Source organism: Bos taurus, chromosome 11, assembly GCF_002263795.3.
Source record: "Bos taurus isolate L1 Dominette 01449 registration number 42190680 breed Hereford chromosome 11, ARS-UCD2.0, whole genome shotgun sequence".
In the NCBI taxonomy this organism is placed as follows: domain Eukaryota; kingdom Metazoa; phylum Chordata; class Mammalia; order Artiodactyla; family Bovidae; genus Bos; species Bos taurus.
The window spans coordinates 91,585,483-91,657,571 of NC_037338.1; the positions used below are offsets into that span (position 1 = coordinate 91,585,483).

The window sequence follows — 72,089 nt, forward strand, 5'->3', positions numbered from 1 at the left end:
GGGCAGGAGGAGAAGGGGACGACAGAGGATAAGATGGCTGGATGGCATCACCGACTCGATGGACGTGAGTTTGAGTGAACTCCAGGAGTTGGTGATGCACAGGGAGCCCTGGCGTGCTGCAATTCATGGGGTCGCAAAGAGTTGGACACGACTGAGTGACTGAACTCAACTTGCTTTGTGGTTCATATCATCTCTCTTGACAAACTTGTATCCTTTCAATGTAATTTCTTCCTTCATCTTAACCATACCCACACACTTACCACAGATGGACATCTTTTTCTCAGTATTGCACTGAATTACACAATTGATCATTTTAAACACCCTCACCTGTACACGTCTCTTCAGACTTTTCTTCTTGGAGCTCAGAAATGCCCATTAAAGAGCTTCAAGGTTGCTGTCTAATGATTTAACTCCAGTAATTGTCCTTCTAAAATCAGAAAATGAGACTGTTGAGGGTCAGATTTGTGAATATCTCTGCCGCTGTGAGTTAGCTACATGGCCCATCATCTCTAAACTCTGATTTAATGAGAAGGCTCTGTGAAGCAGGCAGTTATGCAGCTCTTACTGATTTGAACTGAATAAGCCAGTCACTGATGTTTGTGTCTAGGAGAGGCCTGCATAAAACTAAAAGCCCACTGTTTGTTTTCAGGTATCCCCTGCCCGCTGACACCACGTTTTTCCACTCCTCCCATATTCCAGGTCTGCTGCTTTCATCCTTGACCTTGGCTTCTCAGTGCATACCCTGTGGTCAGCCTGTGTCCCAGGAGGCTCTGCCCTTGTCTCTGAGCTGTCACTCCATTTTCAGGGTTCTGCCTGCAGTTTAAGGACTTGGTAGCAGTCATCAGCACAGGTTCAAATATTTATTTAAGTATTACCTTCCCTGGCCTTGCAGATCTCTCTGGATTGGTTTTAGCTCTGCATCCAGATGTGTCTTATGGGTACATCATCAACACACAAGGTGTAATCTACTGATGGGAATTATAAGGACCACAAAAGTCCACTGAAAAAGTGGAGAAGCAAGCAGACCTGTGAATGAGGCTTGAATCCTCACACTGTGTGAGTCGCTCAGTTGTGTCCTACTCTTTGTGACCCCATGGACTTCTCCAGGGCAGAATACTGGAGTAGGTAGCCTATCCTTCTCCAGAGGATCTTCCCAACCCAGGGATAAAACCCAGGTCTCTCGCATTGCAGGCAGATTCTTTCCCAGCTGGGCCACCAAAGAAGTCCAAGAATACTGGAGTGGGTAGTCTATCCCTTCCCCCAGTGGATCTTCCTGATCCAGGAATTGAACTGGGGTCTTCTGCATTGCAGGCAGATTCTTTACCAGCTGAGCTACCAGGGAAGCCCCGTGGAGTGACCACAGCACAGGAAGGAAGGAATAAAGGAAGCACGGATTGTCATTTGTGTTTAACTGCATGAGGTGCCCGGACACAGGCATGTCTTTTGATCTTATCTTTTCCTTCCTGGTTTGCTAATATTTAACAATATTCCTCTAACTTATCCATGCTCTTTTGAAAGAGAGTCTTGCAGGGGATGGGGGGTGGGGAGGGGATGGGGTCTTCTCTGATAGTAAAAATTTATGCCCTTGAAGTTAAGATAGTGTCTGAGTCCCCACACCTTGGACAAATCTCTGTTCCCCTCTGGGTTTTCATTTCCTCATCTGGAAAATAGTAGCTGAAATTGAACTCTGTAATATCTAAGGTTCTTTACAACTTTAAGTTTCTTGGGGTAAATTTTCATTATCTGGTTTCATAGACCTAGGTTTATAGGAACTGCATTGGGCTAAATCAGGAATGTATGAGTGAAGGTGAAGACAGTTTAATAGATGCAAACATTGACATGTAAAGATTATTCCAGTCACTTGTATTATTATGAAGATGTTTATGTAACACAAATAGTCCGACTGGTCATCATAGGCAAAGCTCATGAGAGCATGATGTAGGAGAACTACCCCCCACCCAGAGCATGGGGTCCAGTAGAGAGTGAAGTAGGGGCACGTTCATCACCACCATGAGACAGCCCTGCTAGGAGGAGGAGAGGCTGGCAGGAAGGCTTCTGTCTGCAAGAGTCAGTGAAGCTTTCAGGCTGGAGGAAGTGTGTGCCCTGGACCTTGAACGTGAGTACAGAATACTTGTGGGAAGTAGAACCACAGCTTCCCACATTGAGTAATTCGTCTATGCCAAGTCAGGGAGGGAAAACATGTGGGAGGAGACTGGGATTTGTGTAGGAGCTGAGCGTAAGGGGTGGGAAACCAGGGAGGGTCTGATTGAAAAAGTCTCTGCTCCAGGGAGAGAGGGAGATCTGATGGGACAAGAGTGTACAGATGGTTGTTTTTAAAAATATTGTTGGTTTTCTACAAATAAGCAATCAGATATTAGTATAATTTGACTGAATCAGAAGTAAAACTGTGAGAACTTGTAAATAGGCCTCCATACTTCCTATCTGTAAGAATTGTTCTTGTTGATATTATTTTGGCAATTATTAAGCAGCCACAAGCTTACCCCCTTGTTCAACTTCTCTGCTACTAACAAACACTCTTTTGTTCTCTAGTAATAAATATCTAAAGTTTACCTGGCTTTTAATTTGATTACACAAAATCTCCAGATTCTGATTTTTTACAATATGATATTTAAAACAACAAGTCTACTTTACTTTGGGAAAATAAAGACATAGATGAATGCTTGTTCACCAGACCAGAAACCCCAGTGTACGAGCTGTAATGATCCTGTGTCATTCTCTGTGCCATCCAACAGAAAGCAAAGAAGCATCGTTCTTCGGGATTTGTACACACAGCCATGAGAAATTTGGCTTTTATGAATGTTCAAGGGCTGAATCATATGAATTATATTAATTGCAGTAATCTTGCTTCTTCAGCATTGTTATTGATTATAAACCACTCAGTTACACTTCTAACTAATTTCTCTGTGCAGTCAAAAAGTCACTATCATTTTGTTTTCTTCTAGAACCTAGGGACTATTGGTTGATACCATAAAGACTTTCATAGAGCGTTATTTTTTTTTTAAAGTTAAATCAAGCTTAAAATTATTCTTATTTTTTAAAATCCTGCAAGCCATTTTAAAGTCATCAATATATCAAATTTAAGATCATTAATAATGCCATTTGCAGCAACATGGTTGGACATAGAGATTATCATACTAAACAAAGTAAGTCAGACAAAGACAAATATCATATGATATCATTTATATGTGGGATCTAAAAAAATGATACAAATAAGCTTGTTGACAAAATAAATAGGCTCACAGACATAGAAAACAAACTTTCCAAAGGGGAAACCACTGGGGGCGATTAAGTTAGCATGTTGGGATTAACATGTAACCACTACTTTATATAAAACAGCTATAAAACCACTACTTTATATAAACCAACAAGGACCTATTGTATAGCACAGGGAACTCTACTCAGTATTTTGTAAAAACGTATATGGGAAAAGAATCTGAAAAAAGAATGGATATATGCATATGTATAGCTGAATCACTTTGCTGTAGGCTTAAAACTAACATAACACTGTAAATCAACTACACTTCAATATAAAATAAAAATTTAATTTTAAAAATTTAATCAGAAAAGATAAATCAAACCTTAGGCACACAAATACATTGGCAAAGCATTACACAAATCAAGCTAACATGTTGGATTTTATGTCTACACCCCTGGATACAAGTAAGTGTCTTAAAATGTGTTGGTTAAACCACAAAGCTCCTGTCTTCATGAACACAGATGTCTTTGCAGCATCGTGAGAGGAAGCTGCTTCTCTTCGCGTTCCCTTGACTTTCGTGAGGACTCGGACTGGACAGGAAGCAAGAAGGGGCCCTTTGTTCCTAAAAGCTCCTGTTGTTTTCACTACACGTCCCCTCAGATGGTGTTGGTGACACTCATCACTGAGAATTGCTAAGAAGGGCCAGAGAGAGATGTGTGATTATAAAGAGAGCAAGAAGGGAGAATGGAGGATCAAAGGGTGCTCTGGGAGGTGATAAATGGTCCATTCGTAAGAGTTTCTCAGTCTCCTTTCTCAAATCATTCCTCTGAAACAGCTGTGACAGTTTATATAGGAATCTAATTATAAAAGAAAGATTAAGAGTTTAATGAAGATTGTGCATTAATTTAAGGACAAAGTTGAAAATAAAAATAGCAAAATTCCTGCCAGAATCTTGCCTTTGTTCTAGCAAGACATTGACTACACTCAGTCACTGAAAGCAGATCTAACCATCCATGCCCTACATTGCCAAATCTTGGAAACCTTCAAACTGGATTTTCACAGGATTTTGGTGTAATAATGGAGTGATAGATCGTCCCTGCAGAACACCTGCCTTCTCTTTTATTATTAAATTCCAGCTGCTTTTAAAATTATGTATATTTTCACACAATCCCCTCAAACATACATATATTAGCAATAATTATCCTAACCACTTTAATCACTTGGTGCCATGGACAGTTTAAATATGTAAGCAGAATAATATAGATGCTATTTTACTATAAAACATTTTAGTGCACTCACAATTGGCAATGTGCTTTTGATTGCAAGGATGTCTTTTTATATAGTGATAAATCATATTTTTAAGACAATAGCGACATTTAAACATGGCTTGCTTCAGAGGGGAAAAAAAATCTTAAAAATATTCTAAAAAGTTAAGAAACAAAAAGACCTAGTATTAAGTTGAAGTTATATAGCAGATTTCCTGGCTGGAGGATTGCTTCCATCAGTGAAAATAGAATGCTAGAAAATAATTTTGTTTTATATTCTTAATAGAAACATTTGGTTTTTTCTGGTGTCCCTGAATCAGATAGCCTTTTTCTACTTAAACCATGAGGTTTCCAGAAGAAAAGGCAGCAACTCTTCTCTTCAGATTTGGACAGGGAGAGAATGACCCAGTGCTAGGAGAGGTGTCCCTGGAAAGTGGCCGAGCACAGTGGGAGCCAGTCAGCTGGGCAGCTGGGCAGCAGTGCCAGGAAGAGCAGTCTGCTTCTAGGCTTGGAGCAGATATTGACTCAGTAGACAAATGAGTGCCTTGTGCAATGTGGGGTGAGAAATGGAGAGCTTAGAGCCTCTGTGAGGGAAAAAAAAAGTGTGCAAGACAGGAAACACAGACAAAGAAGCAAAGGAGGCCACGTCGAAAGCAAGTGTGCAGATTTGCAGCAAGAGGAGCAAAACCCTAGTCCTAAGCAGATCTTGTTGATACAAAGACAACGTGTAAGTTTCTGGCAAAAGACTCTTTGTATTTATTCTCCAGTAATATGCAAACCTCCACTGTTTCCTAACTAAAAGTCTATTTCAGGTGTCCTGCCCAAGGCATGTTTTCTTCCTGTTGTATATGCATCCCTCCAGTGTCTGTGCAGGGCCAGAGCATCTACTAGAAGTTCTGGGTGAAGTGTAGTGAAGTGAAAGTTGCTCAGTTGTGTTCAGCTCTTTGCAACTCCATGAACTATACAGTCCATGCAATTCTCCAGGCCACAATACTGGAGTGGGTAGCCTTTTCCTTCTCCAGGGGATCTTCCCAACCCAGGAATCAAACCCAGGTCTCCCGCACTGCAGGCAGATTCTTAACCAGCTGAGCCACAAGGGAATTCCCAAATCCCAGGGGCTTATCTAAATGTCTGAATCCTGAAAATCTATGCTGGATTCAAAATTTGAAGTGAAAAACAGTAAAATTATAATCAACCAATGTTATATCTGCAAAGTATACATTATGCCAACTTTCTCGTTTACTATATATATATAATTCATAATTTCTAAAAAAATATTATCTTCATACTATTTCAGTTGTTACATTTTCTTACTTCCATACTTACTTGGCTAATTAGCTATAGTAATTGCCAAGAAAGCAGAGTCAATCAAAAGGAATATCTTCTAAGCAAAATTATAACAATAAAACTCTCTAAATATTAAAAGCAGTGCTGGAGCAGTGAACGGCCAAGAGGAGACTCAGCAGTAGCCACAGGACTGGAAAAGGTCAGTTTTCATTCCAATCCCAAAGAAAGGCAATGCCCCAAATTGCTCAAACTACCAAACAATTGCACGCATCTCACACACTAGTAAAGTAAGCCAGGCTTCAGCAATATGCAAACCATGAACTTCCAGATGTTCAAGCTGGTTTTAGCAAAGGCAGAGGAACTAGAGATCAAATTGCCAACATCTGCTGGATCATCGAAAAAGCAAGAGAGTTCCAGAAAAACACCTGTTTCTGCTTTATTGACTATGCCAAAGCCTTTGACTGTGTGGATCACAAGAAACTGTGGAAAATTCTTCAAGAGATGTGAATACCAGACCACCTGACATGCTTCTTGTGTGCAGGTCAGGAAGCAACAGTTAGAACTGGACATGGAACAACAGACCAGTTCCAAATAGGAAAAGGAGTATGTCAAGGCTGAATATTGTCACCCTGTTTATTTAACTTATATGCAGAGTGCATCATGAGAAATGCTGAACCAGATGAAGCACAAGCTGGAATCAAGATTGCCAGGAGGAATATCAATAACCTCAATATGCAGATGACACCACCCTTATGGCAGAAAGTGAAGAAGAACTAAAAAGCCTCTTGATGAAAATGAAAGAGGAGAGTGAGAAAGTTGGCTTAAAACTAAAGATTCAAAACATAAAACCATGGCATCTGGTCTCATCACTTCATGGCAAATAGATGGGGAAACAGTGGCTGACTTAACTTTTCTGGGCTCCAAAATCACTGCAGATGGTTACTGCAGCCATGAAATTAAAAGGTGCTTACTCCTTGGAAAGAAAGTTATGACCAACCTAGACAGCATATTCAAAAGCAGAGACATTACTTTGCCAACAAAGGTCCATCTAGTCAAGGCTATGGTTTTTCCAGTGGTCATGTATGGATGTGAGAGTTGGACTATAAAGAAAGATGAGTGCCAAAGAATTAATGTCTTTGAACTGTGGTGTTGGAGAAGACTCTTGAGAGTCTCTTGGACTGCAAGGAAATCCAATCAGTCTTTCCTAAAGGAGATCAGTCCTGAGTGTTCATTGGAAGGACTGATGTTGAAGTTGAAACTCCAATCCTTTGGCCACCTGATAAGAAGAGCTGACTCATTTGAAAAGACCCTGATACTGGGAAAGATTGAAGGCGGGAAGAGAGGGGGTTGACATAGGATAAGATTGTTGGATGGTGCACGGACTCAATGGACATGAATTTGAGTAAGCTCCGGGAGTTGGTGATGGACAGGGAGGCCTGATGTGCTGGGGTCCATGGGATCACAATGAGTCGGACACAACTGAGCGACTGAATCGAACTGAAACATTTAAAAAAATGTTTTTTTTTGTGGACGTGGATTATGGAGTATATCTCCTGAAATCTGTGTACTGAGTGTGAGTAGGTGGTCTACACAGAGGCCTTGAGGATCTGGAAACACGTCCACACCCCCTGGCAACTCGTTAACAACTCTCTCTTCAACAGACTAGATGTCCAGGTGTCAGCTCCTCTCAGAAGCTTTCCTCATGTGTGCATGTTTGGTCATGGCCAACTCTTTGAGACCCCATGGATAATAGCCCTCCAGGCTCCTCTGCCCATGTAATTCTCTGGGCAAGAATACTGGAGTGGGTAGCCATTCTCTTCTCCAGTGGATCTTCCTGACCCAGGGATCAAACCTAAGTCTCCTGCATTATGGGCAGGTTCTTTACCTGGGAACTCAGGTTCTTCCCTGAGCCACCAGGGAAGCCCACGTCTCTTATACAAGTACACAGTGGAACTCTATGGCAACATACATAATGCACATGTAAAACTGGAAATCTATGCATGTATGAAAGAGAAGATTTCTGAAACCAAATGGTTTTAACTAAAATCCCAGCTCTATCTCTTAATGACTAAATGACCTTGAGTATGCTCCTTCAATATTCTGTGCCTCAGTTCACTCATCTGTGTGGAGGAACTGGTACTAAAGACCTCCTGAGCTATGGGTCCTGTCCTTGAGCCTGCAGTCTGCTCTGTCCAGGGTCTTTGCAAAGACAGTGTGATCCCTGTGGGCAGGAATGCTTTCCTGTACTCACCTTTACATGTTTAAGGGGCTCCTGAGGTCGCTCAGTGGTAAAGAATCTGCCTGGCAATGCAAGGAGACACAAGAGATGTGAGTTTGACCCCTGGATGGGGAAGATCCCCTGGAGGAGGCAAAGATCCAGGTGATCACAGAAATTTTGTTGAGACCTGTTCACAAAGTAAATGTTCGATGTAGGAAAATACTAAGACCTTTTGGATTAGTTTGAATCTGTCTGTCTGATCTGCCCTCTTCCCACCTCTTCCACTCCCTTCATCAAAGGTCAAGCTCTCTGGCATTTCCTCGGGTCACGTTTTCTTTTCTGACTCTGCCCTTGGTCACTTTACCCTTGCCCTGTTCATGATGCCTGAAGCGAGCACTGTTTCTCTGAGGCCTGTTCTGCTAAATTCTGCAGCTCATTCCAGCGTGCTCACTTCATCCGCAAGCATCTTCCCTCCCCACTCTTAGGCTCTAAGAGTTGAGGATGAAGCATATGTTCCCTGGGCCGGCCCCCCAGACCCCCGCACAGGGCCTTGCGCCGTGTGTGTGTAGCAAGCATTTGTCCTAACAGGGCTGTGTGTACATGATGCACGTCACCCAGCTTACCCTGACGTCCTAAGTCCGCGATGATGACTGAGCTCTATGCTTAACTGTGTCATCTTTCTTGGCTGATTTAGCATCTTGTGAGGAGAGGGGGCTCCTTTCTGTCACATGCTTTTTTGGACAGTTCCTGCCTTGGGCTCACTACAGGTTTTTCTCTCTCCTGCCTGCCTTTCCCAGCTCACATCCTTAGCTCGCTCTTGTTTTCCTCTCTCTCAAACCAAAGGAACTCACAAGAATTCTTCTTCACAAGAACCAGTTTGCAGCATTTCAAGGAACGCCCTCGAAGGAACTGTACCAGCAGAGAAGCTATTTTTGTCATGAAGGAAGACACAGTGAGTCAGACCAGACCTGGATTGGTCTTCTCTCTAGTACATCAGAAGGCAGGTGACTAGGGGTTTACCAGTTTCAGCCTTAGAGGAAATCAACAGATGACATGCTCTGAAAGGTTTAAAAGACTTAAAACCACATCAATACCTGTATGAAATATTTTGATAAGAGGCGTTCACAGAGCCTACTATCTGATTTTTTTTTTTTTTTGAGAAAAATTATCTTAAAGAACAACTCTGAGGAGTTTGGATAACTATTTTTTATAGAAAATTCCTCAATAAACCATAAAAGTCTATCAAATTCATAGATTATCAAATTCATAGACATCAAATTCACTTGTTTTGACCTTTTTAAGAGAGATGGTTAGTGTTTAGAGGCAAATTCTTCCAAGTTCAAGAATTGCGTGAATGACTCAGGATTAGCTGAATTTAATGATTGGAATTTTTTATTTTGGTATTTCTAAGTCTATTTATTAAACTAGTAATGGGATTCCACTTACAATTGAGGAAACCAATACCATGAAATAATCCCTAAGTAAAGCAACAAGATACTTTGACCACTATGACTGCATGATGTGAAGAACTGACTCCGTGGAAAAGACCCTGATGCTGGGAAAGATTGAAGGCAGGAGGAGAAGGGGACAACAGAGCATGAGATGGTTGGATGGCATCGCCGACTTGATGGACATGAGTTTGAGCAAGCTCTGGGAGTTGGCGATGGACAGGGAGGCCTGGCGTGCTGCAGTCCATGGGGTCACAGAGAGTCAGACATGACTGAGCAATTGAACTGAATTGAAAGCAGCAAGGAAAATAAAGATAAGTTTTAAACATAACTTAGAAGTTTGAGGGTATAATTATTTATTTTCTTAGTTAACTTTTAAAAATTTCAATATGCTTTCTAATTTAGTCAAGGAATTAGGGGTGGGGGCAGAGCATTAAGAAAAAATAACATCAACTGCTATGTAGCACCGTCTTAAACACCTGTCACTAGAGGTGGTGTTTTCTTTGGAAGACATTTAGGGCATTGGTGCTGAGCATTTTCTATTACGTCAGACAAAAACGAGCATTGAAAAAAAAGACAGTGAGGAGCTAAAAATCTTTATGGAACTATTTATGCCCAAGATGCTTACATGTGACTACACTTTGAACTGAGATGTCCTCGGGGGGATGAAGGGAAGGACAGTCTGCGGTTGAGAGCATGTCGGTACAGAGAAACCTCGGCTTTGGCCTCACAGTCAGATGACCTCTGGAGCTGCACCTTACAACACAGTGATGGCAAAGAACATGGGCTTTGGGGTCAGACATCATTAACTTGTGGCTTCAGTGTCATCACTTATTGAGAGGTTGCCGTTTTCAGCAAATTGGCTTCACCAGCAAAATGAAAACCTCACACCATGTCTGATACCTGGCAGGATCCATTACTGGAGGCTGATCACTTCATTTAAGTGGATGTGATATCTTGGTTTTCTTCTTTTCTACTTCTTTCTCTAAGCAGAGGACACAAACTTGAGGGCAAGGACCCAGTCTACCTACCCTCGTGTTCCCTGCAGCCCTCAGCAGAGAGAGTCCATGTGGACTGGAGCACATGGATTGGCTTTATAGCACCAGTGCTATACAGATAGCCCGCCAGGCTCCTCGGTGCACGGGATTCTCCAGGCAAGAGTACTGGAGAGGCTTACCACGCCCTCCTCCAGGGGATCTCCCCAATCCAGCAATCAAACCCAGGGCTCCTGAATTACAGGCAGATTCTTTACCATCTAGAAGCCTGCTTTTCATATAATAGTTACTAAATAATTTTTTCTTCTGTGGCCGAAAGAAAACTTAGTATTGTTTTCCATATCTGGACAACTTAGATTTTTGAGCAGCTATGTTTTAAACTGAAGTGAAAATTTTCCTAAGAGTTTCTATCGGTCTTGGTTTAATTCTTCAGGCTGGATAGCATGTCTTCTTCTTCTTTTTCTTGAGCACCCTTGACATATAAATTTAGCTTTTAGTATTTTCCTCCAGCTGTTTTCAATCAAGCTGAGGGGTTGGATTTTCTTTAAATAATTCTTAAAATATATGATCTAAGAGAGGAAGGAAATGGCAACCCACTCCAGTGTTCTTGCCTGGAGAATCCCAGGGACGGGGGAGCCTGGTGGGCTGCCGTCTCTGGGGTCGCACAGAGTCAGACACGACTGAAGCGACTTAGCAGCAGCAGCAGCATGATCTAAAACATGTCACTCTTGCAGCCACTCATAGCTGCATAGCTTCTCGTTTTCTGAGATCCCTCTTCATGTGTGGACCTGGATTCATGAAGAATTTTGGCTGGAGGCAAAAGGCTCTAATGCATGAGACACAGCCCTCCCTCAACTTAATGCAAGATGTTTGGTACTTTGTTGGCTGATGAGTGATGGATAAACCACCAGAGAAGAGAAAAACAACTCATATACTGTGGAAAGTAGCATCAGTGTAATTAGTAGCATTACTCAGATGTCTCTAAATCATCAGAATGCCTCTGTTTTTACAGAGCAGGGGTTTCCAGAGGGAGAATGAGGAGTCTGAAAAAGATGTTAACTGGATTTGCCCATTTCAAATTTTAGTGAGTTTTGAGCAAAATGAAAACTGTCCATGGAATGCTGGATATATTTAAAACTTTTGTGACAGTTAAATCCCTAAATGTTTTTAAGTAACGTACACATTCATGCTGGTAAGATGTAACAGTATTTAGGTTCAGCCGTATAAATGCACTGGACGAGATGCTGTGTGTGTGACCGGGGGTGAGCCTTGCTGAAGTTCTGTGAGCATATGCAGCCCCACCTGCATCCATGGGCACACCTTGGGAGCCTGCCTTAGGGAGGTGATCTGCCCCACGGTGTTTCTCTAACTTGGCATTTGTTCACAAATGATGCTATTTTATTATAGAAAAAGCAACCCAAATGTAGGATTTCATAAACACAGATGTGCAAGCACAACTAGGAAAGTGGGAGAGTGAAAGCTCTGTGGAACAAGCACAACCTTGGACTTATATTCAGCTTGTTTCTAATCACTTGTGTAACTTTGGAAAGTCTCTAGAATACGTGAGTTTCATTTTGCATGTATGTGAAAGGGGGATGACATCTCAAGAATCTCTAGGCGTGCATCTGTAACACTTCTCCCACCAAGCTTCTTTGGTTCTTGTGAACAATTCCGGGTGATGCCACTCACACCTGGTCTTCAAGTAACAAGAGAACATATCATGTGAAGGAAGCAGACACTGAAAATGTGTCTTATTTTTACTGCTCAAGGAAAATGTCAAGTCAGTACATTCTTTTGAAACAAAAAAAGAAAATCACATCATTGTATTTTAGCTTATAATAATCCTTCCTAGCATTACTGCATGCAAGGCACTGCTCCCGTTGCTGAGAACACAGAACAAAGAAGACAAAACCAGAACTTACCTCCTAATGAGTGCAGACTGATCATACACAAGTAAACACACTAGGAGGGTGGCTTGATATTGACAAATTTAACACACAGATGTAACCTGGAGGTGGTACTTTAGATTAAGAGGCCAAAGGAGAGGAGATGACACTTGAGATGAGACCTACATGGAAACGAGTCATGGTAAATACTGGAGATAGAACCATCTATCTCCACGGATTCACAGTTTATTGGACCAAACATCCATGATAAAAATTTATAAAAATTATTATAATGTATTGTCACTGTGAATGAATTTGACTCTTGCTTTTGGTGGGCCCAATGGACCATCCATACCAAAGGGAGCGTATTCATGGTGGGCAGAAAGGACCAGCCACAGCTAAAGGAGCATATTTTAATACTGTGAATGAAAGAAGGATGTACAGCTAAGTGCACCTGGACAAAAAGCCACTTCCTGGTTGTTGAAAGCACAGACATTTAGTGAAATGGAGAGAAGCCAATTTACTGTGTGACTGGTATGGACATGTTATTTTTTGCAGAAGACTGTTTTTTCTCAGTTTTAAAATAGACATTTTATTTTGTTGCAAAGGTTTGCTGAGATTATATTCATAAACTACTGTACAATTTAAAATGTATGCATCATTATATATATATATATATATATATATATATATATATACACATGCACATCCACACATTTATTAACATACATGGACACACACTTTGTGTAAAATATCATATATTTTTCATTGAGGTAATGTAAGCATTGAGTGAAATAAACATATTCACACAACAGGCCTGTAGACGGGGTGGCTTTCATTGAAACTGCTGGTGAGAAGCCTGATTGACTAAGTCCAGTTGGAACCTTTATCTTCAGCATTTTGCTGGTTTATCTACTGGTCTAAAGAAGATAATCCTCACTCCTTTGGCTCTTACATGATGATGAAAAAAAGAACAAAATTCTTTGTGATCTTTGTGATAATATTTTTATGACAATTCAGGACTATCATTATATATATTCCTTTTCCTTTTTCTTAAATAGTGAATTTAAAGAAAAAAAAACAGAATTTCTATGAAAAGTGATAGAAGCAAGGTCCGATGCTGTAAAGAGCAATATTGCATAGGAACCTGGAATGTCAGTTCCATGAACCAAGGCAAATTGGAAGTGGTCAAACAAGAGATGGCAAGAGTGAATGTCAACATTCTAGGAATCAGCAAACTAAAATGGACTGGAATGGGTGAATTTAACTCAGAGGACCATTATATCTACTATTGCAGGCAGGAATCCTTCAGAAGAAATGGAGTAGCCATCATGGTCAACAAAAGAGTCCGAAATGCAGTACTTGGATGCAATCTCAAAAATGACAGAATGGTCTGCTCGTTTCCAAGGCAAACCATTCAATATCACAGTAATCCAAGTCTATGCCCCAACCAGTAACGCTGAAGAAGCTGAAGTTGAACAGTTCTATGAAGACCTACAAGACCTCTTAGAACTAACACCCAAAAAAGATGTCCTTTTCATTATAGGGGACTGGAATGCAAAAGTAGGAAGTCAAGAAACACCTGGAGTAACAGGCAAATTTGGCCTTGGAATACTGAATGAAGCAAGGCAAAGACTAATAGAGTTTTGCCAAGAAAATGTGCTGGTCATAACAAACACCCTCTTCCAACAACACAAGAGAAGACTCTATACATGGACATGACCACATGGTCAACACTGAAATCAGATTGATTATATTCTTTGAGCCAAAGATGGAGAAGCTCTATACAGTCAGCAAAAACAAGACCAGGAGCTGACTGTGGCTCAGATCATGAACTCCTTATTGCCAAATTCAGACTGAAATTGAAGAAAGTAGGGAAAACCACTAGACCATTCAGGTATGACCTAAACCAAATCCCTTATGATTATACAGTAGAAGTGAGAAATAGATTTAAGGGCCTAGATCTGATAGATAGAGTGTCTGATGAATTATGGAATGAGGTTCATGACATTGTACAGGAGACAGGGATCAAGACCATCCCCATGGAAAAGAAATGCAAAAAAGCAAAATGGTTGTCTGGGGAGGCCTTACAAATAGCTGTGAAAAGAAGAGAAGCGAAAAGCAAAGGAGCAAAGGAAAGATATAGGCATCTGAATGCAGAGTTCCAAAGAATAGCAAGAAGAGATAAGAAAGCCTTCCTCAGCGATCAATGCAAAGAAATAGAGGAAAACAACAGAATGGGAAAGACTAGAGTTCTCTTCAAGAAAATTAGAGATATGAAGGGAACATTTCATGCAAAGATGGGCTCGATAAAGGACAGAAATGGTATGGACCTAACAGAAGCAGAAGATATTAAGAAGACATGGCAAGAATACACAGAAGAACTGTACAAAAAAGATCTTCACAACCCAGATAATCATGATGGTGTGATCACTGACCTAGAGCCAGACATCCTGGAATGTGAAGTCAAGCGGGCCTTAGAAAGCATCACTACGAACAAAGCTAGTGGAGGTGATGGAATTCCAGTTGAGCTATTTCAAATCCTGAAAGATGATTCTGTGAAAGTGCTGCACTCAATATGCCAGCAAATTTGGAAAATTCAGCAGTGGCCACAGGACTGGAAAAGGTCAGTTTGCATTCCAATCCCAAAGAAAGGCAATGCCAAAGAATGCTCAAACAACCACACAATTGCACTCATCTCACATGCTAGTAAAGTAATGCTCAAAATTCTCCAAGCTAGGCTTCAGCAATATGTGAACCGTGAACTTCCTGAAGTTCAAGCTGGTTTTAGAAAAGGCAGAGGAACCAGAGATCAAATTGCCAACATCTGCTGGATCATGGAAAAAGCAAGAGAGTTCCAGAAAAACATCTATTTCTGCTTTATTGACTATGCCAAAGCCTTTGACTGTGTGGATCACAATAAACTGTGGAAAATTCTGAAAGAGATGGGAATACTAGACCACCTGATCTGCCTCTTGAGATATTTGTATGCAGGTCAGGAAGCAACAGTTAGAACTGCACATGGAACAACAGACTGGTTCCAAATAGGAAAAGGAGTACATCAAGGCTGTATATTGTCACCCTACTTATTTAACTTATATGCAGAGTACATCATGAGAAACATTGGACTGGAAGAAGCACAAGCTGGAATCAAGATTGCCAGGGGAGATATCAATTACCTCAGATATGCAAATGACACCACCCTTATGGCAGAAAGTGAAGAGGAACTAAAAAGCCTCTTGATGAAAGTGAAAGTGGAGAGTGAAAAAGTTGGCTTAAAGCTCAGCATTCAGAAAATGAAGACTATGGCATCTGGTCCCATCACTTCATGGGAAATAGATGGGGAAACAGTGGAAATAGTGTCAGACTTTATTTTGGGGGACTCCAAAATCACTGCAGATGGTGACTGCAGCCTTGAAATTAAAAGACTCTTACTCCTTGGAAGAAAAGTTATGACCAACCTAGATAGCATATTCAAAAGCAGAGACATTACTTTGCCAACAATGGTCCGTCTAGTCAAGGCTATGATTTTTCCAGTAGTCATGTATGGATGTGAGAGTTGGACTGTGAAGAAGGCTGAGCACTGATGAATTGATGCTTTTGAACTGTGGTGTTGGAGAAGACTCTTGAGAGTCTCTTGGACTGCAAGGAGATCCAACCAGTCCATTCTAAAGGAGATCAGCCCTGGGATTTCTTTGGAAGGAATGATGCTAAAGCTGAAACTCCAGTACTTTGGCCACCTCATGCGAAGAGTTGACTCATTGGAAAAGACTCTGATGCTGGGAGGGATTGGGGGCATGAGGAGAAGGGGACGACAGAGGATGAGATGGCTGGATGGCATCACTGACTGGATGGAGGTGAGTCTGAGTGAACTCCAGGAGTTGGTGATGGACAGGGAGGCCTAGCGTGCTGCGATTCATGGGGTCACAAAGAGTTGGACATGACTGAGCTACTGAACTGAACTGAACTGATGGAAAATGATCATTCCTTCAAATTATGTAAAACTTTTAAAGTCGTTTAGATTTCTCAGATGATTTTAGCCAAGAAGTTCAATATTAAATCACACTAAAATAGATTTGTGTTTTGCACAAATATGCAAGCATATGTATTTTTAAGGACAATCACATTTACGGAGAGTATAAAAGAAGTAAACATGTGCGTAAATAATCAGACCCTTAAAATATTTAGAAGATGGCAATTTTTAAATAACAAACCATCCCCATGAGCTCTTGAAACTGCACACTCAGGTTTTGGTATGCATATTCAAGGCTTCAGATCAATACTGGGTAAATACATGAGGTTTCCTTAGACCTTAATCTTGAACTCTTCAGATCATTCTAACCTGAAAATAGGCCTCCTTAAAACTGTAAAGGATCCTACAAAAGGATTTCAGTCCAAAGCTGATGGTGTGATAACATGATTAAATCATTGATCTTGCTGAGTAACTGCAGGCCATTAGGAAAGAAACTACTAGTGAATGGAATCAGCAAAACCCTTTAATTACTGATTAAAGATACAAGCAAGTGACAGGGGCTTCCATTCTAGCTGTGGGCCTCATCATCTCTTCTTGTAACTGGTAGACTTCTACCATGGATCTCTATTTCAAATGATTGTTTAGTTTAAAAAAAAAGAAAAGAAGAAAGTAAAGCTTTTCAATTTTATAACCATGCCATCCATAAACACATTATTATATCTGTTTATCTATCTATTGACAGAGAAAAAATGAGCATGCCTATAAAATACATAAGATAAATACAAATACAAAATAAATAAAATACTTAACAGAGAGCTTTGAATGGAATATAATAAGATCAAAACAGCAATTTTCTTTAGAAAGTGAAATTATAAGCAATTTTTATCTTGTTATTCTTTCATAATAAAGATATATTATTTTTATGATTTGAAGAAAAGAAAATTCTATTACCATTTTTTGCTACTATTTCAGACTTCCCTTACACACAGAAATTCTTCAGCTCTAAACATTTTGAAAACAATGTAATTGATACAACCCTATTTCTGATATTGACAAGTGTCATATCATATTTGAGATTAGAAATGTATTGTTATATGTAAATCAGTGTCAAAATACATGATGTATTCTTTTGTATTAGTATTATATCTTTAAATTTTATTTTAGAGTATAGTTTTGTGTTTATTTCAGACATACAGCCAATAAAAAGAAGAGATATCTGTATATGTATAAGTGATTCACTTTGCTTTGCCCATGATATTTTCTAAAAATTACTAATTTTGTGTTTTTCCTGAATCTCTAGTAGGTATCAAGTACTGCCCCACTCTCCCTGACAACTCGGTCTGTTTAAACAGAAGAAGAGTGTGGGAATCTTCTAGGCAGGTCATAAACATACCAGGAGTCGTGTGAGGTGGGAAAGTAAACTTACTTTCACTGTTGGGGATGCATCTTTAACACCAGTCATCTGCCTCTCACTTGCAAGGAAGTCATCTGGATGGGATAAGTCCAGAACCGGGGACAGTTAGTAAACATTTGACTTTGTTCTACTCAGTGACACACCTGTTTCTCTCTCAAGCTAGTTATTGCATGACTGGTTATTCTTCTGTTTGTGATCTGTGTCCCTGAGTCTGTGACAAGCTCCTTGGGAGAAGGAACTGTGTTTCCTGCTCTTGGGGCTGTGATTCTGTCTGTCATCCCCTAAGACAAGCCCAACAAGTGTTCTCATAAATGAAAAGATGTCATGTTGTCTCATTCTCTGTGAGAAGTTGCTGTAAAATGGAATTATCTGTTTATTGTGAGAATATTTTTTTCCAGGAAATAGCATCTATGGAAATCTAGCTTCCTTCTTTCTTTGTAGGAATGTATTTAAGCTACTGGCTCAGTTTCTTTATTGTTAAATAAGTATTCTTCCTTTCATCTCATTCATTTTGAATTAACTCTTTTTTAGGAGTTTCCTCGTTTCCTCTAAGTGTTCAAAATGATTGACATAACTTTTTTTTATGGCATTTTTCTCTTATCTTTTTCGAGTTAGCTGGTTATGTAGCCAAGTTCCATTTTTCATCATCAATGCTATAATGTCTCTTTATTTTTTGGATGAATCACACCAGAGGTTTGTTGGTTATTTAAACAAGTTTTTAAAAAATGTTTGAATAGTTTTAGTTCTTCTAGATTTGCAGAAAACTTGTAAATATATTACAGAGAATTCCCATCATCCAGTTTCATATATTTAAATATTCAAATAAAAATCTAGCATGAGTACATTATTTTTAACTCAATTGCATAGATTATTCAAAATTTACTTTTATTTTTTGAAAGTGAAGTGAAAGTCACTCAGTCATGTCCAAGTCTTTGGTACCCCATGGACTAAACAGTCCATGGAATTCTCCAGGCCAGAATATTGGAGTGGGTAGCTTTTCCCTTTTCCAGGGGATCTTCCCAATCCAGGGATAGAACCCAGGTCTCCCACATTGCAAGTGGATTCTTTACCAGCTGAGCCACAAGGGAACCCCAAGAATACTGGAGTAAGTAGCCTATCCCTTCTTCAGCAGATCTTCCCAACCCAAGAATGGAACCAGGGTCTTCTGCATTGCAGGTGGATTCTTTACCAATTGAGCTATTAGGGAAGCTCTACTTTTATTTTTTAACAATGTCCTATTTTATGTCCCAGGATTTCATTCAAGACACAACATTTTATTTAATCATGATATCATGTCCTTTTAGCCTCCTACAGTCTGTAATAGCTTTTCAGACATTGCCTGTTTTTCAAGATCTTGATAGTTTCAAGGCCAAGTATTCTGTAGAATAATCCTCCATCTGGATTTACTTGATACTTTTCTTATGATCAGCCTGGGGTTATGGATTTGGGGGATGAATCCCACAGAGAAGTACTGCTCACCACATTGCATCAAAGGTCTCTGCTATCTTTATCCACATGACATCCCATGGGTGTTCCCTTGGCCACCTGGGGATGGAATATAATTGCTAATTTTTTTCACTATAAAGTCCTTTTGTTCTTCTCTTTTCATACTCTTTGAAGCAAGCTACTAAGTATAGAACACACTGGGGAGAGGGGTGGAGAATGGGAGGTGATATGAAGCGTTAACTCACCTTATCTACATACTTGCCTTGGGGACGTACTGGTGGCCCAGTGGTTAAGACTTTGCCTTCCAATACAGGGAATGTGGATTTGATATCCAGTCAGGGAACTAAGGGAGAAGGCAATGGCACCCCACTCCAGTACTCTTGCCTGGAAAATTCCATGGATGGAGGAGCCTGGTGGGCTGCAGTCTATGGGGTCACTAAGAGTCGGACCCAACTGAGCGACTTCAGTTTCACTTTTCACTTTCATGCATTGGAGAAGGAACTGGCAACCCCCTCCAGTGTTCTTGCCTGGAGAATCCCAGGGATGGGAGAGCCTGGTGGGCTGCCATCTCTGGCATGGGATCGAGACTTAGCAGCAGCAACAGCAGCAGGGAACTAAGATCCCACATGCCGAAGAGCAACTAATCTCTTGTCATGCCGTGTCTCAACTAGAAAGAAGCCTGCAACAAAGCCAAGTAAATACTAAATTAATTTTAGAAATGATCTAAGGAAAAAAATTATCTCTTTTCCCATAATTATTTACTTATGCAGTCATTTATTTACACCACTGTGGACTCAGGATACATAATTTATATCTTTGGTTTTAATTTAATACTATGTTATTTATCTCATTTCTCTAATTGTTCTATTTTGGCCCTTGGAGGACCCTGGAGTCCCTTTAATAAATTCCATTCTTTATTTTCTGAGCACTCCCTTCCTTTGGAGAAATAGATGGTTCAGGTATATTTTTCTTTTTATGACCCAGATCTAGAATCAGCCATTTCTCTAAGGAGCCTGTGGACTTTTATTAGTTCTGATTTTCTATGTGCAATTAACTTTTAATTTAATGCTTTGCTTTCAGAGGATGCACTCTGTACTATTCTGTTTTTGTTTTTTTTTTTTTAATTTGTTAAGTCTTTCTTTACAGCCTAGCATCTGGCACCTTTTTGTAAATGTTTGACATGTGCTCTGGAACAGCAGTAGATAATTACTGGGTACAATAGTTTATGACTTATCTCATAAATCAAGTTTATTGATGTTCTTTTTCCATTTTTATGTAACATTTTAACTTTTGGATGCCCTTAACCTACTAATTGCAGGGAAGGCAATGGCACCCCACGCCAGCACTCTTGCCTGGAGAATCCCATGGACGGAGGAGCCTGGTAGGCTACAGTCCATGGGGTTGCTAAGAGTCGGACACGACTGAGCGACTTCACTTTCACTTTTCACTTTCATGCATTGGAGAAGGAAATGGCAACCCACTCCAGTGTTCTTGCCTGGAGAATCCCAGGGACAGAGGAGCCTGGTGGGCTGCCGTCTAGGGGGTCGCAGAGTCAGACACAACTGACACGACTTAGCAGCAGCAGCAGCAGCAACCTACTAATTGAGAGACAGAGAGATGTATTAAAATCTTCCAATATAATGCCGGCATGATATTTATGTTGCACTTCTATCATATTTTCATTTTTGCTCATTTGAGGCCACTTAATCAAGTGCATCCGGAGAAGGTGATGGCATCCCACTCCAGTACTCTTGCCTGGAAATCCCATGGATGGAGGAGCCTGTTGGGCTGCAGTCCATGGGGTCGCTAAGAGTCGGACACGACTGAGCGACTTCACTTTCACTTTTCACTTTCATGCATTGGAGAAGGAACTGGCAACCCACTCCAGTGTTCTTGCCTGGAGAATCCTAGGGATGGGGGAGCCTGGTGGGCTACTGTCTATGGGGTTGCACAGAGTCGGACATGACTGAAGCAACTTGGCAGCAGCAGCAGCAGTCAAGGGCATCCAAGAAGGGCCTGTCACATACTATGCAGGGCCTAGGGTGAAAGAAAAGTGTAGGACCCTGGTCCTGAGCAGGGTGGTTAATACACATAGAGATGAGAAGTTGGTATCTGACATTTTCAGATTTGGGTGGGAGGGGGGCAGGAAAAATAGGAGTGAGAAGAAAAATCATCAGAAGCAGGAGAATATAAAAAAAAAAAATCCCATATCATCAAGATCAGGACAGAAAGTTGTTGCAAAGAGTAGACTTTGTGGGACTTTTCATAGTACTATTTACCTAATTGCTAAATATATGGCAAATAGATTTTCTTTTCCTCTTCTTCTGAATGTACCCAAGAGAAAAGACACTCACAGTTGTATAAATGGGTAACTGTCACTTAAGCATAGCTTATGTTAACTTCCATGTATTATTTTGCTGTCTTACATTTCTAAGATTTTCATGGTATTCAAATGCTTAATGCAATGTTCATGTCACCCAGTGTATTCACTGCTGCTGGAAAAGGTAAGGGAATTACCTTTTCATTTCACAGAAACCTGGCATGGATTTCACTGGGGTGGAATCAATGTACTGGACGTGCATTGCCTTCTGGAGGCTGTCAGGAGAATCCATTCCTTTGCTTTCCTAGGTTTTAGAAACCATCTGCATTCCTTGGATAGTGGCCCCTTCCAGCTTCAAAGCCAGATATGGCCACTGAATCTTAAGTCACATCACTTGACACTGTTCTGCCACCCTGTTCCACATGTCGAAACCCTTGTGAGTAAAACAGGCCCACTGGAAATGTTCGGTATAATCTCCTTATTTTAAGATCTAATGATTACCAGACCTAGTTATATCTTCTACCAGAATTTCCCTTTGCCATGTAAGTTAGCAAAGTCACATATCCCAGGATTAAATTGTGTGTGAATGTCTTTGGGGTCTGTTATTCTGCTAAACTCATGTACTTATTGTCTCATTCACTGTTTAATAGCTATTTATGAGACCTTAGGAAACCAAATTGTACACATAATTCTACTGATTTTTTTTTAACTGAAAAAGTACAGAAATTTTAATGCCTTTTATTTGGGAAGATTTTTATGAATAACAACTACATTGTATAAAAAAATAATTTCCTACTTAACTTTTATTAATCAGAGCATGCCAACATCTTGCAAATCATACCTTTGACAAAAACTTCTCTAGGGAAAAGTTTCTGAAAAGCTGTTGATGGAAGTGACCCCTCTAGGGTAAGAAAAAGATACACTTTTTTGTGTTGTATGATCTGTTGAACTGCTTGATGTTATTTTTTTTAACATAAATATATGTAATTTTCATCATAAAATTGACTTATTATTTGCTTGCTTTAATAAAGAATACTCTTCTATTTTACAAAGCACTCTTGGTATATAATACAATGATTTGATCCCCATATCAGTTTTTATGGGTTGTCATTATTTTGTTGTTGAAAAACTTTGAAATATATTTCAGAGATGTGAAGTAATTTGCCCAATTTAGCATATCCACTAAAATATTAACAGTAGAATTTGAGCACTTATCTTTTCACCAGAGAGCTTTCTCTTTCTACAGTGCCATTTTATTATTATAATATGCAATTTGGAGCTAAGAGTTAAAGATACTGTCAAGTCTGCATGATGACTTATTTTATGATATTGCCTAAGAGGCCTTAGAGTCATGGAAATTGGCTCTATTCACTCTATTCACTGGAGACCCACAATTAAAGCTGATTTCTGAAAACTGTATATTCTGAGTGGTCCTGACAGCTGATGCAGGCAGATGGGTTTCCTCCTGTTGAGAGGTGGTCTCTATTATTAGAAGCAGCACAGGTACCTCATATGGAGCAACTGGGAAACATTAACGCACCTCCACCACACACCCATCCTTTTGAGAGAAAAATATCATTCTGGTAAAGGAGAGACTGACTTCCAAAGACAAGTGAGGGGAATGTATTTTTGTTCCTGTTGTGTGAAATACATGTTTAAAACTGGATGTTTGAGAGAAACACATCACCTTTGGAAATATTCTGAAGAAACACCAGTATGTAAATTTGTTTTTTCTACATGTAGAGTATCTGCTTGGTTTTTTGGTTGAAGCTTATAATACACACTTAATAGTTAATTAACGAAGATCAAGTGGGTCTTAGGAAGCATCACTAGGAACAAAGCTAGTGGAGGTGATGGAATTCCAGTTAAGCTGTTTCAAATCCTAAAAGATGATGCTGTGAAAGTGCTGCAATCAATATCCCAGCAAGTTTGGAAAACTCAGCAGTGGCCACAGGACTGGAAAAGGTCAGTTATCATTCCAATCCCAAAGAAAGGCAACGTCAAGGAATGTTCAAACTATTGCACAATTGGACTCATCTCACATGCTAGCAAAGTAATGCTCAAAATTCTTCAGGCCAGGCTTCAACAGTACATGAACGCTGAACTTCCAGATATTCAAGCTGGATTTCAAAAAGGCAAAGGAAGCAGAGATCAAATTGCCAACATCTGTTGGATCATTGAAAAACCAAGAGAATTCCAGAAAAACATCAAATTCTGCTTTATTGACTATGCTAAAGCCTTTGACTGTGTGGATCACAATAATCTGTGAAAAATTCTGAAAGAGATGGGAATACCAGACCACTTGACCTGCCTCTTGAGAAATCTGTATGCAGGTCAAGAAGCAACAGTTAAAACTGGACTTAGAACAACAGACTGGTTCCAAATCAGGAAAGGAGTACATCAAGGCTGTATATTGTCACCCTGCTTATTTAACTTATATGCAGAGTGCATCATGAGAAATGCTGAACCAGATGAAGCACAAGCTGGAATCAAGATTGCCAGGAGGAATATCAATAACCTCAATATGCAGATGACACCAACCTTATGGCAGAAAGTGAAGAACGAAAGAGCCTCTTGATGAATGTGAAAGAGGAGAGTTAAAAAGTTGGCTTAGAACTCAATATTCAGAAAATGAAGATCATGGCATCTGGTCCCATCACTTCATGGAAAATAGATGGGGAAACAGTGGAAACAGTGACAGACTTTATTTTGGTGATTTTTATTTAGTGTGCCTGCAGCCATGAAATTAAACGATGCTTGCTCCTTGGAAGACAAGTTATGACCAACCTAGACAGCATATTATAAACAGCAGAGGCATTACTTTGCCAAGAAAGGTCCGTCTAGTCAAAGCTATGGTTTTTCCAGTAGTTGTGTATGGACATGAGAATTGGACTATAAAGAAAGCCAAGCACCAAAGAATTGATGTTTTTGAACTGTGGTGTTGGAGAAGACTCTTGAGAGTCCCTTGGACTGCAAGGAGATCCAACCAGTCCATTCTAAAGGAAATCAGTCCTGAATATTCATTGGAAGGACTGATGCTGAAGCTGAAACTCTAATACTTTGGCCAACTGATACGAAGAACAAACTCATTTGAAAAGACCCTGATACTAGGAAAGATTGAAGGTTGGAGGAGAAGGGGATGACAGAGGATGAGATGGTTGGATGGCATCACTGACACAATGGACATGAGTTTGAGTAAGTTCCAGGAGTTGGTAATGGACAGGAAGGCCTGGCGTGCTGCAGTCCATGGGGTCGCAAAGAATCGGACATGACTGAGTGACTGAACCGAACTGAACAAAGATCATGGCATCAGGTCCCATCACTTCAAGGCAAATAAATAGGGAAAATGTGCAAACAGTGTCAGATTTCATTTTCTTGGCTCCAAAATCACTGCAGATGGTGTCTGCAGCCATGAAATTAAAAGACACATGCTCATTGGAAAAGTAGCTATGACAAACCTAGACAACATATTAAAAAGCAGAGACATCAGTTTGCTGACAAAGGTCTGTCTAGTCAAAACTATGGTTTTCCCAGTAGTCATACATGGATGTGAGAGTTGGACCATAAAGAAGGCTGAGCACCAAAGAATTGATGCTTTTGAACTGTGGTGTTGGAGAAGACTTGAGAGTCCCTTGGATTGAAAGGAGACCAAACCAGTCAATGCTAAGGAAATCAGTCCTGAATATTCATTGGAAGGACTGATGCTGAAGCTGAAGCTCCAATACTTTGGCCACCTGATGCGAAGAGCTGACTCATTAGAAAAGACCCTGATGCTGGGAAAGATTGAGAGCAAGACAGGAAGGGAGCAACAAAGGATGAGATGGTTGGATGGCATCACTGACTCAGTGAACATGAGTTTCAGCAAACTCAGGGAGATAGTGAAGGACAAGGAAGCCTGGTGTAGTGCAGTCCATGGGGTCACAAAAAGTTGGACATGACTTAATGACTGAGCAACAACATCAACAAAAACAATTTCTAATTCCAAAAAAGATTTGAAGGACCTAAGTAAAATAAGAGGTACATACAGGGCACCAAGACAAAAACAATTACTGAATAAAGTTGTTAATAAATAGCCTATCATAAATTAGCTGTGATCCCTTCTCTTCAATTATAATCTGATCTGGGCCATGATAGTGCTTTCCCCCACCCCTTCTCTCTTTTTCATGAGTTTGTTTGCTTGTTTAACTTGACCAAGACAGCTGCTTGGGTTTCTAAAACACAGTCTTGGACTGCATTTATGTCTCCTTTCATGGTAGAAAACTAGAAGAAGACTCATTAAGCATGGAAGGTTAAACATTCACAAATTTAGAAATGTCCTTCTCAAATTATTTTTCAATACTTGAATCATGTCCAGCGTAATTCCTGGATTTCAATATCTTAACTCCCTTCAGTATATTAATGCTGACCAACATTTTCCCAATTGGAAAGCCATGGAAATGAGTTGCCACATCTGTAGCCATTGAGCAAATGCCATAAATGTACATGCATGTGCTCCTGGCTCTTATAAGGGCTGTGCACACAGGCAGGAGTGGGAGCTGGTGCCTTAGAAACATTCAGTATGTTTGCTTTTGACAATAGGTCGTAACTCCGTCCCTGGACTTCTGTAAGTGTGTTATTATTCCACAACCTCTCATTTCTATTTATATGAAACACAAGAGTCATGTGAGATATGATGAGTCAGCCTCTGTGAACAGCCAGAGGTAAGTGTTTTAGGTTTCATGAGTTTGCTGCAGGAGCAAGAAAGTGACATAGACAGTATATGGGAAGAGTGCAGTTATGTGCCAATGAAACTTTATTTTCAGACACAGGTGGTGGGCCGGATTTGGCTCAAGGGCTGTAATTTTCTGATGACTATGTCATATGCACCCGAGTAACATAAGCAATTTTACCTTACAATAAAGCAACAGAAACTCATTTGTCTAAAAAAGCATAGAAACTCATTTTTGTCTAAAAAACTCATTTGTCTAAAGCATATTGAAAAACACAAAATAAGACATCAGAACTAGGTGTCAGGAGGCCGGAATGCACTGTGATTTCATGAGTGGGGAGGAATACATAACTTCTGTTCATTGTCTTGAAAGAGAAATCTCGAATGCAGATGACAAGTTCTCTAACCTTAGCTAGAGTATCTGAGCTCCATATAATCATTCTAAAGCCACCTTCTGGAAGAGCTGAGATCTGCTCTACCTGCCTCACTGGAAGCTAAGACCCCTCCTCTGGGTCTCCGTTTCTCATTATATCAATCAGGGTCCCAACAGGAAACAAATGAAATCCACTGGACAGAGAGGAGAGTTTACTGAAGGTATTATTCAGAGGGGTACAATCAGGGTCAGGAAAACCAATAGGAATAAGGAAACAACTTAGAGATGGACACAGTGGAAAGACATGACCAGCCCTCTACCAGAGGGAAACCTGAAAAACCCATTGAAGGAATTCAGCACTGGGAAGGAATGGAGAGAGAAAAAAGGAGAGCGGTCAAGCCAGACTCTGAGCTCATCAGCTGTGTCCTTGTCAGAAGCTGTCACAGCAGCTGCTCAGAAGGAAGGTAGTGGGCCCAATTGTCAGCAACTCTGCCAGGCCTGAAGAGCCAGTTCGAGAACCATAAAGTTAGGCATGAACAAGGGTGCCTTCTAGAGGATGTCAAGTACCATTTGCATAACTTTTTGCAGGAAAATCAGTTGACCAAATTTTTCCCAGGTTATGAACAACGGTGTTCATCCTAACTAAACCTCGTCATCAATTCAGTTCAGTTCAGTCGCTCAGTCATGTCCGACTCTTTGCGATCCCATGGACTGCAGCACGCCAGCCTTCCCTGTCCATCACCAACTCCTGGAGCTTACTCAAACTCATGCCCTTCGAGTTGATGATGCCATCCAACCATCTCATCCTCTGTTGTCCCCTTCTCCTTCTGCCTTCAATCTTTCCCAGCATCAGGGTCTTTTCCAATGAGTCGGTTCTTCACATCAGTCAGCCAAAGTGTTGGAGTTTCAGTTTCAGCATCAGTCCTTCCAATGAATATTCAGGACTGATTTCCTTTAGGATGGACTGATTGGATCTCCTTGCAGTCCAAGGGACTCTCAACAGTCTTTTTCAACATCACAGTTCAAAAGCATCAATTCTTTGGCGCTCAGCGTTATTATGGTCCAATTCTCATATCCATGCATGACTACAGGAGAAACCATAGCTTTGACTAGATGGACCTTTGTTGGCAAAGTAATGTCTCTGCCTTTTAATATGCTTAGGTTTGTCATAGCTTTTCTTCCAAGGAGCAAGTGTCTTAATTTCATGGTTGCAGTCACCATCTGCAGTGCTTCTGGAGCACAAGAAGATAAAGTCTGTCACAGATTCCATTATTTCCCCATCTATTTACCATAGCTGAGTATAAAATTTTCAAAAAGGATCTCTAAAAGAGTTTTATTTATTTTTTTCAGTTTTGAAAATATCAGTGAACAAACTGTGGTGAAGGCAATACATTTTAACTTATTAAGAGCTGTCAAATGAGAATTATTTTGTTGAAAAATCTATATTATACCATTTAATGTAAAAGCTTAATTGCAGAGCAGCCTGAGTTTGCTAATAGCAATTCTTTAACTTCCTAAGGGTTTAACTCTATGCCTAAGTTGGAGTTGAAATACAGCCTCCAATTTATTATGTGGTAAAATCAGGATGCATTGTGACAAAAAAAGCTGAATTTCAATTATTTCATTATAAGGTCAAAGATTTTCATCTTGGATCCTGAAGAAATGTATCAACATCACAAGCATGCTAAATATTTATATTTTTAAATGTAACAAGCAATTCAACAAATTAATTTATCTTATCACATTCACTTGCTAATTCTATGCACATATTATGCTAAATACATTTGGGTGTTCTTATACAGGTACCATTTAAAATTAAAAGCATATAAAAATGTTGCTAGTTCCTCTGTCAAGTTTGACTCTGCAACCCTGTAGACTGTAGCCCGCCAGGCTCCTATGTCCATGGAATTCTCCAGGCAAGAATACTAGAGTGGGTAGCCATTCCTTCCCCAGGGGATCTTTTTGATCCAAGGATCAAACCTGGGTCTCCTGCATTGCAAGGCAGATTCTTTACCATCTGAACCACCAGGAAAGTCCTAAAAGCATAAGCTGGAACATTTATCACATCTTCAGTTCAATAAATACCTCTCTGTATGTAAAATGTGTGTTGTAGAAAAGTGTTTTCTTTTCTTGTGACATAAGCATTAATGTTAAAAAAAATAACCAGAGATAGTAGCTAGACAGAAAAATCCTAGCAATATGCAAACAGGCAATCCAAATACAGACAAGACAAACACTTTCCTAAGACCAAGAATAGAGATATTTCTTGGAAAGTTTAAAGTATCTGAGAGGCAGTGTTCTTCTGCTATCATTTCACTTATAAGTTTACTTCTTGGCTCTCTAAGATATCATGTAATTAAAGATCTGAGATATGCATTTAAAATGAAAGCCTAACTCTGCAGAACTAAAAGCATGAAGTGACAGGATTACAAGACATTTGCAAGATCAGAGGATAGCTTAGAAATTGCAAGGCAGAGGAGCTAGAGAGAAGAGAAGAGGGCAAGTTCCTTGAGAAGAAAGTGGATGCTCTCTGGTTTTACAAACCTTGTGAAGAGAAAGTTGCTTCCCTGATGGCTCAGTGGTAAATAATCTGCCTGCCAAGCAGGAGACAAGGGTTCACTCCCTGGGTCAGCAAGGTGACCTGGAGAAGGAAATGGCATCCCACTCCGAGATTCTTGCCTGGAGAATCACATGGACAGAGGAGTCTGGTGGGCTGCAGGCCATGGAGCCACAAAAGTCTGACACAACTGAGTGACGAAACAACAACAGCAGCAGAGAAGGCCCTCGTTTCCTTGGGCGCCCACCCTGTAAGGACTTACCCTGCACCAAGCATGGTGATGTATATTGATTACTGATTAGCTAACCCACTGCAGCTCTGAAATACATCCTTCGCCCAGTCCTAGAGATGAGGAGATTAGGTTAGTGAACACTTTCCAGGACTGGCACCTGTGTTTCCAGTTTCCGCAGCTCCCTGCTCCTCCCATTACACTTCCAGGGTAGTGGTACTCTTTTAGTGTGTCCGTCAAAATCATGATAATTATTCAGTAAAATGTAATGGCTAGAATGAAGTTCTGCATTAAAATGTTCTGGGGGTGAGTATAAACATGCTCGCTAACTTGGAACACGCAGGTTCAAGACACAGAATGTGCCATCCCAAGCCCCCAGCCCCTCCCCGTCAGCACCCCTTCAGACACAAACAATACACAGCCCTGAAAAAGAGCAGGGGCAGCCGCAGCAAAGATCAGTTTAGAATTTGGAAAATAGAAGAAAAGCAACAGGAATCGGGGCATGGCAATGATATTGTCTGGCAGGAAATCCTGCCCTGGATGTGGGGAAATCCTAGACTAGGCATGGATTCTGCTTTTTGAGCTGAATGATAAGCCTTCTGCTTTTCTACTGACCCCTCTCCAGGGGACTCTTCCCTAACCATTATCCTTACTGGGATTATCCTGTGTGTGCCTGCTCAATAGTGTCCGACTCTGCAACCTCAGGGACTGTAGCCTGCTAGGTTCCTCTGTCCATGTGATTATCCAGGCAAGAATACTGGAGATGGTAGCTGTTCCCTTCTCCAGGGGTTCTTTTTGACCCAGGGATCAAACCCACATCTCCTGCATCTCCTACATTGGCAGGTGGATTCTTTACCATCTAGTGCCACCTGGGAAGCCCCAGGTATTACCCGAGTGGATTTCAAGTAGGATGCTGTCCTTGAAAGTGAATGGAAGTCCATGGCTCAAGTGTTCAGACATTGTTTTGACACTGTGACAGTGAATCACAGGCTCTTAGTTTCTTTAGGAAAAGACTAAGAGACAGCTGCCACATCTCCTTGCAATCTGCTTCTTGCTGCAGTAAACATATCAAAGTTCTTTCTGAGACGTGATCCTCAAGCCTGATTGATGACATTACTTGCTTGTCCTCAACTCCCTTACCCTTGAGTTAATGGTGGAAACCGAAGCCATCAGCCTTGACTCAGAAAGCTGTGCCCTCGTATGATCCTTCCATTGGGTTGAGTGTTTGCTTCTGTTACATTCACTCATTTTTTAAATTATTTTTTAAAATTCACATAAAAAATGACATCATATAGTATTTCTCTTTCCCTATCTGACTTATTTCACTTAGCATCATGCCCTCCAAGTCAATCCATGTTGTTTCAAATGACATTACTTCATTATTTTTTATGGCTGAATAGTATTCCATTATATATAGGTACCACACTTTGTCCATTCATTTGCGGATGGACACTGAGTTTGTTTGCATGTCTTTGTCATTGTAAATAGTGCAGCTAGGAACACTGAGGTGCATGTATCTTTGCAAGTTAGTGATTGGACTGATTTTTAATGGCCATTCATAAGCTATTTTTGCAAAACTTTCCTAGTCATGTTTCTTGATCAGCTTTCTTAAATACTTTTTTAATCAGCTCCATTCAGGGATTCCAGTTGGTAAGAAAACTCTGCCACCTCAACACACAGTTTCCGTGTTTGCCTATAGTACTAACATCCAGCCATTCTGGATATGAGGAAGAAGGTGAAGGTTACTATGGACATATGTGGAAATACATAACATCTGTTCTGTTGGTATTCTTTCATCCAAATGGCCACATCCCACTGCAAGGGAAGCTGAAAATAGTTTTGTCTTCTTCCCAAGATTAGTGGAAAACTTTAATTCAAGAGCTAGTCAGATAGCTGGTTCTACCTGAAATGTAAACCATTTTGCTTACAATTCTTCATATTTTTGCAGATAGCTGAATAGATGCTGAGGACACTTCTTAATATCTAAAACTCTTCTTTTTTCCTTTGAGAAAAGTCTAAGCATGACATCAGAATTTATCTTTTAATGTGAATTTATTTCATCTCTTATTAGAAACTAGTTTATCAAGTTCATTGACAAAAGCATCAAATATTTTATAATACCTCTTCTATTATAAATATTTTCATCTAAGCAATGTTCATGATAAAAATAAGTAGCCCCAAAGTGTAATAATGAATAATCTCCCTCTACTCTCTAGCCCTGCCCTCCTTTCCGTTCTCGAGATATTGTCAATGTTAACTCTTTCAGCTCTTTCTTTCTGCTGTTTTCATTCCATCTCTAAATAACACTGCTCTGATTTTTGTTCTCCACCTGTAGACATTCTCTCTTTACTTCCTTACAAGACGGGAGTTTTCTTGGTTGCTTTTCCCATACCTCCCTCTGCCATCTGCCCACTACAGTTCCATTTAGTGCTTAGCCACTTTGCCCTGTCGTGTCGGATTCTCTGTGGCCCCATCGACTGTAGTCCACCAGGCTCTTCTGCCCATGGGGTTTTCCCAACAAGAATACAGGAGGGTGTTTCCATTCCCTCCTCCACGGGATCTTCCCAACCCAGGGATCAAACTCTTGTGTTGCAGGCAGATTCTTTACCACTGAGATACCTGGGAAGCCCACCAGTTGCATCTATGACAACTTTATTTCCAAGTAAGGTCACATTCTGAGGTACCAGGTTAGGGCTTCAGTGTAACTTTCCAAAGGATGCAATCCAGACCATGATACACCCTTTCCTGCTTCTATTTTGTTGTTATTCCTCTCATCTTCTCATCCCTTTCTCCTTCTACATCGTAAGATTTTTCTCCACTTTATTTTCCAAAATGCTGCTCATATTTTTACCTTGGGCATCACACACTTGATTGGTAGCAGCTTGTTCTCAGTCTAAAGCTGTCCCTTTCTGTTCCTCTCTTGATTTTTTCCTTCAAAACTCTCCACATATTCTACTTAGAATAATACTCATTTTGCCTCTACTGCTTCTAAATTATTAGTCTTTCTGTTTGTTATCTTTTATCCCTTTTTACTCTGAGACATTCTCCCTAAGTCTTGGATGACCATTAGGTGATATTTCATGATTAAGTGAAAAACCTGAGAAAGTGGTTTTACCAATCTACGCGTATGAGCGGAGCTTCTTACATGAGTTGCACTTCCCTGTAAACTGACATGTGCTTCCCGCTCTTTTCATCAAATGGCTTTAAAATTTTTACAGTTTTGCTATCGTTACAGTGTGACCCTTGAAAGGACAATATATAACAGGATTATTGATAGATTTGATGTGTGGATTCCATCTACCGTATTTCCTACCACTTTTGAGGATTCTGATAAAAATGACACAAAGAGATACTCTAGTTCAAGCCTAGAATTTCATTTAGACTTCGTTATTTCTTACTTATTACAAACCAAAGCAATAAGACCCCAGAACCTGGAATCTGTAGACTCTGATACTTTTATAAAGATTTACAAAAATGACATCCACTTTGCCTCCCTAATTTTCATATATTACCATGTGCTAATCAATTCAGTGTTTGACACAACAAAATGATTTGAGAAATACAACTACAGAATTATCATTTTCTTCAGAAGAGATTCTGCCTAGTGAGGTTCACTCATCATATGGGCCAGTCTGATTTTGCCCATCAGGAAAGACTATTGCTTGAGTAGAGAGATCTTCTTCATGCATTTAAAGAGAAATGTTACCACGGGAAGATTTTGATTAGCTTGTATCTGCATGTTGACTGAGAGGGTGTGGTTTCTGATCCTCACCAGCTTCTCTGTGATGACAGAAAAAGAATAAGTCAGGACATCACATTTCCATCTGTGAGCTCTTCTGTAGACCAAGGAGGTGGGATTCCATTTTGCTCCTAACAATAAAGTACTGTTTGGAGGGTTAACTATACTTGGTTTCACAAATGACTTGTCAAGGCTGCTTTATTAATGATATTGATGTTACTCACATGTGTTACTTTAAAGCATTCTTTGCTCTTCTCTTGAAACCAGAAAGAGACAGAACACATGTAAAATAATCTGACTCCAGCCTGGCAATAAAAGAAATATAGTTGAAACAAATGACAACTCTGGTAAAAGATTACAAAGTGTTTGCATTTAATCTGTTTATTTTCAGTTGTGGCTTTCTGACTGTTTAACAGCATCATAAAGAAATCCAATGTTTGCTCTAGAACTGGGATTGAATGAGGTCCAACCTGGAAAACAAAACTGATCAGTAAACACTATACAGAGGTTATCATTGCTACCAGGGACATCTATATAATGCTCTTAAAAAGGGTTCCTTTAAGCCAGCAGAAATTCAGCTTTCATAAACTCTGTTCTCTGCACCAGGCAATGAGTGGTCTAATTTCTATAAGCCTGGAGCTCACACCAGACAGACTTAAGGCGGAGCTACACTCTCGGACAGCACACAATTCTCTCTGGGCTCTCACAAAGAACTCAGAGTCAACACCATCAGCCTTCTGTATCCGCAAGTGGATTCAACCAACTTGGGGTCAAAAATGTGTTCTAAAATAATCTTTGAAAGTCTTAAAAAACAAAGCTTGAATTTGTCATGCACTGGCAACTATTTAAATAGTGTTAACAACTATGTTACTTTTATTTTATTCGGTGGTATAAGTAATTCAGAGATGATATAAATATACAGGAGAGTGTGTGTAGGTCATATGCAAATTCATCACCCTTTTATATAAGAGTGTCTGGATTTTGGTATCCACAATGTCCTGGTACCAGCCCCCCAAGGATCCCCAGAGACGACTGTGTGACACGAATGTAGCTGGCATTGCTAATGAGATTTGTCCAATTTCATTTTGAAGACTTCGTGTCCAAGTCCGTCAGGTTCAGAAGACCTCAATCTCTCAAGACAAGGTACCCTATAACTATGCAGAGTGTCTAAACTCAGACCCTTTGCCAACCAAGGGTTCATACATACAACCATGCAACTTTCAGACCCTCAAGGCATATTTGTTGAACTATGAGAGCATTAACTGAGTAATATCTTGTCTTGGGGTTCTTTCTGAAAATTATGCCTAGACTTTACCTAGTATCTTGCTGTATGAAAATTTCAGGTCTTAGTCTGTGGGATGAAAGTAATTTAAGACAGAAGAGACTTCCATACGTGTCTTTAAATTCAGAACAATGTTGGGACAAGTTGCTGTCATGAAAAAGTGTTTATGACACGCAGACACTCATGTTTAGAGACGATCCAGCAGAAGGTGCCTTAAGTTGTACAAGCAGTAAGCCTGTAAAATAACAATTGATCATCTCAACTGCTTACTAGTTACAGAAACAAACATGAAAATAAAACACCACATTTGTGATTCAAATGGCAAAGGTTACTGAAAAGATATTTTCATATACTGTTGGTATGAATGTAAATTATAGCCACTACTAGAGAAAAGTTAGGGGAAAAAATGGTAAAAGAACTGCGTGTTAAAATGAAGATATGCACTCATGATGTATTAATGTTAAAATGTATTGTGTATATTAATAAAAAAGGCAGCACAGATATAGATGTAGGCTATCTGAATTTGTATAAATATTATTTAGAATAAATTAGAAAGATATATAACATACCTCGTGACAGTGGGTTATGGGAAATTTTATTACTTATTAGTCTTCCACAAATTTTCATTCATTCTGTGTATACCATGATAAGAAAAAAAAATTAAACTATTAACTTCCTATTAGGCAATTTGTGTTATCATATGTAATGTTTCTTCTGTGTGTAATATTTTTTTCCTGACCTATGAGATTTTTGAAATTGTACTTATTCTTCAAAGTACAACTGAAAAGTAGTCCTCTCAAAATATAATACATAGAGTGCAAATAAATAAACTAATATCTCCAAAGTTAATTATTTTGTTAAGGCTTCCCTGATTGCTTCGGTGCCAAGCAGAATTAAATACATTTTAATTTTTTTTTCAAGCACAGTGTGTTTACATTTTTCCATATTTCTTGTAGCTCACTCGGTAAAGAATCTGCCTGCAGTGCACGAGACGCGGGTTCTATCCCTGGGTCAGGAAGATCCCCTGGAGAAGGAAATAGCAACCCACTCCAGTATCCTTGCCTAGAGAATCGCTTGGACAGAGGAGCCTGGCGGGATACAGTCCATGGGTTCGCAGAGTCGGACACGACTTAACGACTAAACCACCGCTACAGCAGCTCACCACAGGGCAGCTGACGGTGAAAGCATTGCCTCTTCCCCTGGACTCCAAATTCTCAGGAGAAGGATTTATAAAATACTTATGATTCTGTTCTCCAAATGATCTCTTACAATGACTTACAAAGAGGGACTATTTCAATAAACATTTTGCTAAGTTGAAATCTTTTGCTTTTCTAAGAACAAATAAAACCTTAGTTATATGTCAAAATCTAGTGAGCAAAGTGAAGAAAATTAAAAACTGAGTTGGCAAAGGATATATTTTTCTTTCAAAGGTGATTTTTAAATTTTTTTTTCAAGAAAGCCTACATGTATGGATCTAGTCACTAACATGTTCCATTTCCAGAAATGAGACAAAACGGTGTATATGTGCATTCAGTTCTATATAATTATGTATATTTAAGTTTTTTTTCCCATTTTCCCCATAAAATCTAAACTAGCTTGAGAAGTTATTAGTAAACTACTGCCCTCCACATCTAGTTAAGCATGTAAAGGTTGATGTTCAGTGAACAAAATCTCCACTATAGTCTTTTTATATTTCTTAAAGAAATAGACTGGAGACATAAAGTCTCCAAGATTATTTGCAGTGGAAAAACAGATATTCTGTGCACAAAGACATATTCAAGTTTTAATATTATATGTATATATAACTTTATTTAATGCACTTCTATATTATCTTATTAGAAACACATGCAAACCTGTGAGACAGGTAATTTTACTATTAATTACACATTAACGCAGAGGAAACAGTTGACAGGAAGCTATTTAACTAGGACTGTTTTATTTTGGGCAAATAGCAATGGTCCAGTTGAATTAAGCTGACTTGAGAAAGGCTCTTTATTACAAGGAAACAGGAATGGGATGGGCTTTGCAGGTGGCTCAGTGGTAAAGAATCTGCCTGCCAATGCAGGAGGCCTGGGTTCGATCCCTGGGTCAGGAAGATCCCCTGGAGAAGGAAATGGCAACCCACTCCAGTATTCTTGCCTGGGACATGCCATGGACAGAGGAGCCTGGTGGTATAGTCTATGGGGTCAAAAAGAACAGGAATGACTGAGCAACTCAGTACACAGCACGCAGGAATGAGCCCCAGAAGCAGTTCTGCAGTCGTTCCCATCACTTGACTACCATTCCTGGGCTCTCCCTCCATCTCCTGGTGGGACTCTGTCTCTCTGAGCTGTATGGAAGGTCTGAGACTCCCCCGTGCGGGCCTTGTGGGCATCTGAACCCCGTAAGCTGACCACTGGGAAGGCCAGGAGCTGCCAAACAGGACAGAGACTAATTTTGAGACCTGAACAGATCGTGCAGGGGGAGATGTACAAACAAACTTAGGAGAGACCAGAAGGAAGGCACAGGATGCGAAGGAAAAGATTTATTTTCCCCAAACAGGAAGTTTTCCATGAGGTATAAGGGAAGACCAAACCAGCAAGACCTGAGAGCTGCTGGAAGAATCTGGAGGACCAGGTGTTAAGGAGCAGTTGAGAATTGTTTGACAATGTAGTCAGGTGAGTCAGCATCCAGGAGAACTCTGAACAGAGGACAAAGTTGCAGGACACAGATTTTAACCTCACCACACTGTCCTCAATATTTCCAAAAATAGAGTCTTAAAGCCTGTGCATTTAAAATTGGTTCATTAGGTCATAATAAGGAAGGATATCTTTGGTACTGAGATCGGAAACTGAGCCTCCACTGTGATTCCTGTTTAAAATTAGTAGATGGAAGACAGGGCAGCTTCAGACAGACAGAGAACATCAAGGTCGTGTGTCCTGAGTCTCCGCTCTGATTCTACTTATTTAATTAGCGCCGAAGGAAACCGCAATTACAGAACTGCAGTGTGTCCCGTTGGCGATTGACTTTATGACAACGTGCCTCCAAACGAAGCTGCCTGTAAAAGACTGCTGCCAACAGCCTGGATGTGAAAGTAACGACCGTAAGCGACTGTCACCAATGTTCTTGCCTTGCTGGGAATTAGCTGCTGAAAGTCAGGCCCTGTGTTCAAAGGTCATGATTCTGTGACTCCGGCTCACATTTATCACAGGGCTAAGATAAGACCCGCGCGGCCAGGAAAAGGTCAGCTTCAGAAAGAGCATCAGGAGCAGCGAGCCGGCTGGTCTCTGGTGACTTTATTATGTGCTCACTCACGTCCTTTACAGCTGCCTCTGAAACCACCTGTCTGTGTTCTTCCTGCTTCTGACAGCAGCATCTCCACCTGCCCAGGGAAACGGCTCCAATTAGGACTGAGCTTCACCTGCCGAGACCTGGCTGAGGCATGTCACCGGCCACTGGGAAGCAGAGGGGGTGGTGCCGTTTTCATAAACGAAGAGAACTCTGCTTTCCCAATAGATAATCAACAGCCTTCGAAGAAGGGTTAATGAGAGGCTGTCTGATGGACAGAGTGAATTCAAACGCAAAAGGAAGTGTCAAGAAAAGCAGGCATCCGACTGATGCTGTTACCCAACGTGAAGCATCAGAATACAACCATCCTCTTTCAGAAATACGTTGAAGCTCTAAATAAAACAACCCTATTTTAATTGGGTTGTATATGAAAATGGATTTTCCAGTGGGTTGTGTTTTTGGATACAGGCTACAGTTGAGCATCACTTAAGAAATTTGCTTTTTTAAAACTTGGGGTTTAGTTGCTCTGCAATGTCGTGTTGGTTTCTGCTGTACAACGAAGTGAACCAAGTATATATATACATATATCCCGTTCCTCTTGGACCTTCCTCCTACTTCCCTATCCCACCCGTCTAGGTCACCACACACACACACACACACTGCAGAGATTCAGGTGACATATCAGAGGCAAAGAATCAAGTCTCTAACTTAAACTACAGCCTTTAAGTAGTGGAGGTCCTTTATTCTTGTAATTGATAATTGAATTCAAGCTCTTGGGACCCCATGGACAGTAGCCTGCCAGGCTCCTCTGTCCATGGGATTTTCCAGGCCAGAATACTGGAGTGGGTTGTCATTTCCTTCTCCAGGGGATCTTCCCAACCCAGGAATAGAACCAAGGTCTCCTGCACTGCAGGCAGATTCTTTACCAACTGAACTATGAGGGAAGGTCTGTTAATATCTAATATTGCCTTATAATCAATTTGATACAGAGATCCTGAGAGAGTTGTTAAAAAAAAAAAAAACACTCAAATAGACAATTTGAAATAGACAGTTAAAATTGCACATCATTGGAGCATCTCTGCAAAGAAATGAAACAACTTTTTTTAAAAAACCTTCCAACTTCTAATGTAAGCACTAAACCATTAAACTCATTCCTCTGCTGACAATAACGCATGATCAATCCCCATTTGAAAAACTCAGAATTTCAAATGTGAGTTTGGAACTTTAATTCTGGCTGAAATAAGTAGGACTTCAATTCAAACTATAGGAATAGTTTATTTTACATTTTTGATGTACTAAATATTATTCATCTCCTTATGATTCAAATTTTTTAAGATTTTATTTAGGTGAAGAGAAACTGGAAATTGTGATCAACTGGAAGAAATTGAAATTTCCTTAGGAAATTGCCTCTTTTATTTGCTTTATAGACACACATCTGTCATGAAATATGCACTTATCTACATGCTACCCAAATCATACAAACCATATTTTTAAAAGATTCTTGGAATGTTGTTTTGCATTTCTTTGGCAGTAGGGTAATAGATCTAATTTTAAGTAACCTTTTAAAAATCTGATCACCCATAATAAATTATATCCAAAACAGTATAATTCATATTTGTTTTGAAAGTTGTTTTTGTTAATAAACCAAGTATTATTAGCTCTTGAATATTTAAACCAGTTCAGTAGCTGTTCTGCTTTACTTGTCAGAGTATGTTCAAATTTAAAGTAAGGTAAGTTTATACAAAATTACACAGAAGTTGAAATAATTTTTTGGTCACTTTTTCTTAAGAGTTTTCATTATATTTATTTATCCTTTAATTGTTAATAAATGTTTATATAAACACACCAATCTTCCTTAAAATTATCCTTTATTTTCTATTAATATTCTACTTACATATCGAAAATTTCAGTCCAAATTAAAATATTTTAACAAAAGACTATAATTCCCAATTAAAATTTTTGGAAAAGTTTAATACAGATTAAGCTTTCCTCTAAGACTTTAGTAACTAAAAGCCTCCACAGTTAAAATAGCAACAAACAAACAGTGAACTTGTCTGAATTATGCTTAAGCATTATATAATAATCATTGAGTTTATCTTTTTTTAGAATAATTGACCATATTTTCAAGTTTTCTTTTCAAGGAAGCATATGGTGAAAGTCTTAGAAATATTCTCATGTTTAAGGACAAAAGAGTTCAGAAGTAAGAAAAATTTTAGAACATAGGAATTTTCAAGAAATAAATAGAAAATGAAAATTGAATATGATTTCAGGTAAAAATCTACAAAGTTACAAAAGCTAGTCATGAATAAAAATGCTACTTTATCTTTCTTAATGCATACAGTACAATGTTTAAAGCTGAATTATTAACTGGAATATGCCGTTAAGATATTCTGTAGTTGTGTTATTATCTCTTTATGATCACACGCAAGTTTTAAGATCAAATTAGGGGTATGCCATTTCTCAACATAGCTAAAGCAAGAGTATTTAGTTTCTTCCCATAACATTAGGGGGCGACCTTCCCCAGGGGACAGCCTGCCAAGGAGCTCAGTGAGACACAAAGCTCAGAAGAGCAACCTCTGCAACATAATGTCAGTAGAACAATTGTCTGATGCTTTTCCCTGATCTCATTCTGTGGCACAAGTGGAATAGAGACGAGCCTGGGCAGTGTTGAGACTAGAGGTCAAGGTTGCTTCGGGAACGACTGAAGCCACTGATCTGTGCATTTGTCAGCCAGACACCTCTTCCCTGGAAGCAGAGGGTGAGGGCAGAGGAAACAGGGTATGAAACCCACAGATACGACTGGGGTTTGTGAGCTTCATATACATGAGTGTGCTCCACGTGTGTGCTCAGTTGCTCAGTCGTGTCCAACTCTTTGTGACCCCGGGACTGTAGCCCTCTAGGCTCCTCTGTCCATGGGATTTATTGGAGAAGGAAATGGCAACCCATTCCAGTGTTCATGCCTGGAGAATCCCAGGGATGGGAGAGCCTGGTGGGCTGCCGTCTCTGGGGTCGCACAGAGTCGAACATGACTGAAGCGACTTAGCAGCAGCAGCAGCAGCAGTGTAATAATATATTAATATATGCCATAATATATATGGAAGATCCCTTGGAGGACGAAATGGCAACCCACTCCAGAATTCTTCCCTGGGAAATCTCATGGACAGAGGAGCCTGGAGTGCTACAGTCCATGGGGTCACAAAAGACTTGGACAAGACTGAGTGACTAACACATACACACACACACACACGAAACCTTACACATCATGTAGTAAGTGTGAGACAGGAAGGATGCTATGTTGATGACTGAATCAATATTGCATAACTACCCTTCAGTTCAGTTCAGTTCAGTTCAGTCACTCAGTCATGTCCACTCTTTGTGACCCTATGGACTGCAGGACTCCAGGCCTCCCTGTCCATCACCAACTCCCAGAGTTTACTCAAACTCATGTCCATTGAGTCGGTGATGCCATCCAACCATCTCATCCTCTGTTGTCCCCTTCTTCTCCTGCCTTCAATCTTTCCCAGCATCGGGGTCTTTTCAAATGAGTCAGCTCTTCACATCAGGCGGCCAAAGGATTGGAGTTTCAGCTTCAGTGTCAGTCCTTCCAATGAATATTCAGGACTGATCTCCTTTTGGATGGACTAGTTGGATCTCCTTGCAGTCCAAGAGACTCTCAAGAGTCTTCTCCAGTACCACAGTTCAAAAGCATTAGTTCTTCAGTGCTCAGCTTTCTTTATAGTCCAACTCTCACATCCATACATGACTACTGGAAAAACCATAGCCTTGACTAGATGGGCCTTTGTTGGCAAAGTAATGTCTCTGATTTTTAATATGCTGTCTAGGTTGGTCATAACTTTTCTTCCAAGGAGTAAGCATCTTTTAATTTCATGGCTGCAGTCACTATCTGCAGTAATTTTGGAGCCCCTCAAAAATAAAGTCTGTCACTGTTTCCATTGTTTCCCCATCTATTTGCCATGATGTGATGGGACCAGATACCATGATCTTAGTTTTCTGAATGTTGAACTTTAAGCCAATTTTTTCACTCTCCTCTTTCACTTTCATCAAGAGGCTCTTCAGTTCTTCTTCACTTTCTGCCATAAGTATGGTGTCATCTGCATATCTGAGGTTATTAATATTACAAAACTGACTACATTTATATTCACTGCAGAACAAGGGGGATAAAAAGGAAAGAAAAATTAGATGGATAACTACTAAAGAATTGAGTACTCGTGGTAGATGCTGAAGAGGCTTACAGGGAGCAGCTCTATTCTTTAAGACTCATGTCATGACTATACAATTAATTCCCGAGATTTATTGGAAAACTACTCGACACTGACTTAAACCACAGTATACAGTTAACGTCTCAGTTTTCACCAGGTACTCAACACACCAATGTGAATGGCTTTAGAGGTGTTTACATAAAACAAACAAGTTAAAAAAATGGAAATGTCATTTATTATGCATACATATATGATTTATACATCTTATCCTTATTATATTTATAGTTGTGCTTACTTCCAACAACTCTGTGAGGCAGGTTTTAATTATTTCAACTGTGTGTGTAAAAGCTGTCTCAGAAGGTATATATGTCAGAACCCAGGACGTGCCACTTACATACACTCATGCTGAGACTGGAAAACAAATTTTCTAACTCAAAACCCAGTGAAGTATATGGACATCTAGCATAATCCAAAATGCAAAATCTTACATTCTCGGTGAACTAATGTCTCTCTTACTCATTGTCAGTACTCTGCTGCTGCTAGTCACCCTAGAGGTTTCGGTATGTTTGTGTTGATTCATATCAGTTACTGGGATCTAAGCAGGAGGAATCATCACAGAGACTCAATTAAGTGGGGCACATGTACAGAGAGTCAGCTTGAGGAAAGAGTGGAAGCTAGATACTTTGGGGCAAAGCAACAAGCAATTGAAAACAATCCGTGCGTGAGACTCGGTTCTCATCTAGATGCGGCCACCAACCAGCTCTCCAGTCTGGATCATGCCATCAGGACATGACCTTCTCCTGTGAAATGCAGGATACAAGGCCAGGCTTGCATATGTCCTTCTAGTTGTCTAATTATTCAAATGTATGTTTGTCAACAATCTGAAGAATGACATTAATAAAGTGGTTGAAAATTTTGAGAGACCACAGTCTGAATCTTGAGGCAGCTACCTGTTTAGCTATGAGACTTCTGGGCAGGTTATATAATTCTTTTAAGCACTGGATTGTTCACTTAGGAAGTTAGTGATAACTACTTTATGGATTCAGAGAAGGCAATGGCAACCCACTCCAGTACTCTTGCTTGGAAATCCCATGGATGGAGGAGACTTGATAGGCTACAGTCCATGGGGTCACTAAGAGTCAGATACGACTGAGTGTCTTCACTTTCACTTTTCACTTTCATGCATTGGAGAAGGAAATGGCAACCCACTCCAGTGTTCTTGCCTGGAGAATCCCAGGGACGGGGGAGCCTCGTGGGCTGCCATCTATGGGGTCGCAAAGAGACAAACATGACTGAAGCGACTTAGCAGCAGTAGCAGCAGCAACTTTATGGATTAACTGAAAGGATTAGGGACAGTGCAGTCTACTGAGCAGTGTCTCAAAGTGGATAGGAGACAGGCAATTATTGTGGGGCTGATCATTAAATGCTTCTGTGATTCAATTGTTTATCTAAAGAGTTCACTTTTACCCCTGAAGATACCCCCAAATCTCCCTTCATAACTCATTCTCATCTTCTTAAGAACTTAGAGTTCATAACACACAGCTCTCTTTCTGTTTTATCCTTTCAGCAATTTAACGATCAAAATCAGGACTGGCCTTTCTGTTGTCAAAAAGCAACCTGTCTGATAATCCTGAAATATCAGCACCATCTCTCTAAGAAAAAAGCTCTTTTAACTGAAAGAACCTCCTTTTAAAAGCACAAGTTCCAGAGAGAGACCCCCCCACCTTGAATTTTTTGTTTAACTTTAGCAGAATCAATTAATGGGGACAAAGCTGTGCATTTGGAGAGAGGGAATTAGGGTTCAGAGGGAAGGATGGAGTGAGAGCCTCAAACGGAGGAGGAAGCAGCATGGATTCTACACTTCTCTGGCCTGTAGAACAGTTTTCTTCCAACCTCTTCGCCTTCCTTGTGGACCCAAGTCCAGAACCAGGTGGAAGAAGCTTCAGGTTTGGAGATTTGGCTCAAGAGTTTAAGCTGTCATTCTCCCAGGAACCTATTCCTTGACCTTGAACATAACCTTGAACTTCCAGGACAAAGTTTCTTTTGGTAAGATTGGTGTCACCTCTGACCTATTTATCTAAAAATTTTAAATGTAGTTCAAAGGAGATGAAATATATGGAAACGTTTTGCAAATAGAACTCTTTATGCAACAGTGAGATATTTTCAATATTTTAAAACACATCTTGTACTTTTTGCCAACTTCTTGCATTACCCAGTTTCTTCCAATAGTGCCAATTTTGGGGGGAACTCATAAGATTAGACTACATTATCTTTAGAATTCGGTGTATTTCTTATGCAAAATTAGTAAGATTGTATGGAAATGCAAATATATGTAAATATCATGCAAATGGAAATTCAATGAGTCATGTTGAGCTCTCTATAGAATACAAAAAAACAGACATGGCTCCACTTACAGGAGCAAGCATAAGCCGAACATACAAATTTTATGGCATAATTAATCATATGCAATATTATATCAGTGGTAAGCTAAATTTCCAGTAAATAAAAAGTGAATTATGAGGCACCTACACTTTTAATTTGATCAGCTGTCTTGGGGTTTGTGATGCATGTTATCAGGGAGTTGAGTGTGTTCTCTTGTATTGGAATTAGGACACATTGGGGTCAGAATGAGCAGCAGAAATAAAAACTAAAAGGGTTCCCAGGTAAACATATGAAGTCTTTAATGAATGGTCTCTAAATTGCTTTGATCCGTGGTCTACTACAATATCTGTATCCCAATAGATCTTCCATCACACCTGCTGGTATTTAGTATTCTGTAATAAATCATCTTGGACATATTTATTCAGTAGAGGTTTGATGATTATTTAATATGCACAAAATGGGACACAAAATATTAATACAAAAGGGAGGTCTTTGCTTCCCTGAAGCTTTTGGATAAGAGAGGCAATACAACAAGAAGAAAATTCTTTAGGATTCATGGTATAAAACCAGAATAGGTTCAGGATGGCTTTGAGGAGGTAGTGGTTTGGGATTGGGATAGTGAAAGATAAATAAAAATTTTAACCCTGGTTTATATTTAGGATTTTGTTATAACCTCTTTTCAGAAAAAAATTTCAGACTAACTTGATATCAAGTGGCCTTCATGAGATTTTTGCAGGCTTGGTTTTCTCTTTAAAAAGAGGTCTTATTATCCAATATACTCTGTGGTCTCTAGATATTCCATTTATTAGACAAATAATTTTTATGGTTTTTCCAGTAGTCATGTTTTTGAACTCTGCAGGAGATGAAAGCCGAGTCCTCTGCTCTTGTAAAGCGCGTCCCTACCAGCCTGTCTGACACGCAGCACTTCTTCTCTGTGCTAATTGAGCAGCAACCTGCTCACCTCCACCACCGCCTGCTCGCAGTTTTGAGATCTGTTGCTTTTAAGACAGAGTCGTAAACGGAATCACCTGCAGAGACTGAGCGTCACCTACTGCATTTCTACTCCCGAATCTAAGTGTGAACATAATTTGATAAATATTTTTTTTCAATTCTATGAAATCCTCTATCACATTTATTATTGCTAATTTGTTGGGTGCTGTCATCTAGACCTCAAGTATTCCTTTCAAGTGACTCTATTAGAGAAACTGTCCATGAGACCAGGATCAAAAAGAACTTCACTTCTGAGTGACCTGTTTGCTCCAATCATATGGAGATTTAATTCAAGTAATCATCATGGCTTATCTTTGCTTTGACTGCTGGGGAACTTGCACTCCATCTAGGACACGATTTTAAGTGCAGTGTTTCTGTGTGATGAGTTTACCCTTAGCTGTGAGTGACTTCCCCTCTTACATTTCTCCACCCAAATGCATCTTCATTTTTTATTGTCTTTTATTGAGTTTTTTCACATAAGTATGCTATCTTATTTTTACGGTGAACTAAGCAGTTTGCATCTACAACTATTGCTTAAATTTCACAAGTTTGCATTGCACTTATTTTTTATTTTCTCCCTATTTTGTTCCTTCCCCATTCTCAATAATTTATATCTATCTTTCGCCTACATCTATCATTGCTTAAATCAGAATGTTTTGATCAGAGGAATAAGCCTTAATAAGCTATAAGCAGTCTTTCCTCTGTGAAGATGGTGGATATTTGTCCTGTCGTGGATTCGGGACCTTATTGCCAATACAGAGTCTCATATCTGAAGAAAATGAAAGAGGATAATTTTTTTTTATCAAGAACAAATGTAGACCAGCCCTTTGGGACATCCAGGTACCAGGAAGATCTTGTGAACTGCTAATTGCTTTAAATACACATCTTGAAAGTGGTCCAGGGGACAATGAGTCTGTACAGTTTCTTATTAGCTGAATCAATATCAGTGCTTTAAAAATTGGCAAGAACATGAAGACCTTGAAGCTTCTTCTGTTACAAGGAAACCAAAATGGAATATTAAATATTTAAAAAGTAGGTCAGACTTAATAAATGCATTTTCAAGTAATCCAGCCTTTAAATTAAGCCACAGTATGGAAGAAATGGATTTGAAATGATCTGCCAGTGGCCACACCAGTCTACGCCGGTGCTCTTATTATGTCAAAATTCTATGTACACAGAAATAGCTTAATGAAAATGGACATCCAAAAGCCACAATAAGGACCCAGAAAATTAAATGCCTAATTCTCAGCAGAGGCAAATGTTCAGAGAGGGTGAGGACTATGCCAAGACTGGTGTCATTAAGTCTGGGGAGCATGGTCACCGAGAAGAGCAGTCGTAACAAGCACACACACACTGTCACTGAGCTGTCAGAATCCCCATCCTGCCTCCACTGCAAAGTGACAGGATTCTCCCCACTGTGTTGAGAATGATGTTTTCCAATCGCTGCTAACAGGCTCTGGGAATGGGGTGGTTTTAATACACCCTGGGCTCTGCAGTCTTTCAATGTACCAGATCGGAGGGTGTATATCATAACCTTTTCTCTGTCCCTGTCGCTGGCATGGTGCTGCTGGCTGCGTGCCGTGAAGGTCGTCTTCCCGGGGAGGATGGGCGGGCTGGAGTTGTCAGCGCCTGTCTCTATTTGAGGCGAAGACCAGAAGACGCGGCCGATGCTTGTCTCTTGGATAAAGCAGTAATGAACGAGGCATGGATCAACCCTCTGTTTAATCTCTACCAATCTGCTCCCAGTGCTGGTATCAGGCCTGCCGGCCATGCAGCCAGCCCAGCCACACTGAGTTGCTTTAACTTTGATCAGTATGAGTACCTACAGAAAGTACCAGATGCATCCAAGTAGAAATACTTCTGGAAATCAACTAGCATTAAGTGTTTCTGAATTCTGGATGCATGTTAGGACAATCAGGGAGTAATTGTAATCCTGGCTTAGAAAGAACCTCACTCCAGAGCAGTCAAAACTGAAGCTCTACCTTTGGGGTCCAGGCATCTTGTAGTTGGGGCTCCCAGATGGTGCAGTGGTAAAGAATCCACCTGCCAGAGCAGGAGGCTCAGGAGACAAGGATTCAGTCCCTGGGTCGCGAAGATCCCCTGGAGGAGGAAATGGCAACCCACTCCAGGATTCTTGCCTGGAGAATCCCATGGTCAGAGGAACCTGGCGGGCTCCATCCACAGGGTCACAAAGAGTCAGACTCGACTGAACACAGCACAGCATCCTTTTGTAACCTGCATCCTAGGTGACCCTAATGTTTAATCCAAAGTAAGAATATTTCAAGTTCTATTCTAGTGAAGAGGCTCTTTAGCTTCTATTCACTTTCTGCCATAAGAGTGGTATCATCTGCATAGCTGAGGTTGTTGATATTTTGCTGACAATCTTGATTCCAGTTCGTGATTCATTCAGCCCAGCACATATACGAAGACAGACTTAAATGTTGTTGACAAGAACTTGTCTACTCTGTAAGAATTATTTCACTTTGTAACCTACTACTGCAAAAGGTAGGCAGTCTATTATTTCCATTTCAGAAGACTCTAAATTCTCTAAAGCAGATCCTTATATTAAACATCAAACAAACAAACAAACTTTCCCCCAACAGCACAGACTCTCTGGAACCACAGATAATACATTTCACCTCATTTTCTGAATATAATTGTCAGTATCACAGCTACCTTGTGTTTCTTTTCACAGGTGCCTCGATGTTCTTCTACTTCCACGCTGTGTGTCCAGAGGAATGGATGCTTCTGAAGAACTCTTGAAATGAACACTTAAAGTGAGGAAAGCCCTGGGTCTGATGGTTAAATGTCCTTAGTTACATTTGAGAAAGGTGTTTCAGAAGAACACTACAGGTAGACAGAGGAGAAAAGCCTTAGAAAAAAACCAGCAAAAGCAAGAAGGCCAGCCTTCCACAGGAATATTCCTATGGAACACTTTTAACTAAAATTACCATATATGAACTAGGCCACTGAAAACTCTGTGGCCCTGAACTGAAGTAAGTTCTTTAATCTTCCAAGGTAATCACCCTGCTTGTTTCAAACTCTTGTCAACTATGGATACATTTGGAAAATACAGATTCACAGTCCTTCCCTTATATCCCTGTGCTATTTGAAGCTATAATAAATTAAAAACTCTAGTACTGATAAAATTCCATCTTATTTGCACTCACCAGTCTTCCCATATTTTCAAATTTGATTTTAAAACATTATAGGCTTTATTTTCTAAAAGCTTCACCTTGAGGAAAGTGTAATAAAACATAAAGAGAAGCCAAAGTTCTTTGTTGTAATGCATCTTTTCTTTAGCTGGAAACAACAAGACGATTGTGTGATTTGAAAACAAACATTGACTTATGTTTAGAGTTTAATTATTTACATGGAGTGCACAAAACATAAATAGGGCTTATTATGATTATCATCTTACAGATGTGAATAGAAAGCTTCAGAGAGGATAAAAATTTAAGCAACCCAATAAATGGTGCATCTGTATTGATTTTATTTTATTTTTTTTAATTTTATTTTATTTTTAAACTTTACATAATTGTATTAGTTTTGCCAAATATCAAAATGAATCCGCCACAGGTATATATGTGTTCCACATCCTGAACCCTCCTCCCTCCTCCCTCCCCATACCATCCCTCTGGGTCGTCCCAGTGCACTAGCCCCAAGCAACCAGTATCGTGCATCGAACCTGGACTGGCATCTCGTTTCATATATGATATTATACATGTTTCAATGCCATTCTCCCAAATCTTCCCACCCTCTCCCTCTCCCACAGAGTCCATAAGAATTATTTTAATTCCAAATTGATTAATCTTTCCACATTTTCAAATAAGCCAAAAAAAAAGCATTTCTAATGAGAGAGTTATCATTCTTTCCTCTCAAACCTCAAATGCCTCCTACATGTGCATTCAAAAAGTGAGAAAAATAATTAATTACTACATCTTCATGGTGCGAGCTGTGACGGATATTTAAATGAAATGTGTCTTTACTGAACTTCCTCAAAGCTGGAGCTATGACCACCTCTTAATATATTTGTTTTCCATATTTACATGAACATTTAATTTCTTCTACTAGGTCACTGATGACCACTGATGTCTAGAAAACAGTATCCACTCATCTTTCCTTATAAATTATGTATTCATAGATAGTCTCATCTATGCAGAACCTTGAATTTCAGAGGCCCGAATAGTCCACAAATTCAAGGAGGCAGAGGCTCCCAGCAAGGGCTTTCTGTTAAAGGGAGCATCTTGTCCATTCTGTCACACACCTGTCTGTTTCAATTGAGAATTTCATCTTTCCTGTCATCTTTAAACTACAATAAACTTTTCTGTATCTTTCATTAGATTCAAGATCCCAGCCACCAGGGGATCTACCTGCTCACCTGTGCTTACCTTTTAGCCCAGGAACCCAGCACTGGGTTCCCAGTACTGGGACCTGCAGTCATGGACACTCAGTAACCACCTGTTAAATAAATAAATGAACTAATGAAAGTGCAAACTGGGACACATCATAGGGGTGAGAGAACCAGGGCTTCAGTTAGAACCCCAGTTGACCTTTACTTCCATGACGACAAGACTCCTGTCATAAAAACAGAGTGCAGAGGACTCCGAGGAGGGAGAGGGTACACACAAAAGGCAGGATTCTGAATTTGAAAATGACCCTGATCAATCTCACATGGAAATGACAAAACAAAATTCATTATGAGACGTGCACATTCATTCATTCAGTCAGTCACAAACAGGTGCTGAATGGCGGCTCCATCACAAGTATGCCTCCATGCTCCGGGACACCCAAAGGCATTCTTGGAAACCAGACAGCTGCCATAACCCATCTGACCTCTGAGGGTATGGTCCTATCCCAAACCTACATAGATAGAATCCTTTCCAGGCAGGAAACAAAGTTCATGCTCTTTCTCATGGTTCAAAACCCAGCAGGACGTTGGAACCAGAGGGCTGCGGTTCACTGAGCTGAAATCTGAAGACAAACAGACAAGAAAACAAAACTTCTTGATTTCTGAAAAAAAATACGTCTGTACTGAACAAAAGATTTTTAAAAACAGGGTGAAGGAAAATTAAAAAACAAGCAAAAAAATGTTGGTGACATATGAGGACAGACTAGAATGGCATTAGAGTACAACAAAGAAGCCATTGCCTGGGTGCAGCCAAGGTGAGGTGAAGGGTTAATCCCTGCTGCCCTGGGTGGAAGGGCAGAGGTCCTCAGAGGGCATCCAATTACCAGTGCAATTGATTTTGTCCTGGTGATACTGTTCCGAGAACATGTGGTATGTGAGAGGTGAGTGTCAGGGGCACCTGTGTGTGTGTGGGTATGCATGTGCATGGGGGTGATGGTGGCCACCGTGTCCCTAGAGCCACAGACCGTCCTTGCCAGGACTGCATGGCAAGAGCCCAGGGTAGCAGCAGCTCTGACATCGCAGGCAGAGGCAGGGCGAGGTGTCTTGCAGAGCTCTGAGACCATGGCTGTCACTCAAGGCATCATTAGCAATGAAAGCGAGGTGGTAAAGCCTGTTGTGTTGTCATCACACAGTGATAAGGTTGGCTGCCGACCAAATTAGCTTGCTTAGGGAGTGTGAATCAAAATGACATGTAATCTGAATGTTAATGAAAATTTTCTCTTGCTCCAGGCTTCAGATCCCATCCAGAAAGCTGTCATCTGGAAGACATTATCTTCCTCCTCCTCCTCTCTCTCTCGTTTTGATTTGCATTTCCAAGTTTACATACACTGTAAAAATAATTTTTAGCCAGCAGTGCTTGGACAACTGATGCTTAGTCAATTAGATAGCTGAGTCAGTGATGGAAGACCTTCCCCGAGGAGGAGAGAGATTTCAAGGTAGTAAGATAGTTCTTTCCTTGCATCTGTGTCTATGAACTATGACAACTCGAATCCCAAGTGAAAATACTTAGAGAAGATAGGTCCAAGCATCACAGTTAGGGAAGATGCATTTCCGTGTCTTCCCACACATTAGAATACAAAGTGTGTAACATCTCATGTGATGAGGTGTTAGCGACTCTTGTTTTAAAAGAGGTAACCATGTGGAACACCTAGCAGTGTATTTATTTACCACAAAAGCCTCTATTAAATTATTTAATATCAAGATCGCTTATGGATTGCTACAAAATACTTTAAGAAATTTGAATAAAAAATAGTAAAATTGGGCAACCAGAGACAGGCAGGTATGGGAGAATGTTGAAGCAATTTATTCACACACTGATCTATTAGTATTTGTTAGTGGAGATAAATTAGAGTCAATAGTTCTAAGTTGAAAATATAGCAAGAAGCCTCCTTGATTAGCAATCAAGGGCATGGGAGTGTTAGAACTTGCTCTGAGGTGGGTGAACTACATTTCTTTCTCTGTTACACTCAATTCCTGTGAATGTATAGAAGTTGGATTATAGGAAAGTAATTCCAAAGTTTATCTCGGAGAGAAACCATAATTGAGCCAAAATTGTTTCCTGAGTCTTCATATCAAAAAATAAATGAAGATATGAAAAAAATGCAATCTATTCTTATTCTACCCAATACTGTGGAACATTAATACATTTTTTTTTAATGGAGACATCACTTGTCTGGAAGAAAAGAGATCTGGTATTCCAGGTCTAGTTCCACAATTATTATCTAGCTATATAAAATTTGAAAATCCACTTATTTCCTACATTATAATATAGAATGCTATGAATAATTATTTTAGATGTTTGTAATTCCAAAATACTAACAGAAAATTTAGGGTCCATAAACTTGTATAATAATAATGATAATTATCACTTTATCATATACCAAGGACTGTTAAATATCTACTAAGCATTATTTCATTTAATTAAAATACCATCTTTGTTTTCAGTTGATAAAACTGAGGTTTAGAGAGTTCAAGTAACTTATTAAAAAGCACAAAATGATAAGCAGCATATTTTGATTTGAATCCAAATCTCCCTGATTCCCGAATATATTTTATTAATGATACATTCTGCTGCAACCTTTAGTGGTTTACAACTTGCCAGTGTTTCCAAGGAAATTGTTAATATATATTCTTTAAAATGTTTTGAATTGTGGCAAATTTGTTATCTGAAAAAAATGAATATAAAAATCAAATTAATATGATAGATGGCCATGCTTTAAATACCATTTCATTCAATATCTGTATTTCAGCATAATTCATGAATTTTTCCCCGTATGGCCCTGGGGGCCAGTCTAAAACTACTATATAGTAGTTTTAGCTATGGAAGTATAGGAATAATTATCAGCCATCTTCTCCATGCCATAACTGCACTATGAAATTTTAATCCTCCCAACAGCTCTACCATAAAGAAGACAGCACTGAAGAATCGATGCTTTCAAATTGTGATGTTGAAGACTCTTAAGAGGCCCTTGGACTGCAAGGAGATCAAGCCAATCAATCTTAAAGGAAATCAAACCTAAATATTCATTAAAAATACTGATGCTGAAGCTGAATTCCAATACTTAGGCCACCTGATGAGAAGAGCCAAGTCATTGGAGAAGACCCTGATGCTGGGAAAGACTGGGGACAGGAAGAGAAGGGGGCAACAGAAGATGAGATGGTTGGATGGCATCACTGACTCAATGGACATGAATTTGAGCAAACTTCAGGAGATAGTGAAGGATAGGGAAGCCTGGTATGCTGCAGTCCCTGAGATCAGAAAGAGGTGGACATGACTTAGTGACTAAACAACAACCATAGCTCTATGGAATAAATATAGAAATTTAAAAGAAAAAACTAAGATATAGCTGGAATAAATGAGATATATTTAGAATAAGCTGCTAGAAAAAAATACTCCAGTAGGACTTTTTGTCATTAATTTTTAATTAGGCTTTATTTTTTTTTTAGGAGAATATTAGATTTTCAGGAAAATTGGGATGATAGTACAAAATTCCCATATAATCACACAAAGTTTCCCCTGTATTAATATTTTACATTACTTTGCTACCTTTGTTATCATTAATGTAAATATACTGATAAAGCATTATTAACATAGCCCATATTGTATTCAGAGTTCCTTAGTTTTTACCAAATCATCCTTTATCTGTTCCAGAATCCCATTCAGCACAGATTATTTATCAATACTGTTATATTTATAATAGTTATTGAAAACTTCACTGAGAGCCAACTACATGCATCATCTCATTAATCTTCCCAACAACCATTTGGAACAGATATGATTACAGTATCACACTCATTTTGTAGCCAGAAAACTGAAAGTTCAGACATCTGACAAATTTTTATAAATGATCTTTATTGCCGTTTATCTCTAATTTTTTAAAAAAATTCTCTTGAGACTTATTGGACCCAAATGTTACTATAGAAGTGCTTTGTTTGATTTCCTGGTATTTGGGATTTCCAGTTTTCTGTTATTGACTTCCAGCTTAATTCCAGAGAGTTCTTACTCTTTGTGATTCTTATTCTTTTAAATGTGTAAAGTGTGCTTTATAGCCCCGGATTGGTCTTTTTTGGTGAATATTCCACAAGAGCTTGAGCAGATTGTGTATTCTGCTGTTCTTGGATGAAAATGTTCTGTATCTGTCAATTAGATCAAGTTGATTAATGATGCGGTTTAGTTCAACTAAATCCTTATGGATTTTCTGCCTACTGCTTGTATCAATTACAGAAAAAAAGAGGATAGAAGACTCCAATTTCCTTAGGGAATTTGCCCATTTTTTTCTTGCAGATCTCAGTTTTTGTCCCCCATATTTTGATCCTCTGTTCCTGGGTGCATACATTCTAAGGACTAAAGTGTTTTCTTGAGAACTGACCATTTCTTTATCTCTGTGATCTTTCTTGTTATGATGTCTATTTTTTCTGAAACTTCATTAGCTACTCCAAATTTACTTTAATTAGTTTTTTCAGGATTTATCTTTTTCTCTTTCCTTTCTCCTATCTATGTCTGTATATTCAAAACAGGTCTCTTATAGACAACCTATAGTTGGATCTAGCATTTTCACCAATCCTGACAATCATTGCTTTTTAACTGATGATGTTCATTCTCTTCTCCTAGCATATCAGCTATATATTTTTTAAAGTTTGAAAGCTGTATATTTTTAAATTAGAGTCAGAATATTTGTAAGATAACTGCATTACACATTCAAATCCACATGTCCCTTTTGCCCAGCATCTGGTTGCTCAGAACAAATATGTTCATGTGGAATGGCTTCTTCTTGAAGATAATAAGGTCAGTTGTGCACGTGCAGTGACGGTCAGCCTGCTCTTCCCACAGTTTCCAGATGACCCCTGAAACTTACCAACCATTTTTAAACGAAGCTGACTCAAATCGTTTTGAGCTCCTGGTAAAACAGATCTTTAAGCTACGATATTTTCCTCAAATAGCCTCCTTAAAATCATTTTATAGAATATATGTCCTTATGTTTTGAATGAAGTGTCTGGAGATAGTGATAATATTTAGCATTATAAGGCTAACGACCACCGAACATTCAATTCAAAGATGGAATTATTTTACTTTTTAGAAAAGTAAATCACAGTTCACAGGAGTTGAGATGAGTTAGAAGTAAGCTGGTTTCACCTCATGTATGAGAATAATAATCTACAAAGTGGCCATGAGATGTATAAGGAAATGCCAAAATTATTAGAAAGATATTCTTCCATTTCAATATTTCTATGGGTTTTGACTGCTTTATTCTCTTTACAAATAAGAAACATTGTCTACCCTTGTAAAAAGTATCAACACCAAAGCAATCACTTTAAAATTCAATTCTGTGTAGATGTGGGACAGAAAAGAAATCCCTGAGGAATGTGTGTGCATAACATTTGACATGTTAATATTTCTGTGGGAATGCAGTTTCAATATTTTTTCATAAAGAAGCAATCTCTACATTCTAACAACTAATATCTGAGGCGATAACTGTAGAGGAGAAAACTGGGCAATTTTAAAAATAATTTGACCCTTAAAATCCCTGCTGTGGAAGACTCAAATTATCTAGATTGGTTGTCATGGAAACCAGTGATCAATTTAGATAGCCATCTCCACTGACAAAGGAAGTCTATAGAGTCAGAGCAATCATCTATGCAATTTTAGCCAACTCCAGTCCCTCCCCCAACCACACAACCTACACACACACCCACGTCCCCAGTTCCCTTCCTGGTTTTGAGTAAATGACCTCACTATTTAGGGTAAGAGAGAAATAGAAACTGGCATTCACACAAAGATGGACTGTTTTTGCCTGCCATCAGAGACCTAGCCTGAGAATTGATTCAAAGTGTCAGGAATTGATTAGCAGACTGCCACTGCAGCCACTTAACCTGGACTCTGCTTGTAAAAACAAAAAGTGAGTATGCAACATTTCATAAGACATGCGGGAGTTTGTCTTATTTCAGTTTTTGCAATTAGAAATCCAAATTTCTATTCAGAGTAAAATTTAAAAGGCTGTCAAACATGAATGTTGTAAATGAGGTCCAAAGAGAGAGGAAAATTAACCTAATTGGAATAGAGCTGGGATAACCACTTTCTATGGGCACACTTCTTTCTGACACAATGCTTATTTAAGCACTGTGCTTATGCCAGTCTCCTGTTTATAACCCAAATCATTCATCTGTGTTCACTTAAAATAGTGTTGGAAGATGCTTAACACATTTTTAGGGTACTGTTAAAACAGCACCTGTGAGGTTAAAATTCTATACTTTTGTTTGTTGTAGTGATTCTCTATGGAACTAATTAGAGGAAACTTTGGATTTTTTATGGTTTTCCCAAATTATATACATAGCCCCAAGTGGACTTTACAGAATTGTTCGAATAGTAAGAACACTGTGTGTCAGCTTCTAAATAAATAAATAGTCTGATAAAAAGTATAATGGATTTTAGATGTTAATATACAAAAAAGAAATTTGAGGCTGAATGAAAGTAGAGATGAAAGTGTTGAAATTTTCATGAGAAAGGATGCCCTGGGTGAGGATAATGGGATCTCTGCATTTGAACAAGTCTTTTTGTCTCATTGTACAGATACATGAAAAAATTGGAAAACAGGATGGACGTTTCTTGACAACTTTATTTTTAATCTATAGTTTACTAGGTAGATTCTATAAATTTTTTAAAAGATGTGAAGAAGATAAAATTTATATCTACCAATAAACAACAATGGAAATTTAATTAGGCCTATTTACCTCCTATAAGGGGCTTCCCAAGTGGCTCTGGTGGTAAGGTACCCAACTGCCAATGCAGGAGACATAAGAGACGTGGGTTCAGTTCCTGGGTTGGGAAGATCCCCTGGAAGAGAGCATGGCAACCCAGTCCTGTATTCTTGTCTAGAGAATCCCACAGACAGAGGAGCCTGATGGTCTACAGTCCACAGGGTCACAAAGAGTCGGACATGACTGAAGCAGCTTAACAAGCTCACACTTTTAAATAGAGGATGTAAGTGCTAAAGTCATAGGACATATTATGCATCTTAACTTAGTGTTCACTTCGGCATCATATTTCCTGGAGACCAAGATAAAAATGACCATGTCACCATGTCACTTTGCTATTCCTATCTTCTGACTTAAAGAAGAAATTAGATTCTCTAGAAAATAGAAATATTTACGTGGAGCCCAAATGTTCAAGATAAAAATGATGATATTGTACTACATAAAGAGGTAATAAAATATCACAGTTTAAATAAATATAATAATATAAAAATGAAAAAAAATTGACATAAGTAAAAGCTAAGGATATGATTTGAATGTCTCTATGAGTCACTATTTTTGTGAGGTTCTAAATAAGTAGACTTATTTAGTTTCCTTATTTCTAATAACAGAAGAATAAAACCAGTGGACTATGTCCTGTAGTATGTCAATCTGAAAAACAAACATTTTCTGGTCAATGATTTTGACTTCGTAGTTACAGGAAATCTTCAGATTCATAGCACAGTTGCTCTTCCTTGCTAGACTTGCGTTTGACCCAAGATAAACATAGTTAGTATTCCTTGAGTATAAAACACATCTCAGAAGGGATGTTTAGGGTCTTGGCTCTGGAAAAGAAGAATTAAACACATTTCCCTTTGCCTTTTCCATTAAATGCACCTATGAACCAGGAACAAATTTCTGAATCAGCTATTTGATGACTCGATAAAGTAAACCGTTGCAAGTGACTTGAAGAAGAAGGCCGGAACTGAAAGTCCCACTGAGTTGGTATTGAGTTTAAAGCTTTATTTCTCTTTTTGGATTTTCTAGCTGGGAATTGAGGCACCTAGAAACTCAGAAGTGGGCACTGATGGAGAAAGAGCCCGGTGGGAAGAGCCTCCTGGGTGTGAGGAGTGGGAAGGTGGCTCCTTGGCAGGGCTGGCTGCCCAGGGGCAGGGTGCAAGGAAGTCAGACTCAGGGAGGGCGGCCTCCTCTGCAAGGGAGGGGCGCGGTCCCAGAGAGCCGGCAAACGTGCTGCCTCTTTTCCGTCTCCGTGTTTCCATTGCTAGGTGCCAAAAGAAGGTGCAGTTATGAGAAAGGAGGCAGCACAAGCTAAGTAGAGTCCCCAGTTTATAGGAGCAGCGGGGGAGCCCCAGGAAATGAGAAGGAACCAGAGAGGGCATGGACGTTGGAGCCCCTGGCAGTCACCCTGAAACACTCACTGAGTATCATCATTGGGGCTCATCAAAATGACACAGGCAGGAATCTGGTCCTAGATAGCAGACCAAGGACCCTGAGGAATGAGCTACAGGGCAGCTTCCAGATCCTACACTGAACCCTCAGAGATATACCTCTGGGAAGATCTGAAAGGCACTGAAAAGCCTGAAAATTGAACACAACTTTGCAACCTGGAGCTACCTCAGTCGGTGGCCGCCTAAACCAAAACTACCCTCATTAAACAAGTTTCAGATTGTACAGGGTACAAGCTAAAGGTACTCATCATAGGAAAAACCACATATACTTCAGTTAGTGGGGAAAAAAAAAAAAAAAGAAGAAGAAAGAAAAAGTCAATTGACAGACCGCAATTACCAGATGATACAGATGTTGCAATGATGGAACAAAGACTTTAAACCAGTTGTTATAAGAATGTTAAAACAGCTACTGGAACATGATTGAAACAACATTAATTTGGAAAGCTTTGTAAAAAAAAATTAAAGAAGATATCACAAAGATGCAATTGCAATTTAGAAATATAAAATGTGATAATAAAACTGGATGAAATTGATAGAATATGTAAAAGGAAGGAAAAAATAATAGAAATATTTTCAGTGTGAAAAATTATTGCCTTTCTGTTTCAGTTCAGTTCAGTTCAGTCACTCAGTCGTGTCCAACTCTTTTGACCCCATGAATCGCAGCACACCAGGCCTCCCTCTCCATCACCAACTCCCGGAGTTCACTCAAACTCATGTCCATCAAGTCGGTGATGCCAGCCAGCCATCTCATCCTCTGTTGTCCCCTTCTCCTCCTGCCCCCAATCCCTCCCAGCTTTCTGTTTAGCTCTATGATATTTCTCAAGAATACTGGTGCAGGTGCGTTGCAAGCTGCCAGTAAGATATCGTGAGCCTAACCCCCAGATGTGAGGGTCTGAGTGATTTTGTCTTTATTACAAATCAATGACATGATACATTATTTTATAAAGTTAGAAAATGTACTGCAATTCCAGAGAAAATATTTCAAATACTGGTGCACAGTGAATGATCTTTCCTTTAAAAATATCATGACACCTCTAGGGAACAAATAAAATTTTCTGCATACTTTCTAGACTCTTGTAATCTCTTAATCAATACTAGTTTGGAGCTGATGAATTTAGGATTAATTGAAAGGAAACAGATTATTAATGCCAGACATTCACCTTAGCCTCATAGTCCAATAGGATTCATTTTTGAGATGAGCAAATTAAAGATTAATTCCTATGGCAGTGAAATACCCAGTCAGAAGCCACGATCTATTTATATAGTGCACCTTTCCCTTTAGTCCAAAAAGCATGTAGATTAGCTAATGCAGTCAAGCATAGACCAAAAAGTCAAGTATCTAACTGTACCTTTTTCAATAACGCAATGGTATTCTATTATTTATCCGGGGCTAAATTTCACCAGGGGTAAAGTATAGACCTAATAGTTCCCCTCTTATCCAGGGAAATACAGAGATAAGCAATTTTAGAAATTCCTATCTAAATGATGTACAAAATTTATTCCTGTTTCCATTGTTCTAGCTCTTTGACTGGTGACATGAACAGAATCTTTAGGTTCAATGGGACAGGATTGACATGGGCACTCAACAGGCTTTTTAAGATAATTTGTAATGTACTTAAAAGAGGAGCTAAATTGATTCTAATGATACAGAATAGTTGGATAAATAGTGTATTAATCACAGTTCTCCAGAGAAATAGAACCAATAGGACATATATCCTCATACATATGAGGAGATTTATTATAAAAATTGGGCCACACCATTCTGGAGGCCAGGAAGTCCCATGGCCTGCCATCTGTAAGCTGAAGAACCAGAAAAGCTGGTGATGTAATTCAATCAAGCCCTCAGGCTAGTGACCTGGGGCGGGAAGTAGGTGGGCAATGATCTAAGTCTCAGTTGAAGTCTGAAGGCCCAGGACCCAGAATCACCTAAGTCTGAGAGCAGAAGAAGACAAATGTTGCAACTCAAGCAGAGAGCAAATCTTTCCTCCATTTTTTGTTCTATTCCCAAGATCATTGTATTGGCTGATGCCCGCTTGCATGAGTGAGGACCATCTTCTTTACTTATTATACTAACTCAAATGATGATCTCCTCCAGAAACACCCCACAGACACATCCAGAAGTGATGTTTTACTGGCTATCTAGATATTACTTAGCTAGATGGACAGAGAGTCACCCAACTGTACACTGTGAGCTCCCATCCTTCCTAGAGCACTGGCAGTTACTGCAGTCAGTGGTGGCTTTGAGAGAAAAGAACTTATTACAGTCTTCATGGTTGCTAGGTACTTCCAACTCCATCACATCCTCTAACACATAACTGTTGTGAGTTGACAGATATCCATGATATGGAAGGATTGATGCTGAAGCTGAAGCTCCAGTACTTTGGCAATCTGATGAGAAGAGCCAACTCATTGGAAAAGACCCTGATGCTGGGAAAGACTGAGGGTAGGAGAAGAAAGGGGCAACAGAGGATTAATTGGTTGAATGGCATCACTGACTCAATGGACATGCGTTTGAGTAAACTCCAAGAGATAGTGAAAGACTGGGAAGCCTGGCATGCTCCAGTTCATGGGGTCACAAAGAGTTGGACACAACTTAACAACTGAACAACAGCAACGATGAGAGGTCACACAACCCATCTAAGGTCACACTTACAGTTGAGTGATCAGGTCTGGAATCAAATCTTATTTAAACCCCATCAGAAAACTGTTGCTCCTTCTGCCCTATGGAATCATCTCTGTTTGTTTGAGTAGATGACCCACATGTATGACACAAAATGCAAGAGGTACAGTAAGATATAGGGAGAAAAAAAATCTTTCCTTCCATGGTCCTATTCACTCTGTTCCCTTCCCAAGAGTTATGCATTATTGTCAGTCAATTTTATATGTTACAGATACAAATCATGCAGGTATATTTACAAGTGTATTGACATACATAGGTTTTTTTTTCCCCCCAAGCACAGTAAATCCAAACAATGACTCTTTTTCAAAATATCTTAGAGCTCAGGTCCATATATCAACAATTACGAAGTTTTCTCGTTGCTCTTAATAGAGGGATAGAATTTCATTACAAAGATAGACCATAATTATTTAACTAGCTACTACAAATTTCTACTTGTTTCCAACTTTCCCTCTCCTCTTTTGAGTAAAAACACAAAGAACTGCCTTTTAAACTTACCATTATTACGTGGTTGGAGGATAGAAGCAAAGGGGAGCTAGAATAAGGGAGGCAGTACTGCCACTCATGACCTCCTGTGTGTGTGTGTGTGTGTGTGTGTTAGTTGCTCAGTTGGGTCTCACCTTTGCAACTCCACGGACTGTAGCCTACCAGGATCCTCTATCCAAGGGATTCTCCAAGCAAGAATATTGGAGTGGGTTGCCATTCCCTCCTCTACTTGATCTTCCCAGGGATTGAACCCATGTCTCCTGCATTGGTAGGCAGATTCTTTACCACTGAGCCACCAGGGAAGCCCTTATCTATGTGTAGTAGACATAAAAGTATCAATAATATCCAGATGAATATTATTTTAAAAATGATTAATCAGAAGAAGCATCTGCATTCTGAGACATGTGACACAATGAAGTGGAGTAATGGTCTGAATACAATGCATGAGAAAAGAAAAAGGAAGAATGATCTAGGTGACACGTGGCTAAAGTTTGTTCTTTTATTCAAGAGATAAGCTGTGTTGTTGTTTTTTTTTAATTGCATCTGAGTCAGTCACAATTAATTTGCAAGAAATACTTACACATTTATTTTTAAAGAAAATTATGCAATCCAACTTTCAGGATTTCACTCACGAAGACAGTAGCAGTCAAGAAAGGAAGTAGACAAATTACAGCATCTTTAGGGCTATCTGCGTAGTTAAGATAAAAGTCTGCATGGTTTAATCTTTGAGGAGGTGAGGGTTGGGGAGAAAAAGAGACAGAGATGGAGATGCAGATGGAAAGAAATAGGGAGGGCAAGGAAAACCCAAGGAAGAAAATCATCCTGTTACCTTGGTCATCCCCTTACGACTTGTGTTTGTTTTGTAATGAATGTGTAGCACTCAACTAGTTAGATTTCACTCTGGCTGTTGTTCAGTTCCTAAGTCATAGCAGCTCTTGGTGATCCCATGGACTATAGCACACCAGGCTCCTCTGTCCTCTACTGTCTCACAATGTGTGTGTTATATCACTTTAGTCGTGTCTGATTCTGTGCGATGACCCTATGGACTGAAGCCTGCCAGGCTCCTCTGTCCATGGGATTCTCCAGGCAAGAATACTGGAGTCCCCAGGCATCAAACCCATGTCTCTTACATCTCCTGCATTGACAAGTAGGTTCTTTACCACTAGCACCATCTGGGAAGCCAAAGTTTGCTTGGATTCATATTCATCAAGTCAGGAATGATATCTAACCATCTCATCTTCTGCCGCCCACTTCTTATTTTGCCCTCAATCTTTCCCAGCATCAGGGTCTTTTCCAATGAGTGGGCTGTTCGGACCAGGTAGCCAAAGTATCGGAGCTTCAGCTTCAGCATCAGTCCCTACAATGAATATTCAGGGTTGATTTCCTTAAATATTGACTGGTTTGATCTCCTTTCTGTCCAAGGGACTCTCAAGAGGCTTTTCCAGCACCACAATTTAAAAGCATCAATTCTTCGGTATTCCGCCTGCTCTATGGACCAACTCTCAACCTACTCCCTGAAAGACAGTCACTTTGATGAGCTCTCTGTTTTTCCATGGAAATAGTCACCATCATATAGGAAAGTACCATACAGTGAAGTATAGCATATGACTGTCAAATGACTATTCTTGCTTAACATAATTTCTGTGCATAAACACTGCCTGATGCTGCTAGCCAGTAGGACCAGTTAATACTGATAGGAGACTTTAGTGAATTCAGCTGTAGCCACAGAGCTATAATTATTTACGGCACAGAGGTAATTAGAAGATCAGTTGAGAAAGTGAAAGTATAGGAAATATCCAGCATATTTCACTAGTGAACAAGAAAACAGTTTTTTTTTCTACATTACTATTGGTCATTGTGTTTTCTATACACATTATTTCTTTGAGAGACTGCAAATGAACACTGCCCTGAAGATATAGCATTGCAGAGATGTAGCTAACACAATTCTCTGGAAACAAATTTAATTCAAAAGGATTAAGTATATTCATAGAATTTAAACCAATCAAATCACAAAGCCAATTTCTGAATTCATTTTCCAGCTAGCTTAATTATACAGCCCCCAGCTCTGACTTCTCATCCATTACTGAGTTGTAAAAATCCAAGCCCAGTTCTAGGAAGTATTAATCAACACATCTGATATAGGACTTTACTTTAACACACTTTGCTATGGTCTCTGTGCTGAAAATCAAAGCAGTCACCACTGTTGATTTAGCCATAGTCAACTTAAAGAAACATTAATATATGGATTACTCTCAAAGTTGCACTGGTTGAGCAGGCAAAACAGCAAAGCAGTTACGAAGCAAGAAAAATAAAATGTGCTAGTGACTGAGCATCAAATGAGACAATTTTTTAAAAGCAAAAGAAAAATGTCAAATAGGAGAGGTTGCAAGTAGAAGAGCTGTTTAAACGTGGTAAAGAAGATGTAAAGCCACAGGATCATTAGCGACCCTCTCAAGAAAGACTCCACGAGGCCCCCTGCCCTGCCCCAGGCGATCTCAGTGCATCTGGTACTCAGATGCGGTTAAAGGTCAAAAGCTGGTGCAGTGCCGAGGGTCTATGTCATCTCATGCCAGTGTCTATGTCATCTCTTTAGGGAAATTTCCCACCAAATAGCTCAATGATGGTGTGTTACATGGATGTCAACCATACTTCAGGCAAGTTAAAAAGATGAAACACGCAGTTAGTGAGAGCCCAGTAATTTTGCTCTGCTTTTTCTCTGTTTATGGCAAGGCAAACGTGCGTGACTCAATAGATTAGAGATTTTTAATGTACAAAATTGTCAGATATCAGAAATTGGTGATCTACAGTTTGAAGAACAGAAGAAAAACAGTTTTGGAAAGGGATGGAAATTAATTTCAATAAATAAGATTAAACATGTGTACAAACTGGTATTTTCCAGAGACACATGACATTTGTGCCGACCTTAAATGAAATAAATTTTATACAGTTAAAATTTACATAGCGCCTAGAGATGAACTCAAAAGAACTTTCAAGATGCTATGAATTTCACTCTTATATCCCCTTTTTATGACAAGCAGAGAAGCCTTAAAATTGACCAAATACTTACGATACAACAAAGAGCACTGTATTTAGTAACTTGTATATAATAGAAAAGAATGTGAACAAGAATATATATATTAGCTCAGATGGTCAAAGAAGGCAATGGCAACCCACTCCAGTACTCTTGCCTGGAAAATCCCATGTACGGAGGAGCCTAGAAGGCTGCAGTCCATGGGGTCACTAAGAGTCGGACACGACTGAAATGACTTAGCAGCAGCAGCAGCTCAGATGCTCAGTCATGTCTGACTCTTTGTGACCCTATGGACTGTAGTCTGCCAGGCTCCTCTGTCTATCGGATTTTCCAGGCCAGATTACTGGAATGAGTTGGCATTTCCTCCTCCCGGGGATCTTCTTGACCCAGGGATCAAACACATGTCTCTTATATCTCCTCCATTGGCAGGCGGATTCTTTATCTCTGAGCCATATGGGAAGCCCATATATATAAGTGACCCAAATATATATATATATATATATATATATATATATATATATATATGTATATATATGGGCTGTATCTGAAATCACTATGCTATACATCTGAAACACTGTGGAACTATATGTCAATACTAATCATAGTAATAATAATAAAATCAACCAAAAATGTCCATTTTACAAACCTCTCTTCTCTTTGATTTCTCTTCACTTTCGTTGAAAATCTAGTGACCATAGAATGAGAAAACAATAAGATAATATATTTGATATTTACTGTCTAAAATAGGAAAGTAGATAATTTTTTTGTTTGTAATTTAGAGTCAAAAGTAACATTTAGTCCTGGCCAGGAAGTAGGTTAAGTCCGCTCCCTGGTCACAAGGTCCATACCAGCTAAAAGATAACATCTCCTTCCTGGGACTCCAGAAGGGATTTCAGCAGAACAGAACGCCCTCCTGCAGCAAAGCTCCCAGCCCCTCCTCCTCCCACTCCCTCAACATTCTTGGTCACTTATCTTTGGAAAACCAGCTTCCTTCCTCCACTTGCCCATTAACACCGGTCTCAGATGATCTGAAAGCTTAAGAGATGTGAAAATTTGTTCTTGCTCATACAGAGGATAAATCAAAGTGGAGAAATTTCCATGATGGTTCCATCTGACAGAGGCCAAGGTGCCAGCTGCACAGACTCACCCAGACACCTCTACTGTGACTTCTCGTTTAGGTTCTCTTGAAAGTGAGAGTATTAGTTGCTCAATCCTGTCCGACTCTTTGTGACCCCATGGACTGTAGCCTGCCAGGCTCCTCTGTCCATGGAATTCTCCAGGCAAGAATACTGGAGTGGGTTGCCATTCCATTCTCGAGGGGATCTTCCTGACTTAGGGATCGAAGCCTGGTCTGCTGCACTGCATGCAGATCCTTTACTGCCAGAGCTTTGATGGTTGCTATCTACTTCCACAACCCCAAAGACTTTGCTTTTACATTTACTTCTTCTGGTTCCTCCTCTACACTCTGCCTGTGGTAGTCATGGTAAGAACACGTTCTGTTTGATGAAAGCAAGGCTACTGGATCTAACGTATTTCTATATAGATTTTATTTTTTTTATTTTTTTTTTCTATATAGATTTTATACCCACATTACCATCCCATGAGCATGAGGAAGAGATGGGTTATTCAAAGGTGATAAAAGGTAGGAGCTACAACTACATTTAATTCTCATAACTATTCTCAAGACTGGGGTACTCACTACACACTAAGACAAGAGGAAACTCACCTTTGAGATGCTGTACATAGCCTCAATGGGATGTGTTTCCTATTCCTTCATTCTCTGTCAGTCCATATTGTACACACCATCCACTGATTTACATCTCAGTTATTTCCTCTCATTATCATCTGAATGGTGATTTAGGGAAGGCAGAATTCTGTTAACACTAGAAAATAATTTTTTAAAAATGTAAACATTGCTGAGTGGCTATGCATGCATGCTCAGTTACTCAGTCATGTCCAAGTTTTTTGCAACCCCATGGGCTATAGCCCACCAGGCTCCTCTGTCCATGGGATTCTCCAGGCAAGAATACCAGAGTGGGTTGCCCTTTCCCATTCTAGGGAATCTTCTCAATTCAGGGATTGAACGCTCATCTTCTGCATGGGCAGGCAGATTCTTTACCACTGATCCACCTGGGGAGCCCCAGACATTTGTATATAATTATAAATAATTTTGGAATTTAAATGTTACATTATTAAATAAATGTATCTGATTATATAGTTGATAGGTTATAGAGGAAACAGCTTTTACCTTTCTTGTATTTTATAACTTATAAAAAGCATGAATGATTTTACTAGAAACTAAGAAAACATTATTTTTTAAGAGATAGCTGTCTTGAAGGGCAAACTGTTCACTTTCCTCAGTTCAGTTCAGTCGCTCAGTAGTGTCCGACTCCTTGTGACCCCATGAACCGCAGCACACCAGGCCTCCCTGTCCATCACCAACTTCCAGAGCTCACTCAGACTCACGTCCATCGAGTCAATGATGCCATCCAGCATCTCATCCTCTGTCGTCCCCTTTCCTCCTGCCCCCAATCCCTCCCAGCATCAGAGTCTTTTCCAATGAGTCAACTCTGTGCATGATGTGGCAAAAAAACTGGAGTTTCAGCTTTAGCATCATTTCTTCAAAGGAAATTTCAGGGCTGATCTCCAGGGTGGTGTCATCTGCATATCTGAGGTTATTGATATTTCTCCTGGCAATCTTGATTTCAGCTTGTGCTTCTTCCAGTCCAGCATTTCTCATGATGTACTTCAGAATGGACTAGTTGGATCTCCTTGCAGTCCAAGGGACTCTCAAGAGTCTTCTCCAACACCACAGTTCAAAAGCATCAATTCTTCGGTGCTCAGCCTTCTTCACAGTCCAACTCTCACATTCATACATGACCACAGGAAAAACCATAGCCTTGACTAGATGGACTTTTGTTGGCAAAGTAATGTCTCTGCTTTTCAAAATGCTATCTAGGTTGGTCATAACTTTTCTTCCAAGGAGTAAGCGTCTTTTAATTTCATGGCTGCAGTCACCATCTGCAGTGATTTTGGAGTCCCAAAAAATAATGTCTGACACTGTTTCCACTGTTTCCCCGTCTATTTCCCATGAAGTGATGGGACTGGATGCCACGATCTTCATTTTCTGAATGTTGAGCTTTAAGCCAACTTTTTCACTCTCCTCTTTCACTTTCATCAAGAGGCTTTTTAGTCCTCTTCACTTTCTGCCATAAGGGTGGTGTCATCTGCATATCTGAGGTTATTGATATTTCTCCTGGCAATCTTGATTCCAGCTTGTGCTTCTTCCAGTCCAGCATTTCTCATGATGTACTCTGCATATAAGTTAAATAAGCAGGGTGACAATATACAGCCTTGACATAACTCCTTTTCCTATTTGGAACCAGTCTGTTGTTCCATGGCCAGTTCTAACTGTTGCTTCCTGACCTGCATATAGGTTTCTCAAGAGGTAGGTCAGGTGCTCTGGTATTCCCATCTCTTTCAGAATTTTCCACAGCTTTTTCCACAATCCAGTGGATGTTGGCAATTTGATCTCCAGTTCCTCTGCCTTTTCTAAAACCAGCTTGAACATCTGGAAGTTCATGGTTCACGTATTGCTGAAGCCTGGCTTGGAGAATTTTGAGCATTACTTTACTAGCGTGAGATGAGTGCAACTGTGCGGTAGTTTGAGCATTCTTTGGCATTGCCTTTCTTTGGGATTGGAATGAAAACTGAACCTTTTCCAGTCCTGTGGCCACTGCTGAGTTTTCCAAATTTGCTGGCATATTGAGTGCAACATTTTCACAGCACCATCTTTCAGGATTTGAAATAGCTCAACTGGAATTCCATCACCTCCACTAGCTTTGTTCGTAGTGATGCTTTCTAAGGCCCGCTTGACTTCACATTCCAGGATGTCTGGCTCTAGGTCAGTGATCACACCATCGTAATTATCTGGGTGGTGAAGATCTTTTTTGTACAGTTCTTCTGTGTATTCCTGCCACCTCTTCTTAATATCTTCTGCTTCTGTTAGGTCCATACCATTTCTGTCCTTTATCGAGCCCATCTTTGCATGAAATGTTCCCTTGGTATCTCTAATTTTCTTGAAGAGATCTCTAGTGTTTCCCATTCTGTTGTTTTCCTCTATTTATTTGCATTGATTGCTGAGGAAGGCTTTCTTATCTCTTCTTGCTATTCTTTGGAACTCTGCATTCAGATGCTTATATCTTTCGTTTTCTCCCTTGCTTTTCGCTTCTCTTCTTTTCACAGCTATTTGTAAGGCCTCCTCAGACAGCCATTATGCTTTTTTGCATTTCTTTTCCATGGGGATGGTCTTGATCCCTGTCTCCTGTACAATGTCACAAACCTCCATCCATAGTTCATCAGGCACTCTATCTATCAGATCTAGTCCCTTAAATCTATTTCTCACTTCTACTTTATAATCATAAGGGATTTGATTTAGGTCATACCTGAATGGTCTAGTGATTTTCCCTACTTTCTTCAATGTAAGTCTGAATTTGGCAAGAAGGAGTTCATGATCTCAGCTACAGTCAGCTCCTGGTCTTGTTTTTGTTGACTGTATAGAGCTTCTCCATCTTAGGCTGCAAAGAATAGAATCAATCTGATTTCTGTGTTGACCATCTAGTGATGTCCACGTGTAGTCTTCTCTTGTGTTGTTGGAAGAGGGTGTTTACTATGACCCAGTGCGTTCTCTTGGCAAAACTCTATTAGTCTTTGTCCTGCTTCATTCCGTATTCCAAGGCCAAATTTACCTGTTACTCCAGGTGTTTCTTGACTTCCTACTTTTGCATTCCAGTCCCCTATAATGAAAAGGACATCTTTTTTGGGTGTTAGTTCTAAAAGGTCTTGTAGGTCTTCACAGAACCGTTCAACTTCAGCTTCTTCAGTGTTACTGGTTGGAGCATAGACTTGGATTACTGTGATATTGACTGGTTTGCCTTGGAAACGAACAGAGATCATTCTGCCGTTTTTGAGATTGCATCCAATTACTGCATTTCGGACTCTTTTGTTGACCTTGATGGCTACTTCATTTCTTCTAAGGGATTCCTTCCCACACTAGTAGATATAATGGTCATCTGAGTTAAATTCACCCATTCCAGTTCATTTTAGTTCACTGATGCCTAGAATGTTGATGTTCGCTCTAGCCATCTCCTGTTTGACCACTTCCAATTTGCCCTGATTCATGGACCTGACATTCCAGGTTCCTATGCAATATTTCTCTTTATAGCACTGGACCTTGCTTCTATCACCAGTCATATCCACAGCTGGGTATTGCTTTTGCTTTGGCTCCATCCCTTCATTCTTTCTGGAATTATTTCTCCAGTAGCATATTGGGCACCTACTGACCTGGTGAGTTCCTCTTTCAGTATCCTATCATTTTGCCTTTTCATACTGTTCATGGGGTTCTCAAGGCAAGAATACTGAAGTGGTTTTCCATTCTCTTCTCCAGTGGACCACATTCTGTCAGACCTCTCCACTATGACCCAACCGTCTTGGGTAGCCCCAGGGGCATTTTTTAGTTTCATTGAGTTAGACAAGGCTGTGGTCCTAGTGTGATTAGATTGACTAGTTTTCTGTGAGTATGGTTTCAGTGTGTCTGCCCTCTGATGCCCTCTTGCAACTCCTACCGTCTTACTTGGGTTTCTCTTACCTTGGACGTGGGGTATCTCTCCAGGGCTGCTCCAGCAAAGTGCAGCCGCTGCTGCTTACCTTGGACGAGGGGTATCTCCTCACAGCCGCCCCTCCTGACCTTCAACGTGGAATAGCTCCTCTAGGCCCTCTTGCGCCCGTGCAGCCACCGCTCCTTGGATGTGGGGTAGCTCCTCCCAGCCGCCGCCCGTGGTCTCGGGTCGGGGGTAGCTCCTCTCGGCTGCTCCTGCGCTGTCGCAGTCTGGCACTCTCGGCTGCCGCCCCTAACCTCGGACGCGGGGTAGCTCCTCTCTCCTGCGCTATGTGCGCCGTCGCAGCCGCCCGCGCTAGCCCGCGTTCACTTTCTTAGTTGGTTCAAATTAAATCGAAGCTTTAGAATACACATTTTAGTTGAAAAATTATTGAACTTTAATATAATGTGTGAATATATGTATGCCCTTTAAATTCAAAGAGATTTGAATCAGTTTGTCATATAGAATGTATATAGTGAATAATGTGAAGGACTGTATCTTCAGACAATGATCTTTCACTTAATGTCAGCAATATCTACTCACTGTTAATTCCTTTATCCATAAAATGGAAATAATAAATCCTCATAAGACTACTGGGATAATTCAATGACTTTAGCAAAAGTAATATGAGTGAAGAGATTAGTCAAGTATTTGGCATATTAGAAACAGTATACAGAAGCTATTATTTTATAAAAAGTGAAAAAGCATTAGAGAGGGTTCTTCATTTATGAATATTATGGAATAGTTTCATAAGTGATCCTGTGATCTTTGTGCAGGTTTTAGAAGAGTGAGTTAATTTTGGAGTATATAATTTCAGGTCTGGAAAAGACCCTGGAGATAGACTCTGGTAATTTCCAGTAAATAGGTGTGGGCCAAAGGCTAGGCAGGTGATCATGGCCTCATACCAAAGAATCAGAATGTTTCGGAGATGGATACTTGCAATTTGAAAAGTATCTTCAATTTACTTACAGTTTATGTGAAAAGATAGACTTAAGAGTCCACATCACTTCCTACTCTTATGTGTAAATGAGAAAGCACAAACAGACACGTGTGTTACAAACCAGGAATGGTAAGTAATGTACTGCAGCCCCAGAACTCATTACAGCCATGCAGAAAGAGCCCACACGGACTTAGGACTTCCGGCCTCCTTGGTCCCTCCATCCTTTTAAAAGGACCATTGCATGACAGACTGCAATCACTTCCTCTTACTATCCACCAACACTGTTTGTACTACTCTCACCAAGGGTTTATAGACAGCTCTGAAAAAAGATGGTTTTTAAACAAAACTTGGCTTAAATGAGCCCACAGTACACCTTTTGCTCTGTTTATCTAGGGTCGTGGCTGCATCCTGACAACCACAGTGAAGACCTTGGTTCAACAGAGAAGGACCATCTCTGATCTCAGTGGGGAAGGTTCTTTTTAATCACCACTGGGAGTAATTTCAAACAGCAGGTATTTTTGGCTTCATCTGAAGGCTACAAGAAGTGTGTGTGCTGCGTGCCTGTGTGTAGGTGGGGTATGTGTGTGTGTTTGTGTGTGTGTGTGTGTGTGCATGTATATGTGTGTTGTTTATGTGTGTGTATCATGTATGAGAGAGAGGGACCTGGCTATCATATGTGTTTACTTCACTTGATCTATTTTTATGCATCTGTATCCTATAAACTCTGGGAGTTGGTGATGGACAGGGAGGCCTGGCGTGCTGCGATTCATGGGGTCACAAAGAGTCGGACACGACTAAGCGACTGAACTGATTCTATAATCTGGACTTCCCAGGTGGTGCTAGCCATAAAGAAGTTGCCTGCAATGCAGGAGACATAAGAGATGCAGGTTTGATCCCTGGGTCGGGAAGATCCCCCAGAGGAGGGCATGGCAATCCACTCTAGTGCTCTCACTTGGAGAATCCCCTAGACAGAGGAACCTGATGGGCTACAGCTACAGTCCACAGGGTTGCAGAGTCGGATATGACTGAAGTGACTGAGCACGCACACACATGTTGTATAATCTGCCAGATTACACAACAATTAGTTCAAGAGGTAAACAGCAGAGAAAACTAAAATAGGCTTTTTATTAATTAAGGTGATTGTTTCAATGTATCCTCATAGGTATTAACACCAGATAATATGAAAAAAACAATCAGGGAAAAAACTCACTTACTGAATTCAAGCTGTATGTCTGTACTGGGAAAAGATTGCCTTTTCCAAATTAGATTAACTACCAGTAAATGCTCTTTTTATTCAAATAACACTTGAGTACTTCTCTGTTTCCTCATTTCCTGAAAAATAGATTTTAAAAAAGCATTAGGCTCCCTTCCAGCAACAGGAACTCATAGGAAGAGAAACAGTCCCAATAATAAACTGGTTGGAAAAGTGATTGTTCTGCAAGGAGCTGCCTTCTGGTCCCAAGGCTCCCCTCC

At 39.9% G+C, this 72,089-nt stretch overlaps 1 long non-coding RNA gene across 3 annotated transcripts; it reads right to left on the reverse strand.

Moving 5' to 3' along the window:
* Positions 1-33,417: 33,417 nt before the first annotated feature.
* LOC112448885 (uncharacterized) lies at positions 33,418-50,023 on the reverse strand. Of its 3 annotated transcripts, none has more exons than XR_003037353.2 (3): positions 49,608-50,023; positions 47,893-48,063; positions 33,418-33,545 (listed from the first exon to the last, which is right to left on the reverse strand). It is a non-coding gene; the product is annotated as an uncharacterized lncRNA (long non-coding RNA). The 3 variants fall into 3 exon arrangements; XR_009496545.1 differs by lacking the exon at positions 33,418-33,545 and adding an exon at positions 34,926-34,989; XR_009496544.1 differs by lacking the exon at positions 33,418-33,545 and adding an exon at positions 36,877-37,718.
* Positions 50,024-72,089: the final 22,066 nt, after the last annotated feature.